Source organism: Triticum urartu, chromosome 3, assembly GCF_003073215.2.
Source record: "Triticum urartu cultivar G1812 chromosome 3, Tu2.1, whole genome shotgun sequence".
In the NCBI taxonomy this organism is placed as follows: Eukaryota; Viridiplantae; Streptophyta; class Magnoliopsida; order Poales; family Poaceae; genus Triticum; species Triticum urartu.
This window is the reverse complement of record NC_053024.1, coordinates 22,238,295-22,310,383: the sequence shown is the minus strand read 5'-3', so window position 1 is coordinate 22,310,383 and position 72,089 is coordinate 22,238,295. Positions and strand designations below refer to the sequence as shown.

The 72,089-nt window shown below is 44.5% G+C and overlaps 3 protein-coding genes across 4 annotated transcripts; all 3 read left to right on the top strand.

Moving 5' to 3' along the window:
- The first annotated feature begins 23,931 nt into the window (after positions 1–23,931).
- LOC125547743 lies at positions 23,932–29,965 on the top strand. The gene is made up of 2 exons (XM_048711534.1): positions 23,932–24,157; positions 28,937–29,965. Exons 1-2 carry the CDS (start codon positions 24,068–24,070, stop codon positions 29,507–29,509), a joined length of 663 nt encoding a protein of 220 aa, XP_048567491.1. The 5' UTR covers positions 23,932–24,067; the 3' UTR covers positions 29,510–29,965.
- A 1,445-nt stretch (positions 29,966–31,410) lies between these two features.
- On the top strand, positions 31,411–33,811 carry LOC125542475. Its single transcript, XM_048705525.1, has 4 exons — positions 31,411–31,498; positions 31,677–31,756; positions 32,075–32,165; positions 32,961–33,811. The coding sequence occupies exons 3-4, from the start codon at positions 32,082–32,084 to the stop codon at positions 33,537–33,539; spliced, it is 663 nt and encodes a 220-aa protein (XP_048561482.1). The 5' UTR covers positions 31,411–31,498; positions 31,677–31,756; positions 32,075–32,081; the 3' UTR covers positions 33,540–33,811.
- Positions 33,812–43,899: 10,088 nt separating this feature from the next.
- LOC125547742 lies at positions 43,900–46,648 on the top strand. 2 transcript variants are annotated; one of them, XR_007300744.1, is made up of 6 exons: positions 43,901–44,345; positions 44,596–44,667; positions 45,526–45,616; positions 45,694–45,819; positions 45,900–46,078; positions 46,165–46,648. XR_007300744.1 is itself a non-coding variant. In XM_048711533.1 (5 exons), exons 1-4 carry the CDS (start codon positions 44,103–44,105, stop codon positions 45,777–45,779), a joined length of 492 nt encoding a protein of 163 aa, XP_048567490.1. In that variant the 5' UTR covers positions 43,900–44,102; the 3' UTR covers positions 45,780–45,819; positions 46,165–46,648. The 2 variants fall into 2 exon arrangements, 1 of the variants encoding a protein (XP_048567490.1); XM_048711533.1 differs by lacking the exon at positions 45,900–46,078 and having other exon boundaries at positions 43,900–44,345.
- The last annotated feature ends 25,441 nt before the right edge of the window (positions 46,649–72,089 follow it).

Genomic DNA, 72,089 nt, shown 5'->3' with positions numbered 1-72,089 from the left:
AAATAAAATCATCTAAAAGTAGGATAAAAACAAACATGGTATCGTTATAGTATATTTTGGGTCAATCTATGTCGAGTCGGACCTTTAGCATGGTCCAATTTCTTAAATAGTGTATTAAACTACCTTATGAGTAAGCGACATATTAGCTCATTTGAGTGACCCTCCAAACTCCTCAGGTCAAACCTTTAGCATGGTCCAATTTCTTAAAGCGTGTATTCAACTACCTTATGAGCACCCCGCAAAAAAAACTACCTTATGAGCAAGCGACATATTAGGTCATTCGACCGACCCTCCAAACTCTATTCCTACTCTCATCTTATGTCTAATGCAATACCAGTTAGATCTAAATGTGAATGTGAAGGATCGTCACACAATAAAAAGTGTACTTGATTATTTCGTAGCTTCTCTTTGTCATTTAAGATGTTTTCACGAGCACAAATCCATGCTTGACTTTTGATATGTACATTTTTATGTTCGAAAAAATTATGTGGCGACCATTAGGCCAAACAATCTGTTCACCATCCGATCTAGAATCTAAGGGCGATGCGTCGCTCCCCTCTTTAATTGCCTCTTACTTTTCTCCCGCAATCACACTCCACGACTCTATCATCAGCCATGCACCCATATTTTCTCTTTCCAGGTTCTGAAGCCGCATGTGCGCCCAGCATTGCCCCTCTCCGGCATTCTCATCACACTATTCCACTCCGAGATTTTCTACCAAGATGTCCTGTCCAGCACCAACAGAGGCTCCTAGTCTTGCCTGGGGGCGAGTTGGATAGGGACATGACCCCATGGGGCGTGGCATAAATGCCATGGCAAGTGGATTTGCTGCCATGGCAGGTTGAGGGGGCCAGGCTAGGTACCGGAGGTCACGTGTTCGCCATGGTGGGTTCCTCTAGTCTTGGATGACGTGAGCTTCCACTCCATCGAGTTGGCAACATGGTCCTACCCATGTCATACTCCTGATGTGGCGCATCTCAAGTCGTTTGTGCCAAGCTGGAGATCCGAATGTAGTCTCACTTATGACAACTCGCCCGCTCCAGCATGCATCCCTCCCCACTGCGTCACATGTGCAGCTTCAATGTTATGCCATGCCTCGCCCACCACATGCTCGACATAATGCCATACACCCAATACTCTCTACAATGCCTTCACCAGCTCTTTTCCTCACGCGCCTACGACTGCCTTGTCGCCAAACTCCGCTTCAAGCGCAGCCTGATTGATGAGGTGCCCAGAATGACTAATCTCTAGCAGCCAATCCTGTAGGTTTTGTAGACTGTCTACACAGGAGTGATTTGTCTACAACCTTGGTTAGGAGGGGAAGGTGGTGCAAAGGAACACAACATGGAGGGGAAGCTGCTTTGGCAAAGCAACACATGTGAGTCGGTGCCTCCATGAAATTGATGGAGTTACCAACAATCTAGGTGACAGTTATTACTGTTAAACAATGTAATTACCCAGTATTAGTATTGTAATAGTTACTGAGGTATTTTGGTTACAGATACTTGTAATCAAAGCACTACCATATCTGCCCAACTTTCATATTGAAGTTACCACTATGGCACTTTTAGTTACCCAGTTGTCCGGGTTACAGTTACCATCAAAGTACCATGTAGTTACTCGGTAGTTCAAGCTTAATTTGTCACTCAGACTTCATAACGCTAATATAGTTGCCCAGTTTCTCACTGATGCTCAAGTTACAATATCATGGCCGATATATTTACCCAGTTATCCATAGTAAAATTACCATCATAACACTACTACTGTAAGTCGCAATTATCAACATGACAATTATGCAGCTACCCAGTTGATCATGCTGGTCATGCTACAGTTACAAAGCAATTATGTAGCTACCCAGCTCTTATGCTACAGTTACTAACATAGCAATTACGTAGTTACACGGCTCCTTAAGCTAAGTTACATCATGAAACAATTGTAGTTAACTAGTATAACAGGTCATAGTCACCACCACCATTGTACTGATGTATTTACATGGTGGTTCAGTGAGATATAGGACAACTTGTGAGTACTTCGGTAACTTTAGTGACCTGATAACCACTCAGTATAGTTACCCAACATCCAAATTATACTTACCAACATGGCAATTATGTAGGTCCCAAGTTTCTCATGCTACAACAGTTATCACCATGAGAGTTAACCAGCATACTATGTCACAGTCACCACCATACTAGTGATGAAGTAATGGTGGTTCTGGTGAGATCTATTTTCGAGGCAATCGCTACCTAGCTCACACATTACTGTTTGGACTGTGAGCAATCCAGTAGCTCAAATAATGTTGGCTACCAGCGAGATTTAGTTTTAAAGTTGATAAGTATATCTTGAACTATCTGGCATTGTTCCAAATATCGGCCAGTTAATCGGCATCTCGGTCAGTTAATCGCTAATCTGTGCGTCACCGAATAGCCAATTAACTGATTCATTGGCCGATTAATTGGAAAATTCTCCTATTTATCCATACTCAGCACCCGACTAATATGGTACCAATTTACCGATATCCTAAACATTGCTATCTGGTAACTGACACATTTACTTGGCTTGGTAATCTCTAAGCTCCCAAAAATTTGATTAGACATCCAACCGAGATAATTTTTCAAGACAATAACAATGACTTATATAGTAACAATGATAACTTCTGAGCTCTCAAAAGTCGCTGAAACATTCCAAGAGTTCTAGTTTTCATGTTGAATAACTACTTGCGAGTAGCTTGTAAGTAACATGTTGCAGCTTCCTAATTTTTAACCCGAAAAAGAGATGTCAGGGCATACCCATATGAGATCTAGTTTCAAAGATCTCGTCATGACGAACTTAATGATGAAAACGGATCGTAAATTGGATAATACTATTTGGGAGTTAAATCATTCTGATTTTTCAAAATAAAATAATATTTGCTGACATCATCTTTTTTTGTTTATACTTGCATGCATGCACCAAAGCTTCAGTTTTGCTAGCTGTAAGAGAAGGAGTGTGCGCCAAGATGGGGATAGGGAAGTGTTCGGCAATTCAGAAAAAAAGATGGAAATAGGAAAATGTTCAGTAGATCGTACCAAGGGCTCATTCTTTTCAGCTCCAGATTCTCCAGAATTTTATTCTGAGAAACTGCCCACAGAAACAGTTGCGTACAGATTCAGTTGTCCAGTTCTTTTCAGCTATTGCAGTCCGAGATTGTTGTATGAGTTGTGTGCTGAAATGTTTATAATGCCCACTGTGTGCTAAGCATCAAAATTCACATAGCACCACATCACATAGCATGTCCTCTATCTACTAAACATAATAGTCCAAATAAGAAATAACCACACTCAAATAGCATGCCCACTGCCAACTTAGCATCAAAATTGGTCATAACATTCACATAACAAACATTCTGTTCCTGCGTACCCGTACCACTCAAAATATAATCAAAACTGGAGCCTGGACGCCCAATCCTACGGAACTGAAGATTGAATATGATAAGCAAAATGGTGACAGCGACCAGAAGCTTCACAGCAACAAGCTCATGGCCACAGCGCTCCTGCAGCCGACCACGGGTGCTAGCTCGTGCCCACCACCAGCATGCTCTACGGCATTGTCGCGATGCAGCACATGACAGAAGCGTCAGGAGGGGGAGGTCCCTCAGCCGGTGCTCCCTGGTGCCCTCACCACACGTGCCCACGCCCACAGAGCTGAGGTGGGCGCCCTCGCCCTGGTCCAACATGATGTTGTTCAGCGCCACGTGCCAGCCTGCCAGCGCGCCGGTGATAGGGTGCAGTACCTGCCAAGCGCGCCCGCCTCCGACTCCCATGCGTCCACCGGAAGAAGAGGAGGTGGATCAGCGTCAGGGACGAGCAGTTGCACCGATCGATGCGACGAGGTAAGGTGGGAGCAGGACGAGCAGCAGTGGCCATGTTGGGGATTCGGTGGGGCGAGGTGGCAGCGCTAGGTAGAAAACGATGAAAAGGGGGGCAAAGCCAAAAAAACATTTGTTCAAGTTACATAAGTTCGGGAATCAACTGGAAATTGGGAGTGGCGCCAATTCTCCATCCAACAATTTTTGTGAGGGAAACGGAGGCCATGAGCTGGCAGCTAGGAGGCTTTTTCTAGTTCTTTTCAGCTCAAGATTCCGCAACCCAGAAGTTGTCTCAGAAGATGAAAAGAACTTGCCCTAAATACATAACATTCGGAAAATAGCAAAAGTTATTTTGTGTTTTACACTGGATTTTATTTCCCCACTACTTTGAACAGCTATGCTAAACAAAATTGGATCCCATGCCAAATTGCAGCTCCCAAGCAAGCCAACAGAATTCACAGAACCAAAGACCAGTGCGACTGTGTTCACGCATTAAAATCACAAACAAGCTCCCACCTTCACAATAGATAACCTACATGGAACATAACCATAAAATGAGCAAATAAATAACAAGCAGTCACGCATGGCTGCACAAGAGTTTTGCAGGAACCAGCTAAGTCCCACTCCCGCATCAATCTCCGAAAATTCCGCAATTCAACCAAGACAGAAATTGGCTGCTCACCTATCGACCCAAGAAGTTCTACCCTCAAAAAAGAAAAACTCTACCATCAAATAACCCCATCACCTCTCACATATTATCAAGATCTCAAGCTCCCGAGTAATACAAAACTTACGGGATAAATCCTACGAGATTAGTTTAGGGGAGAAAAGGGAGGGAGGGGGGGGGGGGGGTTAGTTAGGATTACGGGGAGGTTAGTTGAAATTCACAGGGAGGATTATTCTGTACATCTCATCCCTAGCAATTTGTCCATAGGTTAGTTGCCAGCACTGATAGAAAAAGACAGCACATTCAAAGTAACATCAAATCTCAACGGAGCTGATCCTCGCGGACGATCATAGCACAGACAGAGAAGACCCTAACACATCAAGCAAGCAAGAAAAACGCATCTACCCAGTTACTCTATTAAACATACAGTTTTGCTAAAGCACATCTAGATGTGCTCTAAGTATTGCACATCTAAGTCCTATGTCATTGATTTTATGCTAAGATCCATGCAAGCATTTTCTTTTATCTTTTTTCTGTCTTTCTAGTTTGACTGAGTCACTTAGATGTGCAATAACTATGACACATCACAGGATCCGGTTTACGCAGGCAAGAGCAAAGGATCGCACCAGAACTTGAACTCGGGCAGGCGGCGGACGAACGGACGGAACTCGTCCGAGGAGCGCGTGGGGAGCGCGGGCCCCTCGCCGAGGACCTCGGCGAGCTCGGGGTCGACCTGAGGCGACAGGAAGGCGATGAGGAGGTTGAGGAGGTAGATGCCGAGGGCATACGTCACGATGTAGTAGCCGCCGACGAACCACGCGCGCAGCGCGTACACCAATACTCCCCCAGCGAGGCCCAGCCAACGGCGGCCCACGTGCGGAGTTGACCGGTCCAGCAGGTGCTGAAACCGCCGGGATGCCGTGGCGACCGCTGCCGACAGGGCAGCGGCGGGCCCCCCGCTATCGCTGCTGTAGGTGGAGGCAGCCGGAGCAGGGGCGGAGGCGGAGGCAGTGGAGGAAGAGGAAGGGTCCATCATGGCGTTGAGCGGACTGGGGTTGGGGATCTCGTGCAGCAAGGCCTCCGCCCTTATGGCATCCCATCCCATCCCATCCCATTCACGTCTTGCCTCCTCGGAGCTTAGAGCTTCTCGGCCGTTCGATTGGAATCTTCTCGCGAACACAGACCGTGGGATGTCAGTCGTTGGATATTTACCAGATCAACTTCAGCCGTCCGATAAATTTCAATTGCATCAAAATGTGATATCCTTGCCCCCACCGAGGCATTTTTGTCATTTCATATATGGATATAAAATGGCAGCAGCACTGTGTTGAGTAAAAAACTAGTTGTGTCCTTCTGCACTTACGGTTACGTGGTTGGGTCAACCTCGCGGCCTAGCTCCCATCCCTAACACTAGCTCATCCTCTACGCCGCCATCGTCCGTCCTCCTCTTCCTGCATCCCATCCCGTCGTCAGGCGCGTGCTGCCACCAATTTTCATCCTCCCCTCATGATGACCCACAAGTATAGGCATCTATCGTAGTTCATTCGATAAGTAAGAGTATCGAAACCAACAAGGAGCAGAAGAAAATGACAAGTGGTTTCAATAAGGTATTCTCTGTAAGCACTGAAATTATCGGTAACAGATAGTTTTGTGATAAGATAAATCATAACGGATAACAAGTAAATAAAGTAACTAAGGTGCAGCAAGATGGTTCAATCCTTTTTTAGCAAAAGGACAAGCCTGAACAAACTCTTATATGAAACAAAGCGCTCCCGAGGATTCGCGTTTGTTACTTTGATAATTTGATATGTGGGTGGACCGGTGCTTGGGTGTTGCCCTTCCTTGGACAAGCCTCTCACTTATGATTAATCCCTTTCGCAAGCATCTGCAACTACGAAAGAAGAATTAAGATAAACATAACCATATCATGAAACATATGAATCCAAATCAGCCCCTTACGAAGCAACGCATAAATTAGGGTTTAACTTCTGTCACTCTAGCAACTCATCATGTACTTATTACTTCCCAATGTCTTTCCCTAGGCCCAAATAATGGTGAAGTGTCATGTAGTCGACGTTCACATAACACCACTAGAGGAGAGACAACATACATCTCATCGAAATATCAAACGAATACCAAATTCACATGATTACTTATAACAAGACTTCTCCCATGTCTTCAGGAACAAACGTAACTACTCATAAAACATATTTATGATCAAGATTAGAGGAGTATTAATTATCATTAAGGATCTGAAAATATAATCTTTCACCGGATAAACCAATTAGCATCAACTACAAGGAGTAATCAACACTACTAGCAACCCACAGGTACCAATCTGAGGTTTTGGGACCAAGATCGAATACAAGAGACGAACTAGGCTTTGAGAGGAGATGGTGCTGATGAAGATGTTGATGGAGATTGACCCCCTCTCGATGAGAGGATCGATGGTGATGACTATGGCGACGATTTCCCCCTCCCGGGGGATGTTTCCCCAACAAAACAGCTCCGTCGGAGCCCTAGATTGGTTCTGCCCAGGTTTTGCCTCTAGACGGCGGCGCTTCGCCCCGAAAGCTTCCTTCTGATTTTTTCCAAGTCAAAACGCACAATATAGCCAACGATGGGCACCGGAGGCCTGCCAGGGGGCCCACAAGGTCAGGGGGCATGTTCTAGGGGGATAGGGCGCGCCCTCCACTCTTGTGGCTGGCTGGTGGCCCCCCTCTGGTACTTTCTTCACCTAATATCTTTTATATATTCCAAAAACATGCTCCGTGAAGTTTCGGGACTTTTGGGGTTGTGCAGAATAGGTCTCTAATATTTGCTCCTTTCCAGTCCAGAATTCCAGGTGCCGGCATTCTCCCTCTTCATGTAAAACTTATAAAATAAGAGAGAATGGGCATAAGTATTGTGATATAATGTATAATAACAGCCCATAATGCAATAAATATCAATATAAAAGCATGATGCAAAATGGACATATCAACTCCCCCAAGCTTATACCTCGCTTGTCCTCAAGCGAAAGCCAATATCGATAAATATGTCCACATGTTTAGAGATATAAGTGTCAATAAAATAAAAATACGGACATGAGGGCATCATGATCATCTTTAGAACAGCAACATATATTGTCATATAGTTTCTCATGCTAAAGTAACAATTCATTCACAAAGCAAAGTATGAATCAGAAACTTCATTGAAAACTAACAAACTATGACCTCAGTCATTGGAGCAATTGCAATTTATCATAACATCGGAAAGAGTCAATATAAGAGCTTTTCAGCAAGTCCACATACTCAACTATCATATAATCTTTCACAATTGCTAACACTCACGCGATACTTATGGGTTCAAAGCTTCAATCGGACACAGAGAAAGATAGGGGCTTATAGTTTCACCTCCCAATCTTTTACCTCAAGGGTAATGTCAATAATAATACTTTATGAAAACCTACATCCGAGTGGATATATATGTATCCAGATCTCTCCAACACATAGTGCTTGCCAAAGGAAAAAGTATAAAAAGGGAAAGGTGATGATCACTATGACTCTTGTATAAGGGTAGGAGATAAAAGTAGAAAATAGCCCTTCGCAGAGGGAACTAGAGGTTGTCATGCGCTTTTATGGTTGAATGCACAAAATCTTAATGCAAAAGAACATCAATTTATATTGCCGCTTGTGATAAAGACCTTTATTATGCAGTCTGTCACTTTTATTTCTTCCATATCACAAGTTCGTATAAAGCTTATTTTCTTCACACTAATAGATCATGGATATTTAGAGAGCAATTTTTATTGCTTGCACCGATGACAACTTACTTGAAGGATCTTACTCAATGCATAGGTAGGTATGGTGGACTCTCATGGCAAAACTGGGTTTAGGGATGTTTGGAAGCACAAGTAGTATCTCTACTTGGTGCAAAAGAATTTGTCTAGAATGAGAGGGAAAGGCAAGCTCAACATGTTGGATGATCCATGACAATATAACTTCTATTCGGATATAAGAAAACACCAAGAGATAAGAGAAGGATGTTCCACCGAGCTCTCTCAGAGCTCAGGCACTCTCGGCCGTCGGATCGCGATGCTTGATGGGTTTTGGGTCATCCGATCGAGCAGATGGAAGATATGGGCCGTCGGATCCTGGTTTGGCACTATAGAAATGAATAGTTACTGCCTCTAACCGCCTCCATGCGCTTCCGTTCCTCCCGTCGCGTGTACCAGCGGTGAAATATCCCATGCCACCGCATGTTATATCTTGCCCCCGCCGAGGGTATTTCGGTCTTTTCGCTCCCGGGGGTCGTGTGTGGCGCGCGGTGATTAGCTCGTCCGGCTATGGGGTGGGGGAGGGCAGCGACCCACCCTTTCGTGCTCTCATTTGTCCCTCTCGTCTCCTTCTTTCTGGATCTCATTCTCTCTCGTCGCCGGCGCTCCTCCTTCTCGATTCGACGCCGTCCTTCAGGTGGTTTCCCTCTACCTCTCGCTCGTCTATTTTGTTCCGGATGTTTCTTATCGTCTCCCTTGCTTGTTTGCTTGATTTTAAGTGTTTGGACGGTGCCGTTGCGTTGGGCCTGCCTTGCGAGTTGACCGGGAAGGGAGCACACCGGCTGAGCTTCTGAGATGGCTGAGGTAATTGATTTCTCCCTTGTTTGTTCTCCCCTCTGTGCTGTGTATGTGCTCATCAAGACTTTTGTTGTTCTTCAGGGATCTGTCTAGGGTTTGCTTGTTGATTCATTCGGATTCGTGCTGATCCATTCTGATTCGTGTTGTTCGAGGTGTTTTGGCTGGTTCGGTTGCAGGTAATTCTCCCCTCTCGCCTGGCCTCCTCGGTTTTACTTCTGTAGGTCGTATGTGTGTCTGTGGTCCATAAATACCGCAGATTCTATCCTCTGTTTTGCGAATATGTGTATTACAGGGGATGTGTTATTTATTATTTATGTTGTTTGCGAATATGTGTATTACAGGGGATGTGTTATTTATTATTTATGTTGTTTATTTATTATTTATGTTCTGGATTGCTGTCAGTCCATATCTGCTGTGGATATAGCCTATGCCTAAGGTCCATGTATATTGTTGTTTGGGTTCATGTGTGTTGCAGAGGTGGGTTGTTATATATATTGCAAGGATCTATTGCCTACATTCTTTTGGGATCTAACGTTTATGCCTGGTTGGTGTTTTCTTTTTTGTGTGGGGTCTTCTTATTTTGGGTTCCTGTTTTGCTGGCAGGATGTTTGCAGTCGGTTGTTCTTTTGTGCACATGTTAGATGTCGTTGCTTCGCGATGTCGTTTGTCATTCCATTCGTACTTGCGGGAGGTCATGGACAATGGGGTTGTGCTTGGAGGGGTGGAGCTAGATGTTGATGTTCCTAGAGGTGATGCCTTGACCATGACGAAGTTTTTTTGGTCCCGGGACGGTATAGGTTGCCCATCTCTTCATGATGATGCCGCTCTCCAAGCTATTTGTTTCCTACAGGGTCTGTATGGGTTTGTTGTTGTAGACTACAATTACAAGAGCATGATGACTTATCGAGAACTTGCTTGTTCAGCAGTTGTTTTGGCGGCCTCACTGGTTCGGTCTTCGGTGCCTGCTGTTGCCGGTGATGCGTCTGCTGCCGTGGGTGACGTCAATGCTGCTTTGCGGCGGCAGATGTTACATGCTTGGTTGGTTTCTACGGCATGTGCCTTCTAGGTGTGCCTTGTATCTAGGGTCTTTTTTCCCTGTTGGTTAGTTGATAGATTTATCTTCGTGATGTAGGTTGGTCTATGCTTAGATCATTGTGTATGAGATGGGTGACTGGTTGTAATAAGATATGGATATTAACTATTTGTTTATTCACTGTGAGCCTTATCTTTCTCGTGGCCTTGTTGCTGGTGCAGGGTATGATAGATCGTGTCTGGTCCTTTTACTTTGTTACGCTATATTTGGATACCCGGTGTTCTGCTTTTTAAGGTTACATTGTTCTTGCTTATTTGTTTTCAGTGTCTTGGGTATGCTGTACTTCTGTTACTGACATGCCACGTCGTCCGGTTGTGGTCCATGGTGAGGATGCTGTTGGGTTTGGTGCTGGTTTGGTAAATGCTCGTGGTCGTGGGCGTGGTCGTGGGCGGGCTGCTGGTGGACGTGGTCGGGCCGCTGGCCGAGGGTTTGATGAAGGGGGTGCTGGTCGTGTGTGGGCTGCTGGTGGGCGTGGTCGGGCCGCTGGCCGGGGGTCTGATGCAGGGGGCGCCGGTCGTGGGCGGGCTACGGGTGGGCGTGGTCGGGCCGCTGGCCGGGGGCTGATGCAGGGGGCGCCGGTCGTGGGCGGGGCATCGGTGGTCGTCGACGGGCCAGCGGCCGGGGGGGGTTCTGATGCAGGCGGTGCCTCTGCCTCTTATCCTGTTGCTGGATCTCATATTGTTGCTGCGCGGCAGGGTGCTCCACGGAGGGTGCCTATTGCTGTAGCGGACCAAGGCAGCGTGCCTGGCCCGAGCAATATGGGTGTCTGTAGGCCCATGCTTAGTCGTAGTGCTGGGCATGCGTCGGTGTCGGGGATTGCGAGACGTTAGTGCCACGGCAGGATGTTGATATGCCATCCCAAAGTCGTACACGTGCGTACCTATCCACTTTTCTTCCTTTGTTCTTTCGCTTGGTGGGCTGTTTTGCTGAATGTGTTGATTGTTGTGTTATTCTCTTGTTGTTAGGCTATGGTTGGTTTCCTTTTCTGAGTTCGTCCATTACTACGGTAAATCGCAAGAAACGGAAAATGGCTGTTGAATTTCGTCGCACCCGATATGAAGGTGCATAGAGATTCCTGCTCTGTTGTTGGGTTTTATTTTCTTTCCTTTAGTTGTTTTGATTAAGTTATACATGTATTCTCAGAGCATGTTGTCGATGGTTTCTTGCCGAGGGATTGGCATGGTTATTCGTTTTACGTGGGTTCGGAGGTGATTGGGGTAGATCGCAACAAATGGAAAAAGAGGAGAGTGACAATTAAGTTGCGTCGCCCTGGATATGAAGGTGCATTAAATTCTTTCTGGTTCTTTGTTAGTTGACGTTGTTTTCCTTAGGGTTTCTTATTTGGTTTTGCATGTCTTGTTAGGTGTTGTTGTCCAGAGCCCTTTGCCAAAGGATTGGCAAGGTTATTCGGTCAAGTTTGCCGAGTCCTTAAAAGGTATCTATGAACATGATCTTTGGTGTTTTGGTTGTGTGATGGTTGTCTCATTTTTTCTTTCTGCCTGATAGCTGTGTGTTCTTTTGTTTGTTAGCTTCCTATGCAGATAGGTCGTACTATGGTCCTCCTGATTTTTTGTGCCAATACTGTGGTGCTTCCTTTTGGTATGCTGAGTGTTCTAGGGCCAAGTCATCGTGGACACTGCGTAAAATGGTTTACTATTGCTGTTGTAAAGACGCAAAGGTATATGTTCCCCCCTTTAAGGATCCCCCGGCCTATCTCCGGGAGCTTCTTCGGTTCGATGGTACTTCTCGTGCTAAAAAATTCCTCCGGTCTATACGTGAGTACAATTGTATGTTCGCCTTCACTTTGATGGGTGCTACTATCGAGCGTTCATTTGGTGGTAGCCGTGGGCCTAAGATTTTTAAGATTAGTGGTCAGGTGTCCCATCGTATTGGTTCATTGGTGCCTAAAGGTGATGATACCCCGAAGTTTGCTGAGTTGTATATACATGACCCAGCTAATGAGATCAGGCATAGGATGAATGCCTTGAATCCAGAAGATAAGCCTACTGGGGGTGTGGATGAGAATATTGTGGTTGGTCTTAGAGACATGCTTGATGTGTCTAATCCATTGGTGCAAACCTTTAGGGAGGCGAGTAGGATGATAGAGGGTCGTGGGGATGAGCCCATCGAGGATATCTCGATTCGTATTATTGGGCCTTCAAAGGGCGATAGTCCCCAATTTAGCTTGCCTACAACCATTGGACTTGCTGCTCTAATAGTTGGTGGTGATTTAACATTAGAAGCGTCCTGTCGGGACATTGTTGTTTGCAGCCGTTCCGATGGTTTACAATAGATATCCTCTCTGAATACTGCGTTCATGCCGCTGCAGTACCCGCTGCTCTTCCCTTATGGAGAGAGGGGGTTTCAGGTCAATGTTCCTCACCTGATTGTTCCTGAAGACGATGATAATGGCGGTCCTGTTGATCCTAATCACACCCTTGGAAGCCCACCTGATGAGGCATCCTCTTCGTACCCTGCTGGTGGTGGTGATGATTCCACTAATAGTCGAAATAGGATGACCATGCAGGATTACTATCGTTTTATGTGTCACTATAGAAGTGATCAGCCTAATCCCTATATATGTTATGGCCTTCTCTCCTCCCAGGCGGTAGTCGATGCGCGTGCATGCATTGATGAAAATAGGCTGTGGTACATCTTAAGAAACCAGGATATGCTGAGGTCGGAGCACATGCAGGGCATTGCTGATGCGGTGGGTGATGGGTGTGTTGATGGTGATGCTCTTGGGAAGAGAACCATTGTACCTTCCAGTCATACTGGTGGTCGTCGCTATTACAATGAAAATTTCCATGATGGTCTCGCAGTTTGTCGAGTGCACGGTGCGCCAGATGTGTTTACCACTTTCACTTGCAATCCCAAATGGCCTGAGATCACCAATTCATTGGAACCCGGCCAGACGCCTTCTGATAGGGCAGATATTGTTGTTGTGGTCTATCACATGAAGCTCATCGAGTACTTAGACGAGATCAAATCCGGACGGGCTTTTGGTGCGGTTACTGCTGGTACTGTGTGCTGATGTGCTATATCTTTTATTGTGGTTTGTTGACAGTGTTCTTGTCTTTCTGTTGAATAGTCTGGCTGATGTGACTTTCCTGTTTTGTTTTCAGTTTTGTATACCGTTGAGTTCCAGAAGCGAGGGATGCCTCACGCGCACATACTCGTGTGGAGGAAAGGAGGCAACGGTGAGATTGGTGTTGAAAGTATTAATTCGTTCATATCTGCTGAGATACCTGATCCGTTACTTGATCCTCTAGGATATGCATTAGTTTCTGAATTCATGATGCACGGTCCGTGTGGTGACATGAATGATAAGTGCATCTGCATGAAAAATGGTGCTTGTTCTAAATATTTTCCTAAGGATTTCAGAGATACCACTATTGTTGATGATAATGGGTTTGTCTTGTATCGGCGTCGCAACAATGGTCAAAGGGTCTATAAAAATGGTCATTATCTTGATAATAGGCACGTTGTTCCTTATAACATGGCAATGCTTAAGAAATTCCAGGGCCATATAAATGTAGAGTGGTGTAATAAGACGCAGGTTATGAAATACCTCTTTAAGTACGTGACTAAAGGCGCTGACTACTCTAAGGTCATGTTAGAGAGGCTAAAAAAGTTAAATAAAGATGGTTGTCGCACGGTAGATGAGATTCAAGAGTATCTGATATGTCGCTATATATGTGAGTATGATGCGCTATGGCGTATATTTGGGTTTGAAATACATTATAAAATGCCATCCGTTCAAAGGCTGACTGTTCATATGCCTGGTATGAATACTGTTTACTATCGTTCTGGTGTTGACCTCACCAAAATTGTTGATTCTGACTTCTTGCAAAAGACTATGCTTACTGAATGGTTCGTTGCTAATGAGATGTTTGAAGATGCTCGCTCATTGACGTACTGTGATTTTCCAACTGCTTGGACATGGGAAGCTAAAAGTAGATCATGGCATCCAAGGGGTGGGGGTCAAAAGATTGGCCGCATATATTATGTACATCCTTTGAGTGGTGAGTTGTATTACTTGCGCATGCTCTTGATGATTGTTAGAGGGGCTACGTCTTACGAGGGTCTCCGGTCATACAATGGTCGTCTTTACCATACTTTTAAAGAGGCATGTGCCGCCCGTGGTTTGTTAGGTGATGACAACGAGTGGTATGTAGCATTTGATGAGGCAGTTGTCTGGGGGTTTGGCCATCGTCTTAGGCATTTGTTTGTGACCATGCTCATGCATTGTTCTATCAAGGATGAGCTTGTTTTTTTTAGCGTCACTGTGATAGCATGTCCGATGATATCCAGCATAGGCTGCGGCAGGCCCTAGGTAATAAGAACTATGTCGTCCCTCCTGAAAGATTGAGATGCATGCTTCTTGACGAGTTGGCCGAGGTTTTCTTGAAGCATGGCTCTGATATTAGAAACTTTAATCTGCCATCTCGCTCTGGCGAGAGTGGACAATCTGAAGATAACCGTTTAATTCATGAGGAGTTGTGTTATGATGCAACTGCTTTGTCCAAACAGGCCTTGGTCATGTTTAATAGTCTAAACGAATACCAGTTGGTTGCTTACAAAGCAATTGTGGATTGTGTGCATGCGGGGGAACCTGGGTTTTTCTTTATCTCTGGGTACGGTGGTACTGGGAAAACCTACTTGTGGAATGCAATATGTGCTAAACTTAGAGGTGAGAGAAAGATTGTGCTTACTGTTGCATCTTCGGGCATTGCGTCGTTGCTATTGCCTGGTGGTAGGATGGCTCATTCTCGCTTTAAGATACCTATCATTCTTGATGATAATACATAGTGTGATATTAAGAGGGGCTCCCAGCTCTGTAAGCTGTTGATGGTTACTTCGCTTATTATTTGGGACGAAGCACTTATGGCACACAGGAAGTGCTTCGAGGTTGTAGACAGGTCTCTGCATGACGTTCTTTCCGCGAGTAATCCAGATCTTGCGGATATACCGTTTGGTGGAATAGTGATGGTCTTGGGTGGTGACCTTAGACAGATCTTGCCGGTTGTTGAGGGAGGCACTAGGCCTCAGATCGTTGATGCGGCAATCACTAATTCTCCGTTGTGGCGGTCTGTTCATAAATTGACGATGTCGGTTAACATGCGCTTGGTTGTACCCGATGCAGATATGCGGGTGCAGGAAAGTGTTGCCTTATTTAGCAAGTGGGTGCTGGATCTAGGTGAGGGCAAGTTGCCTGTCAAGAGGCAAGATGATGAGGGTGGGGCTTCCTGGATAGAATTACCGGACGACCTCTTGGTTTGTACGTCCGGTGATCCAATATCGGCTATTGTTTCTGCTGTCTATGGAGATTTTTTGCAAAACTACTTAAATTCTGGTTACTTGCAAGAAAGAGCTATTTTAGCCCCTACGAATGACCATGCTGAAGATATTAACGACCATGTCCTTGGATTAGTCCCTACCGATAGCAGAGACTACTTGAGTGCCGATTCTGTCGACGGTTCTGCAGATACTGTCAAGGGACAAGATGTCTACTACCCCATTGAGTACCTAAACGCAACCAAGATTATAAATTTTCCAAATCATAAACTGACACTTAAGGTTGGTGTTCCAATTATGCTACTTAGAAACCTGAGCCAAACTAATGGTTTATGTAACGGTACGCGCCTGGTTGTAAAGGAATTGGGTGACCGATTCATCGAGGCTGTTATCATGACTGGCTCCCATGTGGGTGACGCCGTTTATATCCCTAGGATTGAACTGTTGGCAAAGAAGGGAAATGCACCCTTTGTGCTTAGGCGCCGTCAATTTCCTATTCGTCTATGCTATGCCATGACAATTAATAAGAGCCAGGGAGAGACATTGGCATGTGTTGGTATATATCTTAAGAGTCCTGTATTTACGCATGGTCAGTTGTATGTGGCAGTGTCTCGTGTTACTTCGAGAGGTTTGCTGAAGATTCTTATATTGGACACTGATGGCAAATGTAGCTCTAAGACAAAAAACATTGTTTTCCCTGAGGTCTTTAGGGCCGCGGGGATGACTTACGGTTGTCTACAATGGTATTCCTCATTTTGGTAGGTGTTGGCATATTTTTTTTGGATTACGTGGTATTTTGGTTGGATATGTTTGCTGTTGGATATATGGATAATTGTTCCCATGCGGTATGGATGGTGTTTTGGACGTTTTTCTGGTTGGTCGTTGACTTTATGTTGTGCTTTATTTTCTATTGTGCATATTTAATCAGTTTAACAGTACAACTGTCTTCTGTTGCTGGGTATCCTGTTGTAGATGGCTGGTCTACAGGGTCTTGTTCCCGGGAACAAAAACCTGACTATCCGTGTGTATGTTTCGCGCCTGTGGCAACACCGTGGGACCACTGATAATGGCCCTATCAACACACACTGACATTGTCCTTATGGATACTAAGGTATATGCCTTGTCCAATTGATGTGCATTGTCTTGTTTGTAGTTTTATTTTATCTTTCTTGCCTGGTGCTTGATACATGCTATTCCTTGATAGGGTGACCATATCTATGCTGAGATTCGGGAGAAACTTGTCCCCAAGTTTATGGGTAAACTAAGAGAAGGATGTGCGTATGAGCTTTCTGATTTTCTGGTGTTCCCGAATAAACACTATTTCAAGCCTGTCGATTCGAAACACATGATCAGGTTCAATAGGTTCACCACGGCCGATCCTAATACTGATCCAGAGGCTCAGTTCCCTTTCTGCACCTACTCGCTCACCGACCTGTCTCGCCTACCTGCCCCTGAAGATACACCTGCTTTCTTCATAGGTGTGTTGTCCAAACAGTTGTTCCATTCCGGCATATGCCATGTGCACCTGTGATATGTTTTCCCTTTGTTTGGTTATTTAGATGTGCTTGGCGTTATCACTGGAGTATCCAATGTTGTTACGTATCACAACTCGAACAGGAGCGAGCCTTACATAAAGCGGTGCGTTGGTATCAAAGATCTGAGGTATGATATCTTGCTCTGCCAGTTGTCTAATATTTATGTCGTTGTTCCAATTATCTTAGCTGTTGTTTGACCATGTCTTGCCCACTGTGCAGTGGATACTAGATAACTATTGTCCTCTGGGGCGAACGTGCTATGGCTTTTGATGGAGATGCTGTTATCGAGCTAGGTCTGACTGGACCAGTCATTGTGCTGTTTGTTGGAACCTTTGTAAAGACCTATGAGGGTGAGTACTATGCGTAAGTTACTTGGGTGCCTGTTCTTTTGCCCGCGTGTACTCGCGTACCCTGATCTAGCTTTTGTAATGGTCTGCAGGTCGAAGAGGTATAAGTGGGAGCGTGGCATGTCGTTGGTACATTAATGATGACATTTTAGAAATGCTGGAATTCACCCAGAGGTGTGTGGTGTTCCATTGATGTTCAGTTTCCTTGTGTGCCCTCCCTTGCCTAACTTGGTGTTTTTTTCTGGATGTTGCCTGAAGGCTCCAAGGCAGGTTCTCTCCTGTAGAAAAAATTGTCCTTCAAGGACAGACATCAGCTGAGGTTAGTGCCCAGGTCGATTTGGAGACCAAGGCAGTTGATGAACTTTTGGCCCTGAACATCCATAAGAACCAGGTCAATATCTTGTCCTTCTCCGTTTGTTCTGGTTTGTTCTATGGCGTGTTTCTTTGCATTCCTATTGAATATTGTTTTTACCCTCCGTCGTCTCCTTTGTAGGATGTGCGTTTCCGTTGCTCGGTTACATTGAGTGGCTTGATTCCTGGCCTGCGCTATTGGTTCATGTCATGCACAAAGTGCTACAAGACCTCACATCCATATGGGACCGTCTACAAGTGTACTGGTGCCGACTGTTCTTGCGTCGGTGCAATGCTGAGGTAGTTATCTTTGCACATACATGAGTTCGTTTCCACATCCTTTGTTCGTTTGGGTGTATACCAAATTTGTGCTATGTTGCAGGTACCGGATCTGTTTCATGGGCGGAGACGATACAGGGGAAGCTGAATTCGTTTTCTTTGACCGGGCAGGCAAAGATCTTGTTGGTAGGTCTCTGATTACTCTGCTCCGTGATGGGAAGTCTAACACCGCTCCTCTTGATGAGATTGTCCAGATGGCACGCGAAGATTATTCTGTGCCCAAAGAGTTGTCTGCATTGGTTGGGCAAAGGCATAGCTTTGTAGTGTCCATCACCTCAAAGAGCTTTTTACCTGACACAGAAGTGACATCGTTTCAAGTAAACAGGCTGGACTTGCCTGTTGAGCCAATTGTGCGGAATGCGGTTCTGTATCGTAAGGCAGATTCATCCGGGTTGTCTGGTGGCAGTACAAGTTCCTTTGCTGGTGCTGGTTTACCAACCGATGTGATACCCGCTGGATCGGTTCCATCTCTATCTATCGCAGACAGTGAGCACACTGATGAGCTTGTGTATGCTGGGGCAGGGCCAAAGGTGGGATGCTCTCTCGAGAAGACATGTTTTCTGTTGCCGTGCAATCGTTTTGTTTGTGTGATTTGCCTTAACCGGTACGTATCTTGTTTCTAGGAGCCTACCACACCAAACTACAACAAGGGTCATCTTTCGCCAGCTTCTGTCAACAAAGGGTACGATAGCTGTTCCAGAAAAATTGCCCAACATGCTGTTATCAGATTGTTTTATATGTGTGATATGTGTGAGATGACTTGGGTAAGTTTGTTGCTTGTAGTGTCGGTGTAGAGAAGGTGCTGAGCGGTAATATGCCCAAGTCTGGATTGCGTAAACAGTTGTTCCCTGCTGCCCCTACTCAGGTCTTACAGATCATTTTCTTGGTTATTATTTATTTACACTTAGTCATGTGATTGTCGATTATTCAGCTCATGAGGTATATCTTTTTTCGTCTGCTAGGGGGCTGAAAAATTGGATGGCGGCTCCGTCACTCATGGTGGTGATCCTACTGCTACTGAGAGGTATCTTGCTTTGGTCTAAATAAATCTTTTGATGGTATGTGAGTCATTGCTGCTATGTTTCACATGATTGTTGTTTGCCTTCTAAGTGAATCAACGGGAGGCCTGGTGTCACAGGGGGACGACCCCTCTGCAGCTAAAAGGCCCAAGCTATAGATCATATGCCCTGAGGAACCCTGCTCTTTTGGTATGCCTGTTACATGCCTCTTATACCATCGGTTGCCTTATGTGTTCCGTCCGATTTGCTTCTTAGTTGAGTTTGTGTTTTTACAGGATTGCTTCGTGTTAGTCATGCGTCTGGTCAGAGTGATGCCCTAGCGAGTGAACGTTTCGGCATGGATTAGATGATGAAGCTCTCTCTAAGTCTATCGTCCCTTTTGTCGTGTCGTGTGGCTTATGATGAAGTGTTATGTTCTGCCAAATACTTTAGTCTGGTGTTCGCGAAAGACCAGTCGCTATTAGTACTTGGACTGGCGTCGGTGTTTACTTTTGTGTGGTGCCGTTTAGTTATTCGCTGCTGGTAAATGTAGTGACTTGCCCGGATACCTGATATCGTATGCTTGTTATTGTGTATACTGTTTTGTGCCTTCTTGCTTGGATCTTGCTTGTGTTCCATGGATGTTAACATTATTGTCTATGTTGATGCCTGTCACCCGTGTCTGATTTGTATCTGGGTCATATGTATTGCCCACTGTGGTCCAGTATTCCAGTTGTTTGGCTGTCCGAAAGTGAGTTGTTACTGTACCTTCTAGCACCCCGTTTGAAGATAATTAGCTTCCTATGCTTTTTTTGTTATGTTAACATTATTGCATGTGTTGATGCCTGTCACCTATGTCTGTTTGTATTTAGAACATATGTATTGCCCACTGTGGTTCAGTTGTTTGGCTGTCCGAAAGTGAATTGTTGCTGGACCTTCTAGCACACTGTTTGAATATAACTAGCATCCTATGCTTTCTTTGTTATGTTCGATCGGTTGTTTCGTCCTGTTGACAAGCTTTATAATCGGACGCCATCGTTATTCCTCTCTATTTTTAATTTGACAGAGTTGTGGACTATTCATGTGCCTCGTGCCTTTGGGATGTTGGTTCGCCCTGAATATTTGTCTTACTGGCACCGTATTTTTTCCCTTTCCCTACAATAAAGTATAGGCTGAAGGCTAGCACGCACCATTCTCGCTTATGATAATCTGAAGCTGCGTGGGCCTGTGGAGTGTATGTGGGCTGTTTTGGACGTAAATGGGCTTGTGTGTACGTGCGTGATACTGTTGCGATGGGTCCAGTTGGTTTCGCTATATGACACAAGCGTTCCTTTACTCGGTCTGCACTGACTGAAACCCTAGCTCAGCTCCAGACGGTTGGTGTCTGGCTCCTTTGCCGACGGCGACGGTCGTCCACAAGAGCGGTGGATCTGGAGATGGATCCAAAGGTAAATGCATCTGCTTTTTCCTTATCAAAAGTCTTTGCTGCTTCTTACTCTTCTATCCACTTGTTGTAGGTTACATCCCCGCCGGCGCCTCTTTATGTAGATCTGTCTGGAATTTCTTCCGCTTTGTGGAACCAGCCCATCTACTTGCGAATCTCCAGGTTGTGGTACCAACGAGGTGGCTTTGAGGATGGTCCTATCAAGAGTATACATATGGTGGTGACTGACGAGAAGGTAAATAGCTATTTATTTTCCAATCTTTTATAACTCGTATACTGATTACATTGGTTTGTCCTTCTCTGCATTATGTTCTCTTCGTGAGATTGGGATGCTCCCTTTTATCAACTGTGATTTATATAGTATGATTTATGTTTCTTTGTTTGTGATACTGATGGCTGATGTGTTTTGGCGCCTGTCTGTAGGATAATTTGCTGTTAGTTAGTTGTCTGATTTATTCTGCATGTGCATTCTTCTGTAGGGAAACCATGCCAACGCGACTATGCCCAATGAGGTCGTGGACATGTTTGTGGACAATCTACATGAGAGGAGCTTGTATGTGTGTGCCAGGTTTCATATTAAGTCCCCTGCAGTAATACTAAAGGCGGTGCAAGACACTTATACATTATGGTTCACTGGATCAACAACTGCTCGTCGCCTCGATATTATTCCGGATGATCCTGTCCATTGGTCGTATGAGCTTACGCCGATCAACAATCTGCCTCCGGCCACAGATGTTCCTGCACGATTGGTTGGTATGTACAGCAAGCTTTTGTATGCACCATGTTTGGTGCGTGTTGATTGCTGATCGCTCTGTCAACTGTCTGTTGCTCTTATAGATGTCATCGGAGTCATAAGCAGTGTCTCTGATGTAGCATTTTTTCAACCGCCGCCTTGGACACAGGCTGTACGTGTGAGAGATGTCTTTGTTCGCGATCTCAGGTACGCGTCGTGTCCTGCCCTCCGTTAGGAGTACTGTATGAAATTTGTGTTAACTAGCTATCTAACTAATCCTGTAGCAACTCCGTTGTTTCATTGGCTATGAAGTTAAAGTAAGACTATGGGGGGAGCATGCTTTTAGATTCAATGGTTCAGATGTTCTTTTGCGTGGAAGCACCGACACAGGCGTGATCATATTTTATGGCATGACCGTCCGCATGTATAATGGTAAAATCCGTTATCCGTTGGCACATGTATTAATTGCTTCTGGTTTGATTTGTCTAACTAAGACAAAGATAATGTGTCTGCAGGGCGGAGAGGCTTAGCATCTAGGTCATCCACTGGGTGGTATCTAAATGAGGATATACCGGATATCAACGTTATGTATCTGTCAAGGTACGGTGCTGCTTTATTTGCGTTCTTTCTCTGTCGGTTGGGTCTCACCGAATAGCATTTTCATATAGCCATGCACAGGAGTTCCGTCCAATTGCAGAGGCTCCATTGCCTTTAGAGAGTGGTCTGAGGTCTTACCCTGACGATCACCACCCAAAGATGATTATGTGCAAGTTAAATAATTTTAACCTGTTTGAAAACAAGGTACATCATGTCCTGATCATATCAAATCTGTTGGATTATGTCATTCGGATGTATGCTCACTAACTGTGATATCTGTCTGTGTAGGGCCATGTATTTCGTTGTGCAGCGAGGATGACTAGGCTGTATCCCTTACCCGTGTGGTGGTTTGTGTATTGCTCTCGATGCTTTTGTAATGTGCTTCCTGGACCTGGCTCCGTCCCTTGTGCACCGGTCTATGTATGCACTCAAGGTTGCCAGGGGGTGGAACCTACGATCGGGTACGAGTTGTTCCTATATCCTTGATTACGATACATGATGCCTTCAATTATATTGATTTGTTTACTGTAACTTGCAATACAGGTACCGTATGTGTTTGGTGTGCACCGACGGCACGGATGAGGCCGGGTTTCTTCTGATTGGTAGAACAGCTCAAGTTGTAGTTGGTACAACTGCCATGTAGGTGATACGGAACAATAAACCTGACGATGAACCAATCAAGAACTTGTTCCATGCCGTTGCTCGAACAAGGTTTCCACCAAAGGAGTTTAAAGCATTATGCTCCATGAAGTTCAGGTTCGTTGTCCGGGTTACCCAAGACAGCTTCAGATCAAGGCGCCCGATGTTCCAGGTCATGGCAATTGAGTCTTGCGTTGCTCTAAAGCCGCAACAGTCGTCGCTTGATGTCACCGTTCCCCTTGGTGATTGATCAGTAGTCGTAACGGCTTATTTTGGTGTGCCGTGTAGTACTATCATAACTAGACATGATGCTTGTATGGACTACCCTACCTTATTGTAAATTATGCTTGTATGGGCCAGCTTGGTGGCATACTGCCCTTCCCTATTATAAATTAGGCTTGTATGAACTAGCCAGCCTGGTGGCAGGCTATCGGCTTATATTGTAAATTATGTATTATGAACAAGCTAAGCATTATGTATTATGAACAAGCTAAGCACTGGTCATGGTGAATGTCCTCTCATTTATATTATTAGTTGTTCCTTTCTTTTCTCGTGTTATATATGTTATGTGCTCCTCGTTGTTTCATATGCTTATTGGCAAATGGCCTTTAGGCATTTTATTTGTTAGATTATTGAACTTACATTGATATGGTTGTGTACTTTGACTTGGTACTGACAATCAGAATATGGTTACTGGACATAGATAACTATGTGCTGTGAACATGTGTCTAGAAGGCATTGATTTACTAACTTCTCTCCTTAGGAAATAATATTCACATGGTTATGTTGTGAGGTAATTATCATGTTGTTAGACTCACTTCTACTTTCTTGTAACATACGCTTTTAGGAATGATCTTATTCCAGTTAATTACATCTATCTTTCTTACACGCTGTGTCAAACTATTGAAATTAGTATTTCAAATCATGTTAGAAAGAATAAACGATATTGCCGGTTCTCCAAGCTAAAATGATTCCTTCATAAGCTTTAATGTGTTTTGATAAAAGATGTGATCTGTTTGTTTTAAATTTTATTGACTAATTTGTAAAATGTTAATGGCAACAAAAAAGGGCTTGCTGTTGGTATTAGATTGTCTCCTTAGTTGCGACTTGCTTGTTCCTCCTCTGAATAACAAGCATCTTTCGAATTTAGTTTAGGATATGTGTTTTTCTTAAGCAACAACAAGTAGTTATGTAGCCATCGCCGTCCTTATTTATAGCAAAGAAACAATTGTCATTTTTTTAGTTGCCATATGGCTGTTACCTGTGCACGGGCTCTTGTTCGGGCCCAGTTCAGTATGACAGGCCTTCGGCCTGGCCCGTTCGATGCGTGCCTCCCCTATATACTACTATATAAACAATGCTAGGGCAACCACTCTTTGCTTGTTCTTCCCTGCACTATTTCATGGCGGCGCCCTCTCCTCCTCCTACTCTGTACAAGGCAAGACCCTTCATCTTTTTTTTATCTCGCCGGCTCGCTGGCTTTTGCAAAATTCGGCTGTATTTTGGACACTTCCTTACGGTATCGTCGATCTGTGCATCCAGGCACCCCCAAGCTTTTCCTCGCGCGATGACAACAGGCGCACGGGAGGCGCTCTTCTTCGTCGATGCGGTGAACAACGACCATGATGTTCGTTCAACGATGTCTCCAGCTGCCAAGGTAAATCCCGTTTGCTTGGTCGACTTTAAACCATGCCTGCTTTAGATCTGTCCGGCCTTTATGCGACTGGGCCTGTCGTTCGTCTATGACAATGAGAGAATACTTTGTTGACTTGTGTTTTGTGGTACAGCTGTGTAACACCCCAGATGTAACTTTCCCAATTTTGTACTCCAACTCTAGCCGTTTCCGGCGTTAAGTTATTTATTTCCTCGGGTTCGGGTCTTTGTATCCGTGTGTTGTTATCGTTGTCATGCATCTCATATCATGTCATCATGTGCATTGCATTTGCATACGTGTTCGTCTCATGCATTCGAGCATTTTCCCCGTTGTCCGTTTTGCATTCCGGCGCTTCGTTCTCCTCCGGTGGTCATTTCTAGCTTTCTTTCGTGTGTGGGGATTAAACATTTCCGGATTGGACCGAGACTTGCCAAGTGGCCTTGGTTTACTACCGGTAGACCGCCTGTCAAGTTTCGTACCATTTGGACTTCGTTTGATACTCCTACGGTTAACCGAGGGACCGAAAAGGCCTCGTGTGTGTTGCAGCCCAACACCCCTCCAATTTGGCCCAAAACCCAGCTAACTCTGCTCCATCATCTAGAGCGTTCGATCACAATCGCGTGGCCGAAAACCGCACCTCATTTGGACTCTCCTAGCTCCCTCTACCCCTATATATAGATCCCCGCATTCCAAATCCCGGGCGAAACCCTAGAAATCGTCCCCGCGCCACGCCAGACAAAAATCCAGCCGCCGGACATTGTCCGCTCCGCCGCCCGGGCCAATAGGCGCCCGCCACGTGGCACTCCGCCGCCAGCCGCCGCCCGCGAGGCCGGCTCGGGGCCCCCGCGAGCCCATCGTCGCCGCCTGCCTCCTCCTCAGCCCGAGCCGGCCTCCCGCCTCACCTCCTCGTCGCCGGCCACGCCGCCGCCGCCACCGGAACCTCACGCCACCGGAACCTCGCCGCTGCCTCGATCCGGCCGCCGCCGCCCCGATCCGCTCGCCGCCGCCTCGGATCCGCGCCTCCCGGAGCCAGATCCGGCCGCCCCGCCGGAGTCCGGCCGCTCCCCGGCTTCCCCCCGCCGCGCTCGAGCCTCGCCGTCGCCGGAGACGGAGGAACCGGCCTCTTCTTGCCGGAGTTGATTTTTTTTTCTCGCGGGGTGATTTTTTTTCTACTAAGTCCCAGATATTTTCAGTTCAAGTGCTCTTGTTCGTTAGGCTGTAACTTTGCATCCGTAGCTCCGATTCATGCATATAGCATATCAAAATGTTCATCTCAGAGAGTACATCATTTCATTCCATTGCATCATTTTCATTTGAGCTCATCTCGATGCCCGAAATGCCGTTAGAAGAGGGCTACTTGAGTTAATTGTCAGATCTGCTACTCCGTTTAGGTTTTTGTCATTTTTGCCATGTTTAATGTGTGCATGATATGCCCTGATGCTCTACATGTGTTTTGTTAAGGGTTTTGTCATCTTTCCAGAGATGCAACCCATGTATTTTTAGGATGTGTTTGGTGACTAGTGCAAGCTTGCAAAGTGGTGCACTTAGTAATTCTGTTTTCAGGGACTTAGCATTTCCACTAAGTCCTTGATCTGTTTATCTCATGATGCCATATGTTCATGTTGTTTCCTAGTGATTCGTGCCTCTTTTGAGGATGATAAGTAAGGATGTTTTGTTAATATTGTAGTGCTCTACCTATCCATGTCTTTGTTTGCAATTATGGAGCACCCTAGATTGAGTCAATCGAGCTCTACTTTTGCTACTTTGTGAATCTGGGCAGATTGTCAACTTGTTTGCGATTTTGCCGGTGATGTTGTAGTTGATCCGTGCATGCTATGTTATTGTTCTTGCCATGTCTTGATTGCATTTTGTGCCTTCTTGATGGTTGTATGCTTGTCTTGCCATGACTTGCACCGTAGTGAGTGCATCGAGCTCGTAAACATGCCTACTTGAGTTATATTTCAGCATGTGTCAGTTTTCACTAAGTATGTGATCTGATTATGTTTTTGCTATGTTCACATGCTTGCAATTGTATTTTCCGATCCCTTTTGGCTCAAGGTCACTAAGGGACTTTTGTTAAGCTCTTTGAGTAGCTCCATGCCATGCTTTACTTTGCGATGTTCAGATCCTGTAGCATGTAGTTTTGTGGCTCCGAAGAGGGCTACCTGATCTGAAATTCCAGACAAGTGTTAATTTCACTAAGTCTGAGATCTGTTTGCCATATGCATTTTTGCCATGCTTGTTTGAACCTGTTAATGGATGAATTGGCCGTAGCTCAGTGCTAGACTTTTGTTAAGAATCTTGTGTGCATCCCTTCCATGTATTTTGTTGTCATGTTTGGGTGCTGTAGCATGTTCATTTCATTGCATTTAGATGCCTACTTGCTGTAAATCGCAGACCGGTGTCATTTTTGAATCGCTTGCCATTTCCAAACCGTAACTCCGATTTCGGCGTTCTTTATATCGTTTTCAAGCGATTTCATCTCATCTTTCCAGTGGCACACTTGGATTTCCAAGTTGAGGCCAGGTTCATGCATTTCCTGTCATATTTTGCATTTCGCATCCCGCATCGCATCCCGCATCGCATCCCGCATAGCATACCATCTTTGCATTGCGTTGTTTGAGTTTGCACGTGTTTGATTGTATCCTTTTTGCTTGTTTGTCTTGTTTGGGCAGAGCTGGGAGACGAGTTTGCTAACGAGGAGCCCGTTGAGTTTGCTTTCGAGGATCCAGTCAACTCTGACAACTGTGCAGGCAAGATGATCATACCCTCGAAATCACTACTATCTTTGCTATGCTAGTTTGCTCGCTCTTTTGCTATGCCAATGCTGTGATGCCTACCACTTGCTTTCAAGCCTCCCAAATTGCCATGCCAAACCTCTAACCCACCATGTCCTAGCAAACCGTTGATTGGCTATGTTACCGCTTTGCTCAGCCCCTCTTATAGCGTTGCTAGTTGCAGGTGAAGATTGAAGGCCGTTCCTTGTTGGAACATCTATTTACTTGTTGGGATATCATTATATTGCTATGTTATCTTAATGCATCTATATACTTGGTAAAGGGTGAAAGGCTCGGCCTCTCGCCTAGTGTTTTGTTCCACTCTTGCCACCCTAGATTCCGTCATATCGGTGTTATGTTTCCGGATTTTGTGTTCCTTACGCGGTTGGGTTATAATGGGAACCCCTTGATAGTTCGCCTTGATTAAAGCTTTTCCAGCAATGCCCAACCTTGGTTTTACCATTTGCCACCTAGCCTTTTCTTTCCCTTGGGTTCTGCAGACTCAAGGTTCATCATTATTTTACCCCCCCGGGCCAGTGCTCCTCTGAGTGTTGGTCCAAACTGTCAGCCGCCGGTGGCTACCAGGGGCAACTCTGGGCTGGCCTACCGGAAGTTTAGACAATCTGAGTGTGCCCTGAGAAAGAGATATGTGCAGCTCCTATTGGGATTTGTCGGCACATTCGGGCGGTGTTGCTGGTCTTGTTTTAACCTGTCGAAGTGTCTTGAATGACCAAGATATCGAGTCTGATCGGAACGTCTTGGGAGGAGGTCTATTCCTTCGTTGACCGTGAGAGCTTGTCATGGGCTAAGTTGGGACTCCCCTGCAGGGATATGAACTTTTGAAAGCCGTGCCCGCGGTTATGGGCAGATGGGAATTTGTTAATGTCCGGTTGTAGATAACTTAAACCTTAATTAATTAAAATGAATCAACTCAGTGTGTTACCGTGATGGCCTCTTCTCGGCGGAGTCCGGGAGGTGGACACGGTGTTGGAGTAATGTTTGCGCAGGTTGCTCTCTAGTTTCTCGCTCGTGCTTTGCCTCCTCTTCTTGCTCTCTTTTGCGAATAAGTTAGCCACCATACTTGCTAGTCGCTTGCTGCAGCTCCACATATATTTACCTTGCCTTACCTATAAGCTTAAATAGTCTTGATTGCGAGGGTGTGAGATTGTTGAGTCCCTGTGGCTCATAGATTACTATTACACCAGATGCAGGGCCTGATGATTCCGCTCCAGGAGACGCATATGAGCTCAAGTGGGAGTTCGACGAAGACTCTCAACGTTACTATGTTTCCTTTCCTGATGATCAGTAGTGGTGCCCAGTTGGGGGTGAACGGGACCGTGTCGCATGTTGGGTTATCTTTTATTTTGGCGCCGTAGTCGGGCCATGAGTGTTTGGATGATGTAATGTTATTTATGTACTTGATTGACATGGCGAGTGTAAGCCAACTATGTTATCTCCCCTTTATCATTTATATTATATGGGATGTTGTGAAGATTGCCTAACTTGCGACATATGCCTTCAATGCGATTATGTCTCTAAGTCATGCCTCGACACGTGGGAGCTATAGTCGCATCGAGGGTGTTACAAGCTGTTCTGTAAGCTATGTTCTGCAGTCAACTGTGTATCAAATTGTTTAGATACCGCGAATATCTTTTTTATGCTATCCATGCTTGCCTTTGATTTGCTTCCTATCATGCCGTTTATCTCCTTTGGTCTACCAGTTTGCCTTTGCTAATTATAGTTGACATACAACACTGCTGTTGTTTGAGAAATGCCTCTCAATAATGTGCCTGACATAATTAACATACTATTTACATTGTCGTTGTGCCGTCACGAAACTCTGATTTGTTTTCCAGCTTGCTGTTGCACATATGTTGTGCTCGATCTGAACCCGTCGCTAATGAAGCATAATACATTTCTATGGTCCTGTATCTTTGGTAGTAAAATACTTCCGTGTATTTCTCTTGTTGTATAGATGACTTACCACTCTACATATTCTAAATAGATGAAGCGTTATGTCACAATTAGGCCACGGGCTATGCTTAGTGCCGTTCTTGCTGAAGTTGGTTTACCGGAGGTGAAATACAAGACCTGCTCATATTCCCGGGGCCGGGTGGTGGCTACTGCTATCTTCTGGCCATCGCGGTCGCATTCGTCAGCACCAGCACCACATATGAGGATCAGTGGCGACCCAGCTGTGGATGTCAACGAGGCCATACAAAATGCTGCTACTAGCTACTTGGAACATCTTCAAACCACCATGGATATTAAGTTTGACTGCCCTCAGATGGAGAAAATTAAGACCAATATAAGCTACCTGTCCAACACTGTTGCCGAACAGTCCAGGAAGATCAGGAATCTGAAGGCTAAGGTGGAAAAAAGAAATCTCCGGGTCAGGGGCATTGCAAAGGGCCGGGGGTCACTTGCAGATGACATGCTCGGTTCTGCAGGGCGTATTGACAAGATGGCAGTCAACTACCTGCCTACAGGATCCTCTTCTGTTGTAGATGATGTGGCCTGGGATTGCTATCATCTTACTCAAGAAGCTGACAACCTTGCCTATCTGGCTGCCATGTGAACTGATGCAGTCAAGAGCGTTGGTGACTACCCATATGACATTGAGTCTGACTTTTCTGAATGTGACGAGTTTTATGGTTACTTCCCATCTGACCATGAGGGCCAGAACAGTGGTTACTACTCGTCGGACCTCGAGGGTGCTTGTGGTGCAAACTGCCTGTATGACGATTTCCTTAATGATGGATCCGACTGATGCTTCGATCGTGTGAGAACGCGCAAGTTCTTTTGGTTTATCAAGTAATATCAGCGTATCTGGCCATGTTGCCTCTACAGAGTTGTTATAAAGTACTGTGATGGCAACCTGCCCTACCCTTATTGTAAATTATGTATGGTCGGTCCTATGAGACAATCCTTGATGGTTGTATGATCGGTGCTACTAGACGGTCCACCCTATAGTTATTGTAAATTATGAACCAATTAAGTGGTAGCTCTGATGTTGGTCTTCTAATCTGTTCACTGTGCTATGTCTACTGCTTTGTTTCGTACACACATTATCTTCTGCCCTCTGACTTTTGCCAAAGTCATTGATAATACACCATTGTGGACCTCTCCTATTCATTCGGCTTTCGCGGCGGCGCTATCCCCCTTTCCTATAGCCAAGGCAAGTTCCTTTCCCTGCCTCCTTTGTCTCCCGATTAATTTCCTTCTGTTGGTTTGCTCCATGATATGAGATTAATCTAAATGCATCGGCTGTTTTTCTATCTAAGGCCTCGAAGCTTTTCCCCGCGCCATGGCACCACGCGCACGGAAGGAGCTGTTTTCCACCAGCGCAAGGAGCAGCGACCAGGGTCTTTGTTCAACGGCGTCGTCGGCTGGCAATGTGAGCCGTTTTCTTTGGTCGGCTCTGCTACATGTGTGTTCTAAATTTGATATGGATCTTAGCATATTGTTCAATATTTTGGCTATGATAGTTGTGGTCGAACAATCGTACGACCGCCCTCCATATAACTTATTAAGTACACAGTTGAAACCAGCACACCAGTCTTTTGTTGTAGCAAATGGTCTTTAGGCAATTTATTTGCTGGATTCTTGAGCTTACCGTGATATGGCCATGTACTTTGCCTTGCTGCTAACAATCAGAATATGGTTATTAGACAGACATAACTATGTGGTGATATTTGCTTACAACATATGCTGCCAGAAATGGTCTTATTCCAATTAGTTAGTTTGAGATTTTGTATGCTCTGCGTCAAACTAATGGAATTTATCTCTCCAATCATCTTAGAAAAAATAGGCGATATTGCCGATTCTCCATGCTCAAATGATTATGTCATCAGACCTACACAACAAGTAGCTAATTATTATAAGGTTATAATTGGTTCGTGCCGATGAAATCAAACTACATAATAAATTCACGCTCATGTTTATTAGTTCCTGATTCCAATAGGTTTTAAAAAAATATCCATGCATTTTTTTAAAAAATTTCATGTGCTCCAACAAAAATTGTGATGTGTTTGCTTCATACTTCATTGAATTTTTTTGTAAAATGCTCGTGGGGATAAATAATGGCTCACTGTTAATCGGTGTCAGAATTTCGAATAAAAAAACATACTTCTTATAAGTCGTGTGCTTTTAGTAAAGTGTTCACGTATTTTATAAATATTCATTGGCGTTTACAGGAACTATGATCATAAATATGTTCTTGTGATTTCACAAAAGAGTTCTAGCCATGCTAACTTATCTAGAAAATACAAACGTATGGAAGGACCGACGAAACAAAAGGCGGAATCAGACAAACTGATCAGATGTAACTTCTACCGCCACAACAAATAATAGCTTATTATCCTAGGTATAAGATATCTGCTTGCAAGAAATAGAAAAACACATATTAGTTTAGCATAGCCCCGGCCTTACCTGGTCCCTGGCCCATTAACAGCCCAATCGGCCGCTGGCATGCATAAGTCGAGGCCTCCAAAACGAAGAAACCACGCGGAACAGCTCGTCTCTCCCCGAACCCTATCGCTGCTTTCCTACTTCCTCCGACGCACAGGTGCGCCGCCGCCCCTCTTCCTCCCTCCCTCTCTTCTGCGCTGCCGACCCTCTCCAGCTATTCCGTGCCCCCGGACCATCTCCCTCGATCTCGCGCGCCGCTAGCCCATCTCCCTCTTTCTTGCGGTCTAGCTAGCTCTCCCTCGATCCATTTTCTAACCCCCTCGCTCGATCTTCAGGTTAGAAGGAGAAACAGTTGCAGGGTCTACGTGCTACCCCGGCGCGGCGGCAGAGCGAAGCACAGCCATCTCTCTTGAAGGTACAAACCCGTCTTCTTCTCCCCTTGTATATCTTTTTGTTCCAACTGTTGTTGTGTGCTACATCTTTTTGTTTAATTTGCTGTTGTCCAGCACATCTTTGCAATATGTGATAATGCGTAATAATTTTGGTAGCATGCATCAACTGTAGATGGTCAAGAAGATGAACTGTGTGCTGTCAAATGTGTTAACTATGTGCACTTTGTTGAAAACTGTATATCGTGTAGATGTACAAATATATTCAATGCATTCATTCCTCTATCTTTTGTTATCTATTTTCTCCCTGCCCCAATCTCACTCTTCTAGCTCACACCCCGCAGACAGCGTATGGACGGCATGGGCGTTGGGGATGTTTGCGAGAAGGGATCTCCTGGCTTGGCATCGTCAAGCACAACACCCTCTGAACCAAAGGTAACAAACTGAACCTCTGGTATAACTAATTGTTCCCATGCCCTGTCATGCTGACCGTCTTATTAATTCACTGGTACGCCTAAATATGCCTAGGAACCTCTACTTAACTACTGTTTCTTGGTGAATTAGAAACCCTGTCTGGCAGTAGGTGGTCAACTGTGCAGCGACTTTAGTCTTGCCTGTCATTTGGGGAAAAACTCGTTGTCATGTTTTATGACCAAGCAATTTAATCAACTATATATGATATACCTGCTTCGTTTTCATGTTTGTTCAATTCCATATCACTGCCTTTCAAAGGAAGAAAGGCCTTCTTGTCATATTTGAGCCTATGTGTGTGAGCTATGTTCAGAGAAGCTGCTCAAGGAATTGTCTAATTATTCTTATGTTATAAGAATTGGCTACTCAAAAATGCTATTCATTTTTTAAAGACAGAAGCTGTAATTTATGTAGTAGAAACATGTTAGTGGGATATGTGCGAAGGAAGTAGTTTCCAGATATACTTTGTTTAGCTTGATGTTTTTATGTAATATATGTTGGCCGCATCTATTGCCTGCTAACGCCACTCCCTTGCAGTGTTCATGATTGTTGTAAAACAGCATGTCTTAATGAGACTAAAGTTATTAACCGATGTATTATGTTTCTAATTGATTGGTTCATACTGATCGATAGGCAAACAAATTTAGTTTCACCAACAGAACTTAATACTTATTTTTCCCTGATTTATAACTCAATGCAATATATTGTGAGATTATCCCTTTGTTAAGCAAATATTATATCCTTTTATTTCCTTTGCAGGAAGATGGCCATGTAATACTGATTCCCCATTCCCACATCTTCGCCCTCATGCTGCAAGCTCTGAAGTTGCCGCCTGCGAATTACCATCATAAGACATATCCGGGCAACAACTCTCGTGTTACGGTTACTTTTAATTCATCATTACAGTTGATCGATGGTTTGCGTGTTCGAACCTCGATATCTGGTGTGATCTCAAACAACTATGATGAAGCAGAAGACAGTGCTGCTATCGCAGCCATTAGGTTTATGGAGAATGCATGTGGCAAGGAAATCAGGGACTATCACTACACCCACGTACAAAGGCTGGAAAATCAAGTCACATTCCTAGAGCGGTACCTGGATGAAGCAAAAAAGAGAATCAAGAAGGTACGCAAAGGATGGTTCTATGCTGTCAGATACATGAGCTCGTATTCTACTCAGATACAAAATACGACAGCTGCTCGTCGCCTAAGAGGGCAGGACAGCACCAAAGGGGCGATGAAAACAGCACTCGCAAGCACAAGAAAGTTGGCAAAAAGACTATGTTGTATTGGCCTGAAATTGGAGCAGTGCCTAGAGACTACAGATAGTATCTGGTGAGCTCTGTTCGGCACATCGTACCCAGTATGTTTATGAACCATTGCCTTTGTAATGGAAAGTACCACCTGGTATCATGTAGCTCTTCTCACTTTGTTTTGAGCAAGGCACAGAGATTATGCTTCTATGAACTAACTTGTTGGCAGACTGCCCTTCCTTACTATAAATTATGCTTCTATGAACCAGCTTGGTATCGGGCTACCATCCCATGTTGTAAATTATGTATTATATATTATGAACGAGCTAAAGCAATGGTCGTGGTAATTTTTCTCTCATCTATTTTATTCATTGTTTCCTTGTTTTCTCATGTTATATATGTTCTGTGCTCCTCATTGTTTCATGTATTTATTGACAAATGGCCTTCGGGCAATTTATTTGTTATATACTATAACTTACAGTAATAAGACTGTCTAATTTGCCTTGGTAATAACAATCAGAATTTGGTTACTGGATACGCATAACTGTATGTTGGGAATATGTTAATTGTGGTTTCTATGATTGTATGCTGACCTGCTTTTACCCGTTGCCGCCTCCTCAAGATCGATTAGTTGGAAAAATTTAAATCCGGGGCGAGTTTTCAAATATCAAATTCATGTTGTGGAGACATTTCTCTTACCGGAATCTACTAATTTCTATTACTCGTTTTTTATAGCATCTGATATTGACTTGGGTAGCTAGACAACTAAACTAAAAAGCAGTTTTTTAGGCAGTACAATTAGAGGCAGTTGAGATACTTATAAAAAAATTATATGCAATAAAGAGCAGTTTTCTTTGGGCAATACAATAAGAGGCAGCTACTGAAAGTGCATTATATCGACTAGAGGGGGAGGGTGAATAGGCGATTTTTATGAAAGTCTTCAAAACATGGAAGTTATGAAGACAAACGATAGAAATAAACCTATTACCCTGCAGCGGAAGGTAGACTACACTAGGCAAGCCATAGTCAAGTATTCAATAGAGTGAAAGCACAATGACTAATAGCAACAATGTAGTAAGGATCAGGTAGGAAGATATTGTGAAGCCACACAGAACACGCAGTCACTCAGTGAAGACAAAAGATAGTGCGAACATACAATGACTTCACAAGGAGTAACAGTAAGTAAAGAGAAGGGAAGATGAAACCAGTGACTCGCTGAAGACAATGATTTGTTGGACCAGTTCCAGTTGCTGTGATAACTGTACGTCTGGTTAGGGCGGCTAGGTATTTAAACCTTAGGACACACAGTCCCGGACACATAGTCCTGAACACGCTGCTCAGGACACCCAGTTCTCACCGTATTCCCCTTGAGCTAAGGTCACACAGACCTCGCCCAATCACTCTGGTAAGTCTTCAAGGTAGACACCCAAACCTTCACAGACTTCGTTCACCGGCAATCCACAATGTCTCTTGGATGCTCAGAACGCGACGCCTAACCGGCTGGAGGATGCACAGTCCTCAAGTGTAATAAGTATTCAGATCACACAGACAAGAAGACTTAAGTGATGCCTAATTCTCTTTGGCTCTGGGTGGTTAGGGCTTTATCCTCGCAAGGAATTCTTTCTCAAAGGCTTCGAGGTGGGTTGCTCCCAAACGACAAAAGCCGTACTCTGAATCTGAGCAGCCAACCGTTTATGGTTGTAGGGGGTGGGCTATTTATAGCCACTTGGCAACCCGACCTGATTTGTCCGAAATGACCCTGGGTCACTAAGGAACTGACACGTGTTCCAACGGTCAGATTTCAAACTCACACATCAACTTTACTTGGTCTTCAAGCAAAGCTGACTTGCCCGACTCTGGACAAGATTCGTTCTCAAAGTCTTCACTCGAAGACATAGGTTTTGTTTAAGCATCACTTCAGTCATTCTGACTGGTTCTCTTGGACCCCACTTAACAGTACGGTGGTTCCTATGACTCAACACAGAAGAAAGAGAACTACGAAAGATCTAAATCTTCGAGCTCCATAGGCTTCATGTGGTGTCTTCTCTTCTCATAGTCTTCAATGTGAATATCTTCATATACCACCTTTGACTTCAATGTCTTCATACATTTTAGGGGTCATCTCTGGTAGGAAAACCGATTCAATGAGGGACTTCTACCTGTGTTATCCTGCAATTCTCACAAACACATTAGTCCCTCAACTAGGTTTGTCGTCAATACTCCAAAACCAACTAGGGGTGGCACTAGATGCACTTACAGCTACGATACTTACAAAAAAATGCAGCCAAACCTCACGGGCCCTCACGGGCCGGCCCAGGAGACGCATAAACGCTCCACAAAACCGATCCGGTGTGGGGATCTTATCTTAGTAGGTCAGACTTATGGATCTACATGCTCCCTGCAGCTGCATCGTCTTCTCCGCACGGCGGCGCCTTCTTCAACTGAACTCCGCATCACCTCTTCGATTCGCCCTACGCAGATGAACTCCACCGACCAGGTCAGTCCCCGCTTATGCACGGTCATACATCGCGTTTATTTTTCCCTTTGGACTCTAAATACGTGCCCACATCTGGGGATTACAGGTCACCATGGTCGCCGACCAGCTCCTTGATCAGAACACGATGGCCGCCGACGAGCTCCGTGATCAGATCACGCTGGCGCCCGAGAAACTCCCTGTTCCTAACCCAGCGCTTTCCGCCTGCTCCACCAACAACTGTCTGCGGGGCCTTGCACAGGTGAGCTGACACACGTCAAATCCCCCCTCTGATTTTACTAGATGACTGACAAAAAAACTGATTGACATAGCATCTCACATCCTTCTCTGAAGAGAAACACATGTCTCATCTAGGGGCTGTGCATACTCAGGCTCACCACGTTCAATTTTAAACCTATCTCATTTACATGTGATTGGTGTAGTTGATAGTCTTGTAGATGTTTCTTTAGTTAATGTTATGTTGTCTGAACCTTTCATGCAACTATATTTCCTTTTCCATAGACCACACATTTGGATACCTGTTGTTGCTCTCTGTAGGGTTACATGGTTCTTGCTTCTTGGTTGTCCAGCGTGTGGGTATGGCGTACCTGTGTTATTGACATGCCACGTCGTCCGATCATCATCGATGGTGAGGACGCCGTTGGGGCTGGGGCTGCGTTGGTAGCTGGTCGTAGGCGTGGCCGTGGGTGGTCTGGCGGTGGCCCGACCGGTCAGGGCCGTGGGCAGGCTGACCCTAGGGGATTCAATGGTGATGATGCCTTTGCTTCTGATCCTGTCACTGGCACCTAATTGTTAGTTCGCAAGTACCATCCGTTGTATGCATTCCACATAAGAGCAAAACGCATAGTTCCCATTTCCATCTCAAGCAGACAACATCCATGAATGTCTATGTAGAAAAAGGGAGACAAGTCACATCTTCAGATTACTTTGAACTACTACCAACCTGATAGCCCCGTCGACAGTAGCAAGGCAAAGTGCAACTTCAGATCGCAGAGCCTCTCAGAAGATGGCATGACTACCTCTTATACAAAACGTTCTTTGTGTAGCGCATGAGTGATTACAGTAGCATAACGGTGATAGGCTGTGCTTGACAAGCTCAAGTAGTGCACCGGCACCTAATCCTTAGTTCGCAAATCTTTTTGTTTCAACACAAGGCCAATTTATTCAGTGGAGCAACATGTTTTTAAACATCCTTCTTCCCTGGGTCCAGTTTGTTTTCCATCTTAGAGTAGCTTGATTTAGTTTGATCAACATAACATAAACTTATTGTTCCCTGCTTTACAAATCAATGCAATGACTTGTGATATTAGTCTTTATCCCCCAATTGTTTAAACCTTTTCCTTCCTCTGCAGGAAGATGACTATGTAATACTGATTCCTCTTTCCCACATCTTTGCCCTCATGCTGCGAGCTCTCAAGTTGCCCTCTGCGACTTACCAACACAAGCCATATCCGGGCAATGAGTCTTGTGTGACGGTTACTTTCAATTCATCGTTGCAATTGATCGATGGTTTACTTGTTCCAACCTCAATATCTGGTGTGATCTCAAAAAACTGTGATGAAGCAGAAGACAGTGCTGCTATGGCAGCCATTAAGTTTATGGAGGATGTATGTGGCAAGGAAGTCAGGGATTATCACTACATCCATGTTAAAAGGCTGGAAAGTAAGGTGACACACCTAATAAGGTTGCTGGTTGCAGCAAACAAAACAATAAAGAAGGCACGCAGAGGATGGTACTATGCTGCCAGATATATGAACTCGTATTCCAACCAGATACAGAATACGACCGTTACTCGGTACCTAAGAGGGCATGACAGCACCAAATGGGCTATGAAAACGGCACTCGCAAGCACGGGAAAGTTGGCAAAAAGGCTACGTTATATTGGCATGAAATCCGAGCAGCGCCTAGAGACCACGGTCTGGTGATCTTCGGTCAGCGCATCGTACCCAACATGTTTACAGATCATTGCCTTTGCCCTTTTGATGTTCTTTTGAACAAAAACTACATATTCTATGGATTGCTGTTATCGTCAAGTGTACTTTCTGTTGTTATCGTTAAGTGTGGTTTCTATGAATGTATGCTGTTTGGTGACTTCCCATGTTGTGCACGTGAATGATCTTTGTTTCCAATGGATTCTTCGGTGATTCTTCCTGTTATATATGAATCTCCTTTAATTTTTTTATATGGATTCATTCCATTCTGTTTCATCTTTATCTTACTTACAGTTATTGATTTTACAGTCAGCTCCTGGCATCGTTAAATCGTGCTTTATTTAGCTCACAACAACCTGACATTAACCCTCTTGGCTCACTTACACAGATTATAACATTTATCTATACTTTGTGATGCAATGGCTTCATGGGTGGGTGTTTCGAGGTTTCTCAGGTTGCGGCATTAAGCCAGTACCAATATTTTTAGTTACATTCTGCCTAACATCTATTATAACTCCAGTTCATTCAAACGTTCTTAATCCCATTAAGATACACGGTGGTAATATCATCCTTTCATTGCCTTTTTTATCATCCGAATAGCACCGTAAGTCACTAATACTTTGACATTACCCGTTTGATCAAAATGTTCGGACAGGCACCCTCGCGCGAAGGCGTGTAGCTGATCTATGGCTTATGCAAATGATTTTACTTTGCTTTCTAGCTAAAAAATGTCCAATTCCCTGCATCACACTGCCTAAATTAATGCCTCCAGTAATCATGCTAAAAAAGTAAACGGTGTGACACCCGGATAATCAAGCTACAGTAAACCTCTGCTAATGATGCCAGGTCACCTTGGTTACTGTTGGTAATCTCGGGATTCAGAATCGTTTCGGAATTCAAATTTAAAATAAAGTCAAACTAGAAAAGTTTTCAAAAGTCAAAACTAAAAAGTTCAAACGTGAAAAATAAATCATAAGTGATTATTGTAGAGAAACCACATTTTTATAAAATGTTTAACTGCTCTAAAATAATTAAAACAGTAGGTAAAACAATTAACTAAATGTCGCTTGTATTTTATAAAATACTAAACTATATTATTTGGGGGTTAAACCTTTTGTAGCAGAGGTATAATTAGTGATACTATTATAGGTACAACTTTTATGTTTTATGAAACTAAAAGAAACCAAAACAGGAAAAGGAAAGATAAGAAAAAGGAAAATAAAACAAAAGACAAAAGAAATTAAAGCCCCCCCTCTCACGCTGGGCCAACCGGCCCAGCTAGCCAGCCGGTCACCTTGACCCTGGCCTATTAGGCCACTCACCCCCCCACTCCACCGACACCCCCACTCCTCTCCCGCAAAATATCCCCTCCCCTCCTCTCTCCCGATCTGGATCGGGATCGAGAGGAGGCCACCGACGCGCCTCGCCGTTGCTGTTGGCCACCGTCGCCCGGAGCGCCTCTTCCTCGCCGGCCTGCTTCGCCCTCCCCCACCGGACTGCCTCCCACTCCGCCGTGTCGTCCCCGTCGGCCTCCCCGAACCTCACCGCGCCCATTGCCCTAGCCCCTGCACTCCCGATGAGGCCCCCGGCCTCCTCTCTCTCCCTCGCCCGTGCTCCGTTGGCCTCTGGCCATGACCGGCTGCACCCGACCGCGTCCCCGTGCGTGCTCGCCCACGCGTGGCGGTGCCTCCTCCAAGCCCACCGTCCTGCTGCCGCTGCTCATCGCCGGCCGGCGTTGCGGACGCCATGGTCGGAGCTCCGCTCCCGCGCGCGGTCATGCGCCCCTGCCGTGGTCCTCACACGCACGCGAACCCCATGCATCGCCGCTCCCTGCGTTGCCGCCCACCGCGCCCTGTCTCTGCTCGCGCCCGCCGTGGCCACGTCCTTGGACTGCACCCTGTAGCCGCCCCGCGCCTACTTCGCGCGCGCCTGGCCACGCCTGACCGCGCCGGCTGCTACCCTCGCCGCGCCTTGCCTCCACCCCACCCGTGCTCGCCTGCTGTTGCTTGCTAGTTGCTACCATGGCACTGCTGCTGCATCTACTACTACCGCTGCTAACTGTACTCTGTACTGCTAGCTACTGAAGATACTACTAGCTAGCTTTTCTCTTTTTACAATGACTAACCCTCTATACAGCCCGTAAGCAAAGTCTAAACGGTTATTAATATTAGTAAAAATAATATGAGTAGAAACTATACATGACAAACTTCATTTTATCCCATTGGAATAAATCCATTTGATGCATGGAATACATCCTACGAAAATTACAAAATGCTATCTTTTGTTAACAGAAAACAGATTTGTGTGTTGCGTGCTGTGTGTGGTGTGTGTGTTGCGTGTGTGGCCGGCTGGGCCATTGTCCAGTACGGCCGGCCCCTTGTTTAATTAGGACTAGATTAGTTAGTGTTAAATTAGTGCTAAGTTACTTTAATAACAAATGACATGTGGACCACCGTGTCGGCTATCTCTAATTAATTGACTTAATAGACACAATGTCCATGACAAGTAGGACCCATTAGCACTGTTCACACATTGACCAAGGTCAACTTTGACTGTTGACCTGTTGGCTGGGCTTTGACTGGCCCCACATGTCATTGACTGTGGCTGGCCCGGTCAGGGTATAAAAAAATCAACATTATTTAAATTCGAAATAATAATTAAAACAATTTCAGTATATTAATAAAACTTTGAAAAATCATATAAATTAAATGTAAGTCAGATGAAAATGTTTAAAAGTTGCTCAGAAAAATCCAACGAATCCGGATACGCAGCCCGTTCGTCCGCCACGCATCCCTAGCATAGCAAACACGCAACTTCCCCCCCTCCGGTTCGTCTGTCCGAAAACGCGAAACACCGGGGATACTTTCCCGGATGTTCCTCCCCTTCACCGGTACCACCTCGTACCGCGTTAGGGCACACCTAACATCACGCTTTGTCATGTCATGCATCGGCATGCATTTGTTTGCATTATATTTATTGTTTCTTCCCCCTCTTCTCTCGCTAGACATCGAGACCGACGCCGCTGCTACCCAGTACGACTACGGTGTTGACGACCCCTCTCTCTTGCCAGAGCAACCAGGCAAGCCCCCCCCCTTGATCACCAGATATCGCCTACTCTCCTCTATACTGCTTGCATTAGAGTAGTGTGGCATGTTACTGCTTTCCGTTATTCCTATCCTGATGCATAGCCTGTCCTTGCTACTACTGTTGTTACCATTACCTGCTATCCTACTACTTAGTATAGGATGCTAGTGTTCCATCAGTGTCCCTACACTCTTGTCCGTCTGCCATGCTATACTACTGGGCCGTGATCACTTCGGGAGGTGACCACGGGCATATACAATATACTTCACACAGTTACCTTACCTGTGATACTGTTCGGAGATGGGGGCTGAAGGGGCAGGTGGCTCCATCCCGGTAGAGGTGGGCCTGGGTTCCTGACGGCCCCCGACTGTTACTTTGTGGCGGAGCGACAGGGCAGGTTGAGACCACCTAGGAGAGAGGTGGGCCTGGCCCTGGTCGGCGTTCGCAGATACTTAACACGTTTAACGAGATCTTGGTATTTGATCTGAGTCTGGCTACTGGCCTATACGCACTAACCATCTACGCGGGGACAGTTATGGGCACTCGACGTCGTGGTATCAGCCGAAGCCTTCGTGACGTCAGCAACGGAGCGGCGCGCGCTGGATTGGACTGGAACGCCTACTAGGCTAGGTCTGCTTTCGGCCGCTCACGCAACGTGCAGGTGTGCTAAGGGCGATGGGCCCAGACCCCTGGGCGCTTAGGTTTAGACCGGCGTGCTGACCTCTCTGTTGGTCTAGGTGGGGCTGCGACGTGTTGATCTTCCGAGGCCGGGCATGACCCAGGAAAGTGTGTCCGGCCAAATGGGATCGAGCGTGTTGGGTTATGTGGTGCACCCCTGCAGGGAAGTTAATCTATTCGAATAGCCGTGATCTTCGGTAACAGGACGACTTGGAGTTGTACCTTGACCTTATGACAACTAGAACCAGATACTTAATAAAAACACACCCTTCCAAGTGCCAGATACAACCGGTGGTCGCTCTCTCACAGGGCGACGAGGGGAGGATCATCGCTTAGGATTATGCTATGCGATGCTACTTGAAGGACTTCAGTCTACTCTCTTCTACATGTTGCAAGACGGAGGCTGCCAGAAGCGTAGTCTTCGAAAGGATTAGTTACCCCCCTCTTATTCTGGCATTCTGCAGTTCAGTCCACATATGATACCCTTACTCCATTTGATACCCATGCATATGTAGTGTAGCTCCTTGCTTGCGAGTACTTTGGATGAGTACTCACGGTTGCTTTCTCCCCCCTTTCCCCCCTTTTCCTTTCATTCTGGTTGTCGCAACCAGATGCTGGAGTCCAGGAGCCAGACGCCACCGTCGACGACGACTCCTACTACACCGGAGGTGCCTACTACTATGTGATGCCCGCTGACGACGACCAGGAGTAGTTAGGAGGATCCCAGGCAGGAGGCCTGCGCCTCTTTCGATCTGTATCCCAGTTTGTGCTAGCCTTCTTAAGGCAAACTTGTTTAACTTATGTCTGTACTCAGATATTGTTGCTTCCGCTGACTCGTCTATGATCGAGCTCTTGTATTCGAGCCCTCGAGGCCCCTGGCTTGTAATATGATGCTTGTATGACTTATTTTATTTGTAGAGTTGTGTTGTGATATCTTCCCGTGAGTCCCTGATCTTGATCGTACACGTTTGCGTGTATGATTAGTGTACGATTAAATCGGAGGCGTCACAAACGGGGATGACAATTCTTCGCTCTGAAATTATTTTCCCATCCAAATTGCAAAACGGACAGTTAATTATGTGTTTATAGTTAGTTTTCATTGTATAGATGAAAAACATACTAGATAATAATTCCAAATCCATGTCCATCCGTCCATGCCTCACACCTGTTTTACCTTCCACAACAAATAATGATTTATTTCCTTAGATACACACACTATTGGCATTCGTTTTTTTATAGGGCTAAATCGATTTTTTATTGATCAAATTCCACATGGAGAAGGATACAGAAATGGCAATGGGATTTGTCCATCCAATCTCATGGCCCTGATCCATTGAATGTGAAAACTTGACCAACCTATTTCTTTACATCGGAAGCAATTTTGGAGCATTAAATTATAAAATAAAAATTTTGCTATAAAAAAATGGAGTGTATTACAAAGAAACAACCAAATTGACTTGTAAAATGAAGTAAAAGTGAAGATACGGGGTTTGCTATTTCATGGATATGTAGATTTATGATCATGTGAATATTCGAAATAACAATAAGAGTGGTTCTTTTGTGAAATTTGTTGTTCTCTTTGCATATTCCTGTCATGCAAATCCTATATTGCCTTGTTTTTGTTACATCTCTTTTGCCAAGAAAGTGGTTTTTCTATACCCACTCTCGTGCACCCACGCATGAAAACATACCAAAACATTTTGAAAAAATATAAAAAATTTGTGGAAATGATCATCATCAAATGTTAGAGAGGCTTGTCAAGTTTCGTGGTCAAATGATATCCGAGGAGAATTGTACTCCCTCGGTCCCAAAATAAGTGTCTTAACCTTAGTACAACTTTAATACAAAGTTGTACTAAGGTTAAGACACTTATTTTGAGACGGAGGGAGTACCAAAGAAGAACACAATTACAAATTTTGGCCAAACAGTGCACATACATTTTGGGTAATTTTGTTTTTATCGTATATAGTTCCTCGAATGTCATTTGACCACTAAAATTTGCAACCCTCTCTAATATTTGTTGATCACATTTTCACAAAGTTTCAGATTTTTTAAAATGTTTTGGTATCCATTCAGCTACTACTTTCCCTTTTGCCAACCGTATCACAGCATATGTGTTACTTTGGCTGGAAAAAGATGTGCATTTCTAATAATAAAATAAAGATTTTACTTTAAATAAAATGGAGTGTATTACTAAGAAACAGCCAAATTGAGTTGTAAAAATAAAAGTGAAAGTGGGACGAGGGCTGGGTCCGAACAACCGGTCCGTCCCTGAATCTCCGCGCCCTCCTCCCCTGCCTCCCCTGCCTTCAACTGGATCCGAACAACCGGTCCGTCCCTGAATCTCCGCGCTGACCACCACCCTCCCCGGCCGCCCTCGCCGCCAGATCGAGCCGTCCACGGCCTTTGTATGCCGAATCCGCAGGGCCACGGCCTCGCGCGCCTCCCTCTGCCCACCTGCCATGCCGCGCCGCCGCAGCCCACCATGGCCCGCCCCCTCCACCTCCAAGTCTTCCCCCAATCTAACACCTTCCACCTTCTCTCTCGGGGGCCGGCGATCATGGGGATGGCACTGCCCATTGCGACGACCCACCGCAGATCACGGCCTCCCGTTCTATATCCATTGGCCCTGTGCCGGATCCGGCGAGCAACGACAACGTGGATACCTACCTCACTCCCAGACTGAACATGGATCCGACGAGCACGTGCGTTCTTTAGTCTAACATTTCAATGCTTGTGTGTCTTTGTCTTGTCCTAGACTGAACTTGAATGCTGCTTGTGGTTAGTAATTTTAGTTAGTAGATGCCTCAAGTCCAAATACATGTACATTATGTGATGAATGTGGTCGAATAAGCTTGTGTTTAGATATTGAATCGTCGTTCCTCCTTTTACTGTGGTTAATTACTGTGTACAACTAGACCTGTTGCTAATGAAAACTGCTTGCCCCATCTGCAGGGCAATGTGACCACCGCAGTCAAGGCTGGAGTCAGGTTGGAAATCCCAAACAGGGCTGTGCTCGATAGCAAGGTGAGCTATGTTTCCACGTTTGCTAGATTCAGAAATGAGGTATAAATATATATGCTCCTTTAGTAAGTGATAGCCTAGATTATATATTCCACAATAGTAATTTCTCAAGGGAAAAGAACAACAGCCAGAACCTAGAATGCAGATGCATCGTGCATGTTACGACTTATAATGTAAAATTACAGTTATTGTGCATCTCTGCCTTGTCTAAGACTGAACTTAAAAGCTGCTTGTGGTTAGTAATATTAGTTAATAGATGAACCAGGCCAAATATACGCACACTATGCGCTATATGTGGTTCCATAAGCCTGTGCTTGGAAATTGAGTCATACTTCGCTTGTTATATCGTCTCTTGAGTTCTCTGTCGTCGAAACTTGTCCCCGTCTCTGCTGAACACCTTGGAAACACTATTCCAAAAAAGATTCTTAAAAGAATACTTGCACGAACTTTTTAAGTATACAAGGTTTGCAAATGTAGGCCTCCTTTGATCATAGGACAAGGATGGGAATAGGAACTTCATAGGAAAGTTGTACTGCATGAATCTCGATTCCTATAAGGAAATAGATGTCATGTGATGCATAAGATATGAATTTTTTCATTCGGTATAGACCAACGTTTTTCTTTTCTTTCCTTTGGAAGCATTTAGATTCGTTATGTCTAATTGACTATGGAATTTGGTTGTGCAGCTGAAAGTTTACTGTATAGTCTGCTACTTTGTTTGTATATAGAAAAACATGCAACTTTCCAACATGCTTCACGCTGCTGGAAATATCTTGAAGGAAATTAACATCTTTCTGTCTGCCTACTCCAACAAAGATACACTCGCTCGAACTCATTTAATCTGCTATTACTCATCTGCAGGGGCTCACAGTTAAACAAGAAGAACATGCTACAGACAGTGATGTTGAGGCTGCCTATACACCACAGGCCCATGCCACCTACAACAATCACAGTAATTACCTTATGGGCATTTTTTCATTACCAGATTTGACTAACGTATCCTCATTTCGTTCCACTTAACTTGTGCAGACCAGTTCCTCTGTAAAAAGCACAAGCAGCCATTTGAGTACATCGACCGGCCCTTGTCATCGGATTGGATCCCAGATTATAAATGAGAAGAAATCCATCTAAAACCAGGGGAATTCATTATTCGCGGTACAAACTCTATCGTACTTTCCTTCCTATTGATCGGTTGTAAATCGTTAACAACTATATGATTGTAACAAATTACGTAGGTGAGCCTTGCATCGGTTATGCTGATGAGTTTAGCCCGTACTGTGTGTACGGAAATGAAGTGAAGTTGTACAACAATAATCTTAAGAAGCTGCGCAAGCTAATTAAAAACAAGAGAACACCTAACAGCTACTATGTCTGCCACATGACAAAGACCTTTGCAACCCCTGGAAAAAGAATGGTTAGCACTAAAAAATCCTTTACACTGTTTCAGTCCATCTTATGCTGCACCATTACATACTAATCAGCGTTTGCCTTGCCTTGTAGGATTTCCTGGTGCCCTTCTCTAAAGGCAGTATCTACCCACATATGGATGCCAGCAATGAATTGCCAGTGAGCAATGGAGATGGTACTGTCAATGCCACAGTTCGCTTCATCAAAGGCGTCGACAACAGAGCCACCATCACAAAGAACTGGAGCGCTTTCTTTCAGAAGGCAGAAATGAAAGAGGGCCGGGTCTATGCCTTTGCGTTCAAATGCTCAACGAAGGGGCTGCGCCTGATCGTCTATCCCCTATAAGGAGATCCATGAATATCTGTTGAGTCTATCCTAGGGTATACTTTTGGAGCGCGTGTAGCAAAGCAGCAATGTCATTTCTATGTCCTTCCATCTGTTGATCTCTCTCAAAACTGTTTCTGCCTTTGCTGTAAATTATTGTTCTTAACTACAATGTCTCCGTAGAAGCGGTTTGAATTAATATGTTGACAGACCACCCTCCCTTATTGTGAAAGAGATAGTCTTTTGGGATGAATTTACTTATATATCTGGTATCTACTCGGTTTCTTAACTTTAGATGGTCTTTCGAACAGTGAACATGCCTAGCCTTTAGTCCTAGCTAACCCAACTGTTAAATGGAGACCGCTAAGCTACAGCCCACGTCTTTGTTATTTTATCCTCTGCACTTTTGGTTCACATCCTGTAACCCCAGCACTCTGCTATCAAACATAATTAGAACATGCAAACATGTAATTACCATGATTCATTTTAAGTGTGGTGTACGAATTAACCCTGTTTAATTGGGTTACTGACCGCTGTACGATACCTTTAGTTTTTTTCCCCATGATCAAAAAACCTTAACTTCTCTTTTGTAAACACATAAAAGAAATCCTTCATCTTATCTTCTGGTTCACCGCCGGTTTTCGGCAGGCCGGCCCAAAACCGTGTCGACTTGTAGATATAAGCGCGTCTCCTTTTTCCTACACGGCAACCCGCAACTGCCTTGTGTCTCTCTCACTGTCCGGTGGGCTCGTCCAAACTGACCCCACGGTATCCCAACGTGTGGGTAGCGATTCTGGTTTAAGAGCACCAGGATAAAGCTAGCCTGCTGGTTAGATCACCGTCGCCCGAGAGGAACACGTGCTCCTCCCCTGTTTGCCCAGAGCGGCGGCTCTTACTGTTTACCAGCGGTGAGCGAGGTGATTCTACCCCCTCACCGTTCCACATACGCATCCACCTTCTCGGCCTCATCCCCTTCTTCCACTTCACTCTCCTACTTCACTCCTCTCGCTTCCTCTCAAACGTGTACCTAGATCTGCGCTGCTCCTCAAATCGCCGGCGATTCGAGATGGAGAAAACTGCGTCTAGCTGCGATTGATCTTCACGGCAGGTATTCCTTCTCCCGACGCTACATTTCGAGTTATTTTATCTATCCACATGGGTTTCCTAACTTTGCAAGACATTGTTCTTCCCCGCCCTGCAACTCAAGTTTTCCCCCTCGATCCGCCCTCTGTGACTGCTGTAGGCACGCTGAATCATTCCCTCACGTTCGGTTCTTCTCAAAAGGTAAATTATCATATCTAGCCCTGCTTGCACAGCCAAGACTTCCTGCAAACAGTGAAATGCAGCTAACTCAAACATCTCTCCTAAAAAGAAAACGTATTTTTCCCTTAGAGTCGCCCTCATCTCTCTATAGTGATGAAATAATTTCATTGGTCCTTTGGTTATTAATAAAATGATTCGATTTATAGCATCAAGATACCCATGGTGTTCCCTACATTTTATGCCAATCCATTCTCTTTCAATGACTAATCTTTCGTCCTTACCCAGTCCTATGTGATTCTACCTTTGAACATATTTATACATTCAAAATGACTGAAAGTACACTCTTAATCCACTATGCTTCCAGAGAAGGGGTTGCGTCTGCATTTTTTTATATATTCATGTTCTCCTACCAAAGAGAACCTTGAATTTAGCTACATTCTATAGATTACGTCTTTGTTATCTTACTGCATCCACCATATGTACTGATTTGCTCTCCAGTAAAAAACAAACATTCTTTATCATGTCTTGAGCTATATTAAAGCTATGATGTATGAAATTACATACAGAGTTGTCTCAGAGCTTAATTTTTTGTTCTTACAGATAACAAATTCACACTGATAAAAAATTCCTGCAAATACATTTATTTATATATGTTTATAGGTTGACATCGAATGGCATGTGCCTTACCCCCTGCCTTTACAATGACACATTCACTCCATTCTTACCGCGTCATGATTTCTGAACCAGGTTTCGCCAGATCATCTTGGATACTGTGTTTGAGAAAGTTGGCCTTCCATCAGCTGCCTACTCTGCACCGAGCTCCTCTTCCAGTTCAGGCAACACCATGGCTGATGGATCCTCCACGATGGCAACCTCGTCCGTGAACGTCCTGATAGATGATGGGCTACTGATCAAGAGCCTTCCTCCGGTTAGTTGAAAGCTCTTATCGTATCGTTCTTCTCTTCATTCCTCAATTTCATGGCCCGTGGCATGCTAATATAGAAATTTTACCTCCTGTACAATCAAAGCTGTCTCCAATCCGCGTCACCATTAGCAAGCAATTCATTCTTGAACGAGCAATTGAAACAATTGGTGGCACACTCCATCCATTCACTTTTACCGGTACAAGCAGCGATGATGTCGACGCCTCTCTCTCCATTGACCTACCTCCCCACAGCAAAAGCATGTCAAGCACAAGAAAGGAATTCCATGCCCCACACATCGAATCTACCTGTGTTGCTGCCCTCGTGTACCTACAGAAAATAGGTATAGTCACAATCGATGATGCAAACTTTGCAGAGCTGAAAATATGCAAAAGAAAACTTCAGGCTGAGGAGTTCTGGTCCTCGGCTCTCTATGATAAGGCCAACGCCCTGGGCAACCAGCTCTCTTTACTGACTGCCGCCAAGCAGAAACCCCAGCCTGAGAATAAACAAGGAGCTACTTTGTTGCCTCCTAACCATCATAATACTCCACAGACCAGCCAGAAAGTGCTTTCCGAGGTAAACGACGGCACAATACTTTCATCCCTCTGTGTTATCCTCCAGTGCTTAATGCTCGTTTCCCTTAACCATTGTTCATCCACAGCATGCCACTGATAGAGAAACCACATCAACCCCTATCACAGAAACAAACAATAGGTACTCTCCATTACATTGCCACACAACGCCGCTGCAAGTTCTATGGGCTAACCACCTATTACTTGTCGTCAGCATCCACCATGTTCCTTCTAAAGACGACAAAAAGAGGAGGACCACCCGCAAGGTGTTGTTCCCTGGAAAATAAGGTGAACATGAATTATATCACAAACCCGTCTCAAAAATCTTTACCCATTGTCGTTCACGAGCTCATATGTTTCTCAAGGTGCTATTGTTTGTCCCTTTGTTCAACGGGCGACGCACGGCAAGCCGCGCCACCTATCTTAAGTTGCTTTTTTAAGTTGCTTCATGCTGTCATATGTTGCTACTAAACCAGTAATTAAATATACTTTTATGCTCATACATTATTTGGTGGCTTCTCAATTTGTGTATGAAAACAAGTTTTGCTTCAGTGAGGCTGTTCATGCTTGACGGAATAATGAATGCAAAGATAGATTCCTTTGATTTGGTTACTCGGCTGACAAGAATATGCATTCCTCTGTATACCACCTTACCTCTCATGTGATGCTTTCTATGTTGTGTGTTCCCTATATTAGATAAGGGCTATTGCTTACTTAGACCATATTGATTCTGATTGGCCTATTGTTAAAGTTCAAGATAGTAAGGTTGATGCTTGAGTACATAAATCATTCAATTACATACATCTCACAGTTTGTTTGTATCAGGTTCGTGCGAGGTAGTCCCTATGAAGTACATTGACAAGGCGGATGGATTACGGCGCCTATTAATATGCTTAGTGATAATGGCTCCTTAGTTGACTCTTTTTATTATGTTCCTGCTCTTATTACCTTCTCTTATGCGTTCTCACTTTTGGTATTGAACCTGATGTCAAATGGCTATCTTTTGTGGTCATGTAAACGCACCAAGTTTGATTCTGCCTTATAAACCAATGTTTATCTTGTGCTCCATTGTGTTTTATTTTTTACCACAATTGAATGTTTCTTTAATTTAATATTACCCTGTATAAGTGTAAATGCTATACCTAAGTTCCTACTGACATAGGCAAAACGCTTGGACCAGCACCCTCGCGCCAGGGCGCGTTGCCGATCTAGTAACCTATTATGTTGTCTTCCTTGTCCAACATCAACTTTTTAGTATGTCATATATTAATGAGTGCTCACAATTGCAAAAGATATCCAAGATAGTATATTTATATGTAAAGCCTCTCTTTCTTTATTACTTTCAATTAATTGCAACAATGACCAAAACTATGTTTGTCAACTATCAACAACTTTTATTCATCATAATCTTTATATGTGAAGTCATTACTCTCCATAAGATCAATATATGAACCTTTTTATTCTTTCTTTCATTTAACTCCCTCAAGATCATAGCAAGAAAGCAAAGTCCTCAACTCAAAACTACTCTTTATTATATATATAACTCAAGGACTCGATTACATAGAGGGAACATAAAACAAAACCCAAAGCTAGATCATACTAAAACTTTATTCTACTGGATCAAGATATAACCAAAAGGATCGGACTAAGAAAAACAATAAAGATAGAGGTGTGATGGTGATACGATACCGGGGCACTCCCCCAAGCTTGGCAGTTGCCAAGGGGAGTGCCCATACCCATGTATTTAGATCTCTTTATTTGGAGGTGATGAAGGAGTTGTTGATGAAGTAGGTTTGTCGTCCATCTTCCAAGGCACAGGCTCACCATCATAGAAGGATGGTCGAGTCTCCGGAATCCTCGAATCTGCAGCCAAACTCATCCTCTTGAATCTATATTCATACTCACAGTTTTGGTTTTGCAGGTCATAGATCTGGACTTGGAGATGCTCGATTTTCTCATGAAGCCTGAAGATGGCCTCCTCAATGCTGACCTAGCTTGTGCTTGTTGGTGAACTCCGCGATCATCATGTGATTTGCGTTGATTCCACGTTCCACCATCCCTTGGCACTTAAAAACTTGTTGCTCCATTGCTTCGAGCCTCGTCTCCACGCTTTCGGTCTTCTTTGGCCCCTCAACATCTCGGATGTGCAGCACCTCCTCACGTAACTCAATGACTTGAGGGTGTCGCAACACCTTCGCAAGGTAGGGGTTGATGACCTTCTCGAAAAATTTGTCCTTGGGGCTCTTGGAGACGTCATGATGATCTAAATCTGTTAGAAAAACAGCTCAAAACAAAAATAGGAGATATTGTCGTGGTACGGTGGTCAAAACCTTCGGGATATTATATAATGAATTTTTACCGACCATAAGAAGTATCGTGCAAGAAAACGGAGTCCGGAGGGCACACGAGATGGCCACAAGGACGGGGGGCGCGCCTAGGGGGGTAGGACGCGCCCTCCACCCTTGTGGTGGCCTCGTGTCTCTTTCGGACTACTTTTAATTTTCCTATTTTTTAATATTCCAAAACAAAGAAAAATTATCATTGGAAACATTTTGGAGTCGATTTACTTACTGTACCACATACCTATTCCTTTTCGGAGTCTGAAACGTTCTGGAAAGCATCCCTTATGTACTCCTCTGATGTTACGGTATTAATTATATTGGTCTCGACATTTATGGGAGTACCTGAGATATAATGTTTGATTCTTTGACCGTTTACCACCTTCGGATGTGTGCCTTCGGCGTTGTTGATCTTTATGGCACCGGAACGATAAACCTCCTCGATAATGTAGGGGCCTTCCCATTTAGAGAGAAGCTTTCCTGCGAAAAATCTTAAACGAGAGTTGTATAGCAAAACACCATCACCTACATTAAACTCACGCTTTTGTATCCTTTTATCATGCAATCTTTTAAGTTTTTCTTTAAACAATTTGGCATTCTCATAGGCTTGGGTTCTCCATTCATTAAGTGAGCTAATGTAAAATAACATCTTCTCACCGGCAAGTTTGAAATCATAATTGAGCTCTTTAATATATGCCTTATGTTCTAGTTCAAGAGGCAAATGACATGCTTTTCCATAAACCATTTTATACGGAGACATACCCACTACTAGGGAAAACGTTATACACAGAACTTTAGCAGTAGAGCTTATTAAAAACGCCCGCTACTGCTAGATAGCAGTAGCGAGTGCGAAATAAGCGCGCTGCAGATGCATATATATATCAGTGGCGCGTGTGGGTGAAAACTCGCTACTACTAAATTCCAACCACTAAGTCGATGGGCTACATATAGTAGTAACGATCTTTGGAGAACAACGCTACCGCTAATATTCTTATAGCAGCGCGTTTATGTGTAAAGCGCTACTGCTAACTAAAATAAAATAAAATGAAAAACAAATATAAAAGTAAATGAAAGAAATAGAAAAAGGAGAGAGGAAAAATATAAAATGTAAAGAAAAATAAACAAAAAAGGGAAAAAAGGATGAAGGAATAGCAGTAGCGCATTTGCTAAAATGCGATATAACTAACTTAGCTATAGCGCGTTTTCCCTAACGCGCTACCGTTACTTTTGACTTAACGCAAAAACGGTTTCCCCCCGGCCACCACTTCTCCCCCAAATCCATCGCAATGCCACTTCGCCGCCGTCTTCCCCACTTCGCCGTTGCCCCCACTTCGCCGCCATCTCTTGCCCGCGTCGACGCGGCGCTCATCCTCACCGCCGCTGCCCGAGGCCGCCCAGCCTCACCGCTGCCGCCGCCTCTCGGGCCGCCCTTGACCTCACCGTCGCCACGCTCAACCTCACCGCCCCCGAGCCCGCCCAGGACTGCCGCCTCCCGATCCCGAGCCCGCCCTCACCGCCCCTACCTCCGCTGCCGAGCACTTCCCAGCCACCGTCTCTCCCCTCTATGTAAGCCCCCCACCCCTCCCCCACCCCTCTACTCTCTCTGCTTTTTCTTCCTCTGCCATGTTAATTAGCAGCAGTAGTAGATGTTAATTAGTACTATGGTTCTTACATAATGATTTTTAGTAGTAGTAGTAGATGTTAATTAGTACTCCCTCCGTTCCTAAATATTTGTCTTTCTAGACATTTCAAATGACTACTACATACGGATGTATGTAGACATATTTTAGAATGTAAATTCACTCATTTTGCTTCGTATGTAGTCACTTGTTGAAATGCCTAGAAAGACAAGTATTTAGGAACGGAGGGAGTAGTAGTGATGGTACTAGTTAACTAGGGCAGTATGGTTAATAGTAGATGTTTTTTAGTTAGGGTAATAATAGATGTTAAGTAGTAGATAATGTAGATGTTAATTAGTTCAGTAGGGTTTAGTTTTTGAATTGAGTTTGTTTAACTAGATGTTAATTAGGGCAGTAGGGTTTAGTTTAGAGTAAAGTTTAGTTCAGTAGTTAAGTAAATATAATCTATATTTGGTTTTTGAATTAAGTTTGAGAGAGCATGAGATTTGTGTAGATTTTCTTGAAGTGTCAAACGCTAGGACATGCAAATTTGAAGTGGTTAGGATATATGCAAATTCCTCAATTGTGTTTGCCCATGTTTCGATTGTGCCCAAGTGGCCTTTTGTTGTTTCCAGGAAATGAAGCTGAGTGGCCTATGTTTTGCTGGAATGTTGATTCATTTCCGTTCCTGCAAATTTCAGGTTCTCAATTTGTCCACTTTTTAGCAAAGGTCATGCCGAAATTTTTCATGAATTTCGACATGACTTGTGCTACAAACTAGGACATATCGAGTGCCCGGGATTTGCCACACCAGGAAGGAGTCAACATTCCTGCAAAACATAGGCCTTTTATGTCATTATTCATTTTATTAGGTCTAAAATTAATTTAGTAGATTTAATCGTAGGAAACATGGCTAGCTGGCGGCAGACAAATTTTTGAGCCTTGCCGACGATCAACCGATGTTGTTTCCGGGCCCACCGGTCGCATCGGGGACTGAGACCGACATGCAGACCGGACAGGGTTCTGGTTATTGCGACGACGTCTACCTGGCGGCAGACGAATTTTTGAGCCTTGCCGACGATCAACCGATGTTGTTTCCGGGCCCACCGGTCGCATCGAGGACTGAGACCAACATGCAGACCGGCGCTGAGACTGAGACCGACGCTGAGACTCAGACCGACATCGAGACCGGTGCTGCCTCGAGGAGCGGAGCCGATATAGAACCGAAAGCAAAGAGGCGACGTCTTCCTAACAAGCTTAGGACTACGAGACTGGTGGTCACGGAGGTGGACGACGGCAATTTTGAGCCAAACGCGCCCGAGGAAGCGCGCGCGTGCTACGACAATCAAATTGGCTGCATCATACGGACAACCGCCACCATCAATGATGAGAAACTAAACAAGTTAGATAATATGAGGCCCGCCCTCCTAAAGAAGCTGCACTAGATATTCTTGTTCCTGGGCCGGAATGAAAAGGATTATAAAGATCCAGATAAGGACCCGGCAATGAAGAAGATAAACAAACACACCATGAGCAAGTTTAGCGACGCGTTGGCCACCTGGAAAGCAAGGGTGAAATGTCAGATCTTCAACGAAAAGGAACCCTACTTCGAGATTGTAAAGGATAATCCGACAATCACGGCAGAGAACTTTGAAATATTCAAGGCGGCTTGCGAGGCCGAAGATGCCAAAAAAAGTCAGAGTACATGAAGGGGTTTTAACAGAAGAACATTGGGTGCCACCACCTCGGAAGCCGTGGTTACGACGGGAAGAGGTCCATATGGGCCAAGGAGGACGCAGAAGCCGCGAGTCTGGGCATCCCAGACCCCTTGGCGGAGTTCATCGTCCCGCAGGAGCGTGACGTCCTCAGGGCCTGGCACCGTTGGGACCCAGTGAAGAAGGTTTTCGAGAAGAACGCGGTCACGTCGGAGTTCATTAGACTACTGGTAATTTTAGTTTTTGATCAATTCGGCTGCATGTTAGTCATATTTGTAAACGATCCTTGTGCCTTTTGCAGAGAGAGCGGCACAAGATTGCGAACGAAAGCGACTCACCGTCTGAGGCGTTGGCGAGGCCCAAGTGGGACACTCCATTCAACCGGGCGTTGAACATATTGAAAGGACTCCCGGTGGAGACTCGACCGTCGTATGGACGCATGCATGGTGTCGGAGACGGCGCCACATGGAAGAAGTACTACCGTGAGACCACGGAGGAGAGAAAGGAAAGATGGAGGTTAACTGAAGAAAACATCGACAAGAAGGTTGAGATTGTGGTTGAAAAGAAATCATCTGAGACAGTCGCAACAGCGGTAGCTGCCGCAAAACAGGTGCTTGTAGATATGTCTACTACCTTGGTTCCGACCATTTTCAATTGGAGCAGGCAAAATCCAGAAGAAAAAATGCAGCGGACTTTTCCCTTGCTGACTTCCTCAGGAGCAGCTCGACTAGTGTTGCACCAGCACCTGCTCCCGCACCGGCTCCTGCACCTGCTCCCGCACTGGCTCCTGCACCTGCTCCTGCACCTGATCCCGCACCGCCTGCTGCACCTGCTCCCGCACCGGCTTCCGCACCTGCTCCGGCACTAGCTCCGGCACCGGACGTGCTCGGCGGTGCTTCATCTTTGGCTGAGCTCGACGGCCCTCACGGTATCTGTCAGACCGGCCCCCTTCAATAAATGTAGAATCTCCCATTTTCGTTGCCTTTCAGATGTCTCACGTCGTAGACTTTTCTTTGCAGGCGGACGAAACCCCGTGCACCATATTGTACACCATCGGCGACCATAAGATGGACACGGGGAAGGCGACGATAATGGAGCCGAAGGAACCATTGTTCCACAGCCGACCGATCCCCCCGGAATTCTTCAAGGTTTCCGTGGCCAGTGTCAAACCGGGCCACGAGAATTTGGCTCCTCCGGTACTAGTGGGGGATGACGACGAGACCCCGCGGCGGCTTGGTGATTGTTGCAATGGGTGAGTCCTGTTGTGGCCAAAGAGTCTGCTTCGTCTGGAGGCGTCCGGGAGCACACCCACGAGCACGCAGTTATGTATGAACATCAACACCTCGCCTACTCCATTAGTCGCTGGTGACGTCGCCATAGATGAGGATGAGGATGAGGATGAGGATGACACTCAACAGTATGTCAATACTGGCGCCTACTTAGGGTTTGAGCCTCATGAGTTGGTGCCTGAATTGCCACCTCCGGAGTCTGAACGTATTATGGACAACCTTCCGGTAGTAAAGAAGTCTAGGAAGAGACCGAGGAAAGGCAAAAAGCTGCTTATGTGATCCAGCCGCCCCAGTAGCCTCGGGTTCAAGACCGTATAGATATCCCCGGTGCGGCAAAATGGTATGTCCCCGGTCAACCAATCCTACCTGAAGCAGCGCTGCAGGCCAGATTCGGCGATTTAAGGAGACTTCATGACGATGTGCTGCGGATAGAGAAAGGCCTCATCGCCTCAAAAAATCTAGGATACCCACTCTATGTGGTTAACGTGCCGCGGGGATTGTCGTACGTCGACACATTCCCCGCGGAGAAGTTCTTCCTTCGATTCGATTACATCTTCGACATGTTTCACTTGAAGAAGCTGGATTTTGTGTTTGTCCGCCTTTATGCTTTGCACATGAACTACCTCATCGGGGTTGAGCAGATGCCTTATATATGTGTCGCTAACCCGTACTTCATGCACGAGGCCTTCTTGGGAGTCTGCGCAAAGCACTGTGAATACGCGAGGGAATACATCATCAATTTCATGCTCGCCAATAAGGACAAGGAGGCGATTCTCGTGCCTTATCATCCCATGTAAGTCATCCGCGCAGATATCCTTCCTTTGATTTCAATCATTCATTTGCACGGTGGAGGCTAATTAATTTGAGGTGTACTTATTTTGCGCAGCGGCGGGCTCGCCGTCCTCATCATCCTCTACCCTCGATACTCCCACGCTCTTTACTTGGACTCGTCGAAGAACATAACAAAAAGGATTACACCCACATCAAGTCTGTTCTCGACAGTGCTATGTTTTACTACGGCACACGGGGTGGAGAGGTCAAGGACAAGAAGAAAAAGGACGGCAGGCCCGCCTTCGGCCATAAGACCGACTTCTGCTGCATCCAGCAACCGAGTGATTCTCTTAATGATGGATTCTATGTCCTACACTAGATGCTGGAGTACAGACAAGATCACCAGAACCTTCGCATGTCACCTACATCCGACGATGCCCATATTCTGCAATCGGCAAAGAACTTAGGAGATATCGAGGATCATCGACTTCGAGCTGAGTTCTATCACATCCAGCGCGAACTTGCCCAAATCATCATGAAGGAGGTCATCGAAAAAACAGGGATGTTCTATGAAGAAGGACAAATGTCGCGGGAAGACGTCCGAACACGCCTCCAAGCTCAACGTCTCGACCTGAAGCCTTTCACTAAGCTCGGGGACTATCTCCCTGACTTGGATGGATGGCACGACATGGAGTGATTGTCGATATATGACAATGTGTCCGTTTAGTCCATACTATCTGTATGACGAAACTTTGAATTATGCACGACAAAACTTTATTTGTGATGTAATTAAACCGTCCTCCTCGACTAGCGAAGATCACTCTAGTTAGGGCATTTTGGGTTTGATGAACTTTGTTATTTATACTTATGATATGTTGCTTCTATTTTTGCCAAGTCTGTCTCTTTTTGTTGCTCAACTATATATGTTGCATATCATCGACTCATGTGATGATGCAGGTGTATAGATCATCGATGGCGAAGAAGTGCTACGCCAGGAGTATACGAAGAGTGGCCGGAATGTCAGGCCCAGGTGTACCGGTTTCCGGTTTCCGAGCGACAACCAGTAGTTAGTTTAGGTTCATGCAAAGTGATAGCTCTTCTCGCGTATATCATTGTTTAGATGGATGACAATGTAGTTGCAAGTAATCGAGATTTGTATCGCTATTTTTGAGATAATGACAAGAGACCACTTTGTGTTGGATGATGATTATGATGATGACATGATTTGATGAGACTATTTGTATGTATATGTTATGATTACATTTGTATGTGTATCATATGCTAAAAATTATTTTATAAAGCCTATTCAAATACAAAACAAATACGCAGAAAAAAAACTACTAAAATTAGCAGTAGAGAGTGGAGAAAAGTTAGTAGCAGCGCCACAGTAGCAGTAGCGCGTCCAGGCAAAGCGCGCTAGAGCTATTAGTAGTAGCGAGCTTCCACGAAGCGCGCTGCTGCTACACTTGTATAGCAGTAGCGCGGATGTGCACGCGCTACTGCTACGGGTTAGCTGTAGCGCCTTATTAGTAGCGCCGGTCCCCGCGCTACTGATATACCTAGAACCCGCGTTGTTGCTAGCCTTTTCCCTAGTAGTACCCATAGGGTTATTATAAGCAGTTCTATAAGCCCATAATGCATCATCAAGTTTCTTAGACCAATTCTTTCTAGATCTGTTAACAGTCTTTTGCAAAATTAATTTAAGCTCTCTATTACTCAATTCTACTTGACCACTAGACTGAGGATGATATGGGTGATGCAATTTTATGGTTGACATCATATTTAGAAAGCATTTTACGGAAATCACCATGAATAAAATGTGAACCACCATCAGTCATTAAATATCTAGGGACTCCAAACCTCGGAAAAATAACTTCTTTAAGCATCTTAATAGAAGTGTTATGATCAGCACTACTAGATGGAATAGCTTCTACCCATTTAGTAACATAATCAACAACAACTAAAATATGTGTATACCCATTAGAGGAAGGAAAAGGTCCCATATAATCAAAGCCCCAAACATCAAATGGTTCAATAACAAGTGAATAATTCGTAGGCATTTCCTAATGTCTACTAATATTACCAATTCTCCGGCATTCATCACAATATAAGACAAACTTATGGGCATCCTTAAAGAGAGTGGGCCAATAGAAAGTGGATTGCAATACCTTATGTGTAGTTCCATCTCCAGCGTGGTGTCCTCCGTAAGACTCAGAGTGGCACTTGCGTAGGATATGTTCCTATTCATGCTCAGGTACACAATGTCTAATAACACCATCTACTCCTTCCTTACAAAGGTGTGGGTCATCCCAAAAGTAATGTCTCAAATCATAGAAAAACTTTTTCTTTTGCTGGTATGTGAAACTAGGTGGTATAAATTTAGCAAAAATATAATTAGTTTAATTAGCATACCATTGAGTATTATGAGAAGCATTTATGACATTTAATTGTTCATCAGGAAAGCTATCATTAATAGGTAATGGGTCATCAAGAACATTTTCTAACCTAGACAAGTTGTCTGCAACAGGGTTCTCAGCTCCCTTTCTATCAATAATATGCAAAAAAAATTCTTGTAGCAAGAGAACCCATCTAATAAGTCTAGGTTTAGCATCTTTCTTTTCCATAAGATATTTAATAGCAGCATGATTAGTGTGAACAGCTACTTTGGAATCAACAATATAAGGTCTGAACTTATCAAATGCAAATACAACTGCTAAAAATTCTTTTTCAGTGGTAGCATAATTTCTCTAGGCACTATCTAGAGTCTTACTAGCATACTGAAGAACATTTAATTTCTTATCTACTATTTGTCCTAGAACAGCACCAATAGCATAATCACTAGCATCACATATAATTTCAAATGGTAAATTCCAATCAGGTGGCTGAACAATAGGTGCAGAAATCAAGGCTTTCTTAAGTATTTCAAACGCTTCTACACAATCATCATCAAAAACAAAAGGAACATCTTTTTGCAAGAGATTAGTGAGAGGCCTAGAAATTTTAGAGAAGTCTTTAATAAACCTCCTATAGAAACCAGCATGACCAAGGAAACTTCTTATACCTTTGATATCTTTAGGACATGACATTTTTTTTCCAGTAGCATCTACTTTAGCTTTATCAACTTCAATACCTCTTTCTGAAACTTTATGCCCCAAGACAATACCTTCATTAACCATAAAGTGGCACTTTGCCCAATTCAAGACAAGATTAGTTTCTTCACATCTCCACAAAACTCGGTCAAGGTTGCTTAAGCAATCATGAAAAGAAGTTCCGTAAACGGAGAAATCATCCATGAAAACCTCAACAATCTTTTCACAAACGTCAGAGAATATAGCAGTCATATATCTTTGAAAGGTAGCAGGTGCATTGCATAAACCAAAAGGCATACGTCTATAAGCAAAGGTACCAAAAGGGCAACTAAACGTAGTTTTCTCTTGATCCTCTTTTGACACATGTATTTGAGAGAAACCAGAATAACCATCTAGAAAGCAAAAATGAGTATGTTTGGATAGTCTTTATAGCATTTGATCAATAAAAGGTAGAGGGTAATGATCTTTTCTACTACTTTATTTAATTTGTGGAAATCAATTATCATTCTATAACCTGTAACAATTCTTTGTGGAATCAATTCATTCTTATCATTAGGAACAACAGTAATACCTCCCTTCTTAGGGACACAATGAATAGGACTTACCCATTGACTATCAGCAATAGGATAAATTATACCTGCCTCCAGAAGCTTTAGTATTTCGTTTCTTACCACTTATTTCATCTTAGGGTTTAACCGTCATTGATGATCAACAACTGGTTTAGCATCTTTCTCCAATTTAATTTTGTGCTGACATAGAGTGGGACTAATGCCCTTAAGATCATCAAGATTATATGTTGGGAAACGCAGTAATTTGAAAAAAAATCCTATGCACACGCAGGATCATGGTGATGCATAGCAACGAGAGGGGAGAGTGTTGTCTACATACCCTCGTACACCGTAAGCGGAAGCATTATGACAACGCGGTTGATGTAGTCGTACGTCTTCACGATCGACCGATCCTAGTACCGAAAGTACGGGACCTCCGCGATCTGCACACATTCAGCTCAGTGACATCCCACAAACTCATGATCCAGCAGAGTGTCGAGGGAGAGCTTCGTCAGCACAACGGTGTGATGACGGTGATGATGATGCTACCGGAACAGGGCTTCGCCTAAGCACCGCTACGATATGACTGAGGTGGATTATGGTGGAGGGGGGCACCACACATGGCTGGAAACAATCAACTTGTTTGTTCTAGGGTGCCCCTGCCCCGTATATAAAGGAGAAAGGGGGAGGCCGGCCGGCCTAGGGGCGCGCCAAGGAGAGGGAGGAGTCCTCCTCCTAGTAGGAGTAGGACTCCCCCTTTCCTAGTCCAACTAGGAAGAAGGAGGGGAAAGGAAAGAGAGGGGGAGAGGGAGGGAAAGAGGGGGCGCCACCCCCTCCTTGTCCAATCCGGACTCCTAAGGGGGGGAGCCCTATGGCCCCTCCTCTCTCTCACACACACAAGGCCCATGTTGGCCCATTAGTTCCCCCAGGGGTTCCGATAACCCCCCGGCACTCCGATAATTATCCGGTGTCCGAATATAGTCATCCAATATATCAATATTTATGTCTCGACCATTTCGAGACTCCTCATCATGTCCGTGATCACATCCGGGACTCCGAACTACCTTCGGTACATCAAAACACATAAACTCATAATACCGATCATCACCGAACGTTAAGCGTGCAGACCCTATGGGTTCGAGAACTATGTAGACATGACCGAGACACGTCTCCGGTCAATAACCAATAGCAAAACCTGGATGTTCATATTGGCTCCCACATATTCTACGAAGATCTTCATCGGTCAAACCGCACAACGGTATACGTTGTTCCCTTTGTCATCAGTATGTTACTTGCCCGAGATTCGATCGTCGGTATCTCAATACCTAGTTCAATCTCGTTACCGGCAAGTCTCTTTACTAGTTCCATAATGCATCATCCTGCAACTAACTCATTAGTCACATTGCTTGCAAGGCTTATATTGATGTGCATTACCGAGAGGGCCCAGAGATACCTCTCCGACAATCGGAGTGACAAATCCTAATCTCGATCTATGCCAACTCAACAAACACCATCGGAGACACCTGCAGAGCACCTTTATAAGCACCCAGTTACGTTGCGACGTTTGGTAGCACACAAAGTGTTCCTCCGATATTCGGGAGTCGCATGATCTCATAGTCATAGGAACATGTATAAGTTATGGAGAAAGCAATAGCAACAAACTAAACGATCATCGTGCTAAGCTAACGGATGGGTCAAGTCAACCACATCATTCTCTAATGATGTGATCCCGTTCATCAAATGACAACTATTGTCCATGGCTAGGAAACTTAACCATCTTTGATTAACGAGCTATTTAAGTAGAGGCATACTAGTCACACTCTGTTTGTCTATGTATTCACACATGTACTAAGTTTCCAGTTAATACAATTCTAGCATGAATAATAAACATTTATCATGATATAAGGAAATATAAATAACAACTTTATTATTGCCTCTAGGGCATATTTCCTTCAGTCTCCCACTTGCACTAGAGTCAACAATCTAGTTCACATCATCATGTGATTTCACACCAATAGTTCACATCTTCATGTGACTAATACCCAAAGGGTTTACTAGAGTCAATAATATAGTTCACATCGCTATGTGATTAACACCCAAAGAGTGATCATGTTTTGCTTGTGAGAGAAGTTTAGTCTACGGGTCTGCAACATTCAGATCCGTATGTATTTTGCAAATTTCTATGTCTACAATACTCTACACGAAGCTACTCTAGCTAATTGCTCCCACTTTCAATATGTATCTAGATCGAGACTTAGAGTCATCCAGATCAGTGCCAAAGCTTGCATCGATGTAACTCTTTATGACGAACTCTTTGTCACCTCCATAATCGAGAAACATTTCCTTATTCCACTAAGGATATTTTTTGACCGCTGTCCAGTGATCCACTCCTGGATCACCATTGTACCCTCTTGCCAAACTTATGGTGAGGTACACAATAGGTCTGGTACACAACATAGCATACTTTGTAGAGCCTATGACTGAGGCATAGGGAATGACTTTTCATTCTCTTTATATTTTCTGCCGTGGTCAGATTTTGAGTATTTAATCAACTTCACACCTTGCAACATAGACAAGAACTCCTTCTTTGACTGTTCCATTTTGAACTACTTCAAAATCTTGTCAAGGTCTATACTCATTGAAAATATATCAAGCGTCTTGATCTATCTTTATAGATCTTGATGCTTAATATGTAAGTAGCTTCACCGAGGTCTTTCTTTGAAAAACTCCTTTCAAACATTCCTTTATGCTTTCCAGAAAATTCTACATTATTTTCGATCAACAATATGTCGTTCACATATACTTATCAGAAATGCTGTAGTGCTCCCACTCACTTTCTTGTAAATACGGGCTTCACCGCAAGTCTGTATAAAACCATATGCTTTGATCACTTTATCAAAGCATATATTCCAACTCCGAGTTGCTTGCACCAATCCATAGATGGATCGCTGGAGCTTGCTCACTTTGTTAGCACCTTTAGGATTGACAAAACCTTCTGGTTGCATCATATACAACTCTTCTTTAAGAAATCCATTAAGGAATGCAGTTTTGACATCCATTTGCTAGATTTCATAAAATGCGGCAACTGCTAACATGATTCAGACAGACTTTTAAGCATCGATACGAGTGAGAAAATCTCATCGTAGTCAACACCTTGAACTTGTCGAAAACATTTTTGCGACAATTCTAGCTTTGTAGATAGTAACACTACTATTAGCATCCGTCTTCCTCTTGAAGATCCATTTATTCTCAATGACTCATCGATCATCGGGCAAGTCAATCAAAGTCCATACTTTGTTCTCATACATGGATCTCATCTCAGATTTCATGGCCTCAAGCCATTTTGCGGAATCTGGGCTCATCATCGCTTCCTCATAGTTTGTAGGTTCGTCATGGTCAAGTAACATGACTTCCAGAACAGGATTACCGTACCACTCTGGTGCGGACTGTACTCTGGTTGACTTATGAGGTTCGGTAGTAACTGAAGTTTCATGATCATCATCATTAGCTTCCTCACTTACTGGTGTAGGAATCACTAGAACTGATTTCTGTGATAAACTACTTTCCAATAAGGGAGCAGGTACAATTACCTCATCAAGTTCTACTTTCCTCCCACTCACTTTTTTCGAGAGAAACTCCTTCTCTAGAAAGGATCCATTCTTAGCAATGAATATCTTGCCTTTGGATCTGTGATAGAAGGTGTACCCAACAGTCTCTTTTGGGTATCCTATGAAGACACATTTCTCCGATTTGGGTTTGAGCTTTATCAGGTTGAAGTTTTTTCAAATAAGCATCGCAACCCCAAATTTTAAGAAACGACAATTTGGGTTTCTTGCCAAACCACAGTTCATAAGGTGTCGTATCAACAGATTTCGATGGTGCCCTATTTAATGTGAATGCAGCTGTCTCTAATGCATAACCCTAAAACGATAGTGGTAATTCGGTAAGAGACATCATAGATTGCACCATATCTAATAAAGTACAGTTATGACGTTCACACACACCATTACGCCGTGGTATTCCAGGTGGCCTGAGTTGCGAAACTATTCTGCATTGTTTCAAATGAAGACCAAACTCGTAACTCAAATATTCTCCTCCACAATCAGATCGTAGAAACTTTATTTTCTTGTTACGATGATTTTCCACTTCACTCTGAAATTCTTTGAACTTTTCAAATGTTTCAGACTTGTGTTTCATCAAGTAGATATACCCATATCTGCTCAAATCATCTATGAAGGTCAGAAAATAACGATACCCGCCGTGAGTCTCAACACTCATCGGATTGCATACATGTATGTATTATTTCCAATAAGTCAGTTACTTGCTCCATTGTTCCGGAGAATGAAGTTTTAGTCATCTTGCCCACGAGGCATGGTTCGCAATCAAATGATTCATAATCAAGTGATTCCAAAAGCCCATCAGCATGGAGTTTCTTCATGCGCTTTACACCAATATGAGCTAAACGGCAGTGCCACATATAAGTTGCACTATCATTATTAATTTTGCATCTTTTGGCTTCAATATTATGAATATGTGTATCACTACGATCGAGATTCAATAAACCATTCACCTTGGGTGTATGACCTCAGAAGATTTTATTCATGTAAACAGAATAACAATTATTCTTTGACTTAAATGAATAACTGTATTGCAATAAACATGATCCAATCATATTATGCTCAACGCAAACACCAAATAACATTTATTTTAGGTTCAACACTAATCCCGAAGGTAAAGGGAGTGTGCGATGGTGATATTATCAACCTTGGGATCACTTCCAACACTCATCATCACCTCGCCCTTAACTAGTCTCTGTTTATTTTGCAACTCCCATTTCGAGTTACCACTCTTAGCAACTGAACCAGTATCAAATACTGAGGGGTTGCTATAAACACTAGTAAAGTACACATGAATAACATGTATATCAAATATACTTTTGTTCACTTTTCCATCCTTATTATCCGCCAAGTATCTAGGGTAGTTCCACTTCCAGTGACCATTTCCTTTGAAGTAGAAGCACTCAGTTTCAGGCTTCGGTCCAGCTTTGGGCTTCTTCATGGGAGTGGCAACTTGCTTGCCATTCTTTTTGAAGTTCCCTTTCTTTCCCTTGCCCTTTTACTTGAAACTAGTGGTCTTATCAACCATCAACACTTGATGCTTTTCTTGATTTCTACCTTCGCCGATTTCAGCATCGTGAAGAGCTCAGGAATTGTTTTATGCCATCCCTTGCATATTATAGTTCATCAGTATGTTCCAGTAACTTGGTGATAGTGACTAGAGAATTCTGTCAATCACTATCTTATCTGGAAGATTAACTCCCACTTGATTCAAGCAATTGTAGTACCCAGACAATCTGAGCACATGCTCACTGGTTGAGCTATTCTCCTCCATCTTGTAGGCAAAGTACTGTCAGAGGTCTCATACCTCTCGACACGGGTATGAATCTGAAATACTAATTTCAACTCTTGGAACATCTTATATGCTCCATGGCATTCAAAATATTTTTGAAGTCCCGGTTCTAAGCCGTAAAGCATGGCACACTAAAATATCAAGTATTCATCATACCAAGCTTGCCAAACGTTCATAACGTCTGCCTCTGCTCCTGCAATAGGTCCGTTGCTACCTCTTGAGCACTGCGTTGGTTTTCCCTTGAAGAGGAAAGGGTGATGCAACAAAGTAGCGTAAGTATTTCCCTAAGTTTTTGAGAACCAAGGTATCAATCCAGTAGGAGACTACACGCAAGTCCCTCGTACCTACACAAACAAATAAGAACCTCGCAACCAACGCGATAAAGGGGTTGTCAATTGTAACACCCCGGATGTAACTTGCCATATCTGTAACTCCGACTCTTGCCATTTTCGGCTTTAAGTTATGAGATTCCCTTCATGGTTGGATTTTGTCTTTCGTTTTGCATTTTGTTCATGTCATGCATTTTCATATCATGTCATCATGTGCATCGCATTTGCATACGTGTTTGTCTCATGCATCCGAGCATTTTCCCTGTTATCCGTTTTGCAATCCGACACTCCCACATGCACCCGCCGCACCCCTCTTGTCTCTTTCTGTGAGCGGGAATTAAACGTTCTCGGAACGGGCCGAGATTTGTCAAGTGGCCTTGGTATACCACCGGCAGACCGCCTGTCAAATTTCGTTCCATTTGGAGGCCGTTTGATGCTCCAACGGTTAACCGGGTAACCGCATAAGCCTCTTGTGTGTTGCAGCCCAACAACCCTCCAAAACAGCCCAATAACCCATCTCCATGTCCTCCATCGTCAGGTCATGATCGTGTGGCGCACCTCATTTGGACACTCCAAACTCCACCTACCTATATATATGCACCCCCTTCCAAATTTCGCAGCCCAAACCCTAGATCCAACCCCTCCGCGCCGCCGGACACGTCCGCCGCCGGCCGGACACGTCCGCCGACGCCCTCCTCCAATCGCCAGCCGCCACGTGGCTCTGCCGCCGCCCCTGGCCTGCTAGGCCCGCGCGGGGCCCTCCCGGCCCGTGCGCCACCGCCGCCGCCCGTCCCGCACCGCGCCACCGGTCCCCGCTGCCAGCGCCGCCCGTCCCTCGCCGGCGCTGCCCGCCGCCTCTGCCGCCCCGCTCGCTTTGCCGCGCCGCCGCCACCACCGCACCGCGGCGCCCTGCCTCGGCCGCCGCCGCTCGCCGCCGGCTGCACAGCACCCCGCGCGCCACCACCGCGCCAGCGTCCCGCTGTCGTCCCTGCCGGCTCCGGCCACCGCGTCGCTCGCCGGAGTCGGATCCACCGGAGGGTGGACAAGATCCACCCACCCGGCGAACCAAACGCCCTGTCCACGCCCGGATCCCTCCGCCCCGGGATCTCTTCGTGCGCCCGTTGACTTTTCTGAGAGGTTGAATTTCACCAAGTCCCGTTACTCCCTAATGTTTTATGCCCTTATTCAACGCATCATATCTCCAAGACCGTGGATCCAAATCATGCATATGATATGTCAAAACGTTCGTCTCGTTGAGCTCTACATATTAGAAGCATTTCCATGCATGTTACTATCCTTTATGATGCCATTTTAATTGATGCAAGAGTGCTATAAAATGTTAGCTGCTGGTACTTATCAGAACATGGTGATTTGTCATTTTTGTTGCATTTGATGTGTGGATCATATGAGCATGAGGCCTACATGTGTTTTGAACTACATCATGCCATATCTACGGAGGTGCAAGCCTTGTATTTTTTGATCTATGTGGTGACTAGCACAAGCATGCAAACTAGGCTCCACAATGTTGCTGTTTTCAGGGACTTAGGATTTTGCTAAGTCCTTTTCCTGTTGTTATTTTGATGCCATGTAAACTTGATGCTACATAGTGATCCATGCTTATTTTGGGATACTTCAGTGAGGATGTTTTGAACATGTGGTTATGATCTATCCATTCACGCCTCTGGTTGCAATTATGGAGTGCTCTAGCATGTCATTTTATCTCTCTACTTCTGCTATAAAATGTTCCTGGCAGTGTTAACATGTTAATCAATATTGCCATGGTTGTTGCTAGTGATCCATGCATCCTATGAAATTGCTCTTGCCATGTTTAGCTTAATGAACATGTATTCTTGCTATTGGTATGCTTATGTTGTCATTTTATGCTTTGTGGGGAGTGGCATGAGCTCGCAAATTGCTATCATAAATCTGTTTATGCCATGCTCTATTTTTCTTCTAAGTCTAAAATTGTTAATAAAACTTGCTATGTTTACATGTGTGCCATCATATCTTCTGTGCCTTTTTGACTCATGTTTAGTAAGGGACTTTTGTTCTATGCTTCTAGTAGAATCATTCAATGCCTTTTTTGCTACGACATGTTCCTGCAGCATGTTGTTTGCTTGCTCTAAACCGTGCTTCCTGATGTTGTTTTTTACATGTTAGTATTTTCACCAAGTCTGTGAAGCTGATATCTTTTGCACTTTTGCCATGCTTGTTTGAACATGTTCTAGTGTGATTTAGCCATAGCTCAGTTTTCATGTTTTGTCAAGAATCTATTGTACATCACTTCCATATGCTTTGTTGCTATGTTGGAGTGCAGTAGCTTAGTTTTTTGTTGCATTATAAGTGCCATCGTGCTGTTAATCGTAGTTTTGCGTCATTCTTGTTTTGCTTGTCATTTGCAACCCGTGCATCCATTTCCGGTGATCTTTATATCGATTTCGACCGAAATCATCTCATCTTTACAGCGGCATACTTGGTTTGCCTAGTTGATGCCTTGATATTTCTTGTCCTTTTGGAGCACGCATATGCATTGCATAGCATATCTTGCATATCATGTCATGTATTGCATCATGTTGCTTGTGCATTGCACCGTGATTGATTGTTGTTCCATTGCTTGTGTTCTTGCTTCGGGTAGAGCCAGGAGACGAGTACGTGAACGAGGAACCTGTTGAGTATGCTAATGAGGATCAAGCTTTCGACAACTCTGAGAACTTTGCAGGCAAGATGACCATACCCTCAAAATCACTTCTATCTTTGCTTGCTAGTTGTTCGCTCTATCGTTATGTCACGCTACCTACCACTTGCTATATCATGCCTCCCATATTGCCATGTCAAGCCTCTAACCCTCCTTCCTAGCAAACTGTTGTTTGGCTATGTTACCACTTTTTCTCAGTCCCTCTTATAGCGTTGCTAGTTGCAGGTGAAGTTGAAGTTTGTTCCATGTTGGAACATGGATATTGTTGGGATATCATATTATCTCTTATTTAATTTAATGCATCTATATACTTGGTAAAGGGTGGAAGGCTCGGCATTTTGCCTGGTGTTTTGTTCCACTCTTGCCGCCCTAGTTTCCGTCATACCGGTGCTATGTTCCTTGATTTTGCGTTTCTTACGTGGTTGGGTGTTATGGGAACCCCTTGACAGTTTGCTTTGAATAAAACTCCTCCAGTAAGGCTCAACCTTGGTTTTAACATTTTCCACCTAAGCCTTTTTCCTTGGGTTCCGCGGACTCAAGGGTCATCTTTATTTTAAACCCTCGGGCCAGTGCTCCTCTGAGTGTTGGTCCAAACTGGGCGATGTCGGGCGCCCCCTGGGCAACCAGGGTCTATGCCAACCTGACGTCTGTCCCATCCGGTGTGCCCTGAGAACGAGATATGTGCGACTCCTATCGGGATTTGTCGGCACATCGGGCGGCTTTGCTGGTCTTGTTTTACCATTGTCGAAATGTCTTGTAACCAGAATTCCGAGACTGATCGGGTCTTCCCGGGAGAAGGAATATCCTTCGTTGACCGTGAAAGTTTGTGATGGGCTAAGTTGGGACACCCCTGCAGGGTATAAACTTTCGAGAGCCGTGCCCGCGGTTATGTGGCAGATGGGAATTTGTTAATATTCGGTTGTAGAGAACTTGACACTTAACTTAATTAAAATGAATCAACTGCGTGTGTAGCCGTGATGGTCTCTTTTCGGCGGAGTCCGGGAAGTGAACACAGTCTTGTGTTATGCTTGAACGTAAGTAGTTTCAGGATCACTTCTTGATCACTTCTAGCTTCTCGACCATTGCATTGCTTCTCTTCTCGCTCTTATTTGCGTATGTTAGCCACCATATATGCTTAGTGCTTGCTGCAGCTCCACCTCACTACCTTCCACTACCCATAAGCTTAAATAGTCTTGATCTTGCGGGTGTGAGATTGTTGAGTCCTCGTGACTCACGGATACTTCCAAACAGTTGCAGCTGCCGAGGATACCAGTGCAGGTGATGCTACCGAACTCAAGTGGGAGTTCGACGAGGATCTGGGTCGTTACTACGTTTCGTTTCCTGATGATTAGTAGTGGAGCCCAGTTGGGACGATCGGGGATCTAGCATTTGGGGTTGTATTCCTTTACTTTATTCCGTAGTCGGACCTTTGAGTGTATTTGGATGATGTATGAATTATTTATGTATTGTATGAAGTGGCGATTGTAAGCCAACTCTTTATCCCTTTCTATATAGTACATGGGATTGCGTGAAGATTTCCCCTCTTGCGACAAAACTACCATGTGACTATGCCTCTAAGTCGTGCCCCGACACGTGGTAGATATAGCCGCATTGTGGGTGTGACATCAATCCCTTCACGGTCACTACGAGAGTGAGATCTGATAGAGATAATAATAATAAGATAAATATTTTTGGTATTTTTATGATATAGATTGAAAGTAAAGACTGCAAAATAAAATATATTGGAAACTTATATGATAAAAGATAGACCCGGGGGCCATAGGTTTCACTAGTGGCTTCTCTCAAGATAGCATAAGTATTACGGTGGGTGAACAAATTACTGTCGAGCAATTAATAGAAGAGTGCATAATTATGAGAATATCTAGGCATGATCATGTATATAGGCATCACGTCCGCGACAAGTAGACCGAAACGATTCTGCATCTACTACTATTACTCCACACATCGACCGCTATCCATCATGCATCTAGAGTATTAAGTTCATAAGAACAGAGTAACGCATTAGGCAAGATGACATGATGTAGAGGGATAAACTCAAGCAATATGATATAAACCCCATCTTTTTATCCTTGGTGGAAACAATACAATACGTGCCTTGCTGCCCCTGCTGTCACTGGGAAAGGACACCGCAAGATTAAACCCAAAGCTAAGCACTTCTCCCATTTCAAGAAAGATCAATCTAGTAGGCCAAACCAAACTGATAATTTGAAGAGACTTGCAAAGATAACCAATCATACATAAAAGATTTCAGAGAAGAATCAAATATTGTTCATAGATAAACTTGATCATAAACCCACACTTCATCGGATCTCGACAAACACACCGCAAAAAGAGTTACATCAAATAGATCTCCAAGAAGATCGAGGAGAACATTGTATTGAGATCCAAAGAGAGAGAAGAAGACATCTAGCTAATAACTATGGACCCGAAGGTCTGTGGTAAACTACTCACACATCATCGGAGGGGCTATGGTGTTGATGTAGAAGCCCTCTGTGATCAATTCCCCCTCCGGTGGAGCTCCGAAAAAGGCCCCAAGATGGGATCTGATAGAGGCGAAGGTGTCCCGATGTTTCGATGAGATGGTGGCTATCGTTTCTGTGGGAGTCGACCTTGACGATCCAACTACGAACGTGCGAGATGTCGCGCCTTAGCAATCGCTAAACCAATTCCGAGGGGTTATTGACCACGCCGGAGCACGATCAACCTGACCACGAGGGCCTGTTTCCTGCGAGCAAACGAAGAACAAGCAAGAAACTGAGATTGCAATCTAGATATTGCGAATATAAGATGAAAGCTTTATTGATCAAGGTGGGGTTCTGTGACGCCTTGGTCTGGCCGTTAAACACAAACGAAGTATGCGATGCTACAGCTATGCCGAACTTGGCTATTTTGTTACTCCACAGGGAATTGAAGTTGATAAAGCCAAGATTGAAGCTATTGAGAGTTGGCCGCAGCCCAGAACAGTCACACAAGTGAGGAGTTTCCTTGGCCTCGCTGGTTTCGATAGGCATTTTGTGAGAGATTTCAGCACCATTGCTGCACCTCTCAACGAGCTTACAAAGAAGGATGTGCCTTTTGTTTGGGGTACCGCACAGGAAGAAGCCTTCAT

What these genes read in the sequence shown, in the direction of transcription:
- LOC125542475 (XM_048705525.1), top strand. Translation starts at nt 32,082, where the DNA reads ATGGACGGCATGGGCGTTGGGGATGTTTGCGAGAAGGGATCTCCTGGC. An exon ending in CAACACCCTCTGAACCAAAG is followed by an intron (nt 32,166 to 32,960) that starts GTAACAAACTGA and finishes TTTCCTTTGCAG; the next exon opens with GAAGATGGCCATGTAATACT.
- LOC125547743 (XM_048711534.1), top strand. Translation starts at nt 24,068, where the DNA reads ATGACAACAGGCGCACGGGAGGCGCTCTTCTTCGTCGATGCGGTGAAC. An exon ending in CGATGTCTCCAGCTGCCAAG is followed by an intron (nt 24,158 to 28,936) that starts GTAAATCCCGTT and finishes TATTCTAAATAG; the next exon opens with ATGAAGCGTTATGTCACAAT.
- LOC125547742 (XM_048711533.1), top strand. Translation starts at nt 44,103, where the DNA reads ATGCCGCGCCGCCGCAGCCCACCATGGCCCGCCCCCTCCACCTCCAAG. An exon ending in GGGCTGTGCTCGATAGCAAG is followed by an intron (nt 44,668 to 45,525) that starts GTGAGCTATGTT and finishes ACTCATCTGCAG; the next exon opens with GGGCTCACAGTTAAACAAGA. An exon ending in TGCCACCTACAACAATCACA is followed by an intron (nt 45,617 to 45,693) that starts GTAATTACCTTA and finishes TAACTTGTGCAG; the next exon opens with ACCAGTTCCTCTGTAAAAAG.